This window comes from Pseudophryne corroboree, chromosome 2, assembly GCF_028390025.1.
Source record: "Pseudophryne corroboree isolate aPseCor3 chromosome 2, aPseCor3.hap2, whole genome shotgun sequence".
Lineage (NCBI taxonomy): Eukaryota > Metazoa > Chordata > Amphibia > Anura > Myobatrachidae > Pseudophryne > Pseudophryne corroboree.
This window is the reverse complement of record NC_086445.1, coordinates 796,696,556-796,768,644: the sequence shown is the minus strand read 5'-3', so window position 1 is coordinate 796,768,644 and position 72,089 is coordinate 796,696,556. Positions and strand designations below refer to the sequence as shown.

At 45.6% G+C, this 72,089-nt stretch overlaps 1 protein-coding gene across 1 annotated transcript; it reads right to left on the bottom strand.

The window, feature by feature from the left end:
- Nucleotides 1-24,832: 24,832 nt before the first annotated feature.
- On the bottom strand, nt 24,833-69,163 carry ATP6AP2 (ATPase H+ transporting accessory protein 2). Its single transcript, XM_063955589.1, has 9 exons — nt 68,972-69,163; nt 53,637-53,764; nt 44,011-44,139; nt 42,910-43,005; nt 41,771-41,908; nt 38,549-38,602; nt 30,810-30,959; nt 30,222-30,341; nt 24,833-28,957 (listed from the first exon to the last, which is right to left on the bottom strand). The coding sequence occupies exons 1-9, from the start codon at nt 69,012-69,014 to the stop codon at nt 28,763-28,765; spliced, it is 1,053 nt and encodes a 350-aa protein (XP_063811659.1). The 5' UTR covers nt 69,015-69,163; the 3' UTR covers nt 24,833-28,762.
- Nucleotides 69,164-72,089: the final 2,926 nt, after the last annotated feature.

The window sequence follows — 72,089 nt, the reverse complement described above, 5'->3', positions numbered from 1 at the left end:
ACAGTGTTATGATAAGGATTGCAAATGAATTTCATGGCCTGTTCCTTTCACCATTTCTCTCTGTTTCCCCCTCTACCCAGAAACATCCAACCGGAAAAGACGTCAACCATACCCAAATTTATGTCAATGTATATTTTTATGTGTCTTGCCTTCAACTCTGCAATCCTCAGTTAATGGCACACATAGTCGATAGATGTTATCTACATATAGTAGCACACACATATGTTTCCCCTCCATGTATCATCAGATAACTGTGCTCCCCATTTGTTGGTATAAGAAGCCGAAAAGGTGAGGGTTAAAAGCCCTTGCCCGAAAAGAGCTCGGTAGTGTTTGTTTGCCCATGTACTGTTATGCACACCAGTGCCTGCAGGAATGTACTGGTGTTTGAACTGTTATACACACCAGTGCCTGCAGGAATGTACTGGTGTCTGAACAGAGAGGGATGCAAAACAAATGAACTCACAGACAGACTGGGAAATATGACATAACGTACACAGAAGGTGATAGGGTAACAAAACCAACACAGAGTGAACAGAGAAGCCCAGAGGCTAAGAAACTGGGTGTCTCCCTAGTATTAGAAATGCTCAGATGGAAAAAGCAAGATGTTGTGTTTTAATACGTAGAGAACCCGAAATGCTGTTGCTAAGGGCAACAGCAAAACCCTAAAGGGTTACCAACGGGTGTGGCAGTAAACTCCTTGGTCAGAGATGGAATAATAGACACAAGGAGAGTCTCCACAATCCTAATTCTCACTTGCAGGGCCCAGGTTCAGCTTACTGCCACTAAACTGACACATGGACGCCCTGCACAGTGAGAGAGGATTATGCAGGCAGGTCTGAAAGTACAGCCACAAACCTGCTGGGTTCACAGGATAGCAAAAGAACCTCAGCAGGCTAAACGACTGACTCCAGTCTTACTGCTAGGTCTGGATTGGCAGAGTGTAGTACCAAATGCCCAGGCCTATTTGCAGTAAGCAACAACAAAATACAAAGCTACACAGTACTGGCTAACTTTCAGGAACTGACTAACCAACAAAGATTCAGCAGCATCTGCTTAACCTGAGAAGAGGCCTTATAAAGCAGGTGCTGTCCACGCCCCCCTCAGACCTCACAGACTGTGAGCACAAAAACCAGCACCGGATCCCATGCCTGTAACCACTGCACAGCAAAAGACCCGAACCGGAGTATCAGCTGCGCTCAGGTTACTCCGCTAGCACTTGTCTCCCGGTTGCCATGACGACGTGGCAGCACAGGGCAGGAGACCCTAACAGTACCCCCCCTCTGACGAGGGGTCAAAGAACCCCTACCACCGGGTTTATCGGGGAACTGCGAGAAGAAAGAGCGTATCAGTCTGGGGGCATGAAGATCACAACTGCGCACCCACGACCGCTCCTCCGGGCCATACCCCTTCCAGTGCACCAAAAATGACAGCCGACCCCGAACCATCTTGGAGTCAAGAATCCTTTCAACAACAAACTCCCTCTGGCCACGTATCAGAAGAGGGGAAGGTCTTCCTCTGGAAGAAGGATTACTAATCGCCCGTTTTAAAAGGGAACAATGAAATGTTTTATTGATACCCAAAGAACGGGGCAGATCTAACTGAAATGCCACCGGATTGATAACCCTGGTGATCTTATAAGGGCCGATGAACCGGGGGCCTAACTTATGAGATGGCTGTTTCAACTTCAAATTCTTGGTAGACAACCAGACGAAGTCTCCTAATTTGAAGCTGCAGGGTCTTTTCCGCTTATCAAAAACCCTTTTGGTCACTAATGACACAGACACAAGGGCTTTCTTCACTTTCCTCCAAATACCTCTAAGGACCGAAACGACAGAGGAACCACCAGGCGTGGAGTCCAGGGGGTCAAAAGAATTGGCCTTAGGATGATGCCCATACACACAAAGGAAGGGAGAGATCCCTGTAGCAGAGTGAGCCGCGTTGTTATAGGCAAACTCCGCCATTGACAGATGAGCAACCCAGTCAGTCTGACACTTGGAGACATAACACCTGAGGAACTGCTCCAAGGTCTGGTTCACCCTTTCAGTCTGCCCATTAGACTGCGGATGGTAGCCTGACGACAAGCTGACAGAAATCTGGAGATCGGAACAAAATGCCCTCCAGAATTTGGCCACAAACTGGGATCCGCGGTCAGAGACCACATCAAGTGGCAACCCGTGGAGGCGCACAACATGCAGCATAAATAATTCAGACAGGCGTCTGGCTGATGGCAGCCCAACCAGTGGAACGAAGTGCGCCATCTTCGAAAACCTGTCAACGACAACCCAGATGGCTGTCATCCCAGAGGATTTGGGCAAGTCCACAACAAAATCCATTGAAATGTGGGTCCATGGCTTAGATGGAATAGAGAGTGGATGTAATGGGCCAACAGGAACCCCTCTAGGAGTCTTATTTCGGGCACAGATGTCACATGCCCGAACCCACTGATCCACATCCTTAGCCACCGAGGGCCACCACACCGCCCTAGATAGCAACTCCCGAGTTCTGGCAATACCCGGGTGACCTGCCGACTTCTTGGCATGGAATTCCAGGAACACTCGCTGTCTTAACCTAGGAGGCACAAACAAAAGACCTACCGGAAGGTCTGGAGGAGCCTGCTCCTGTGCTCTAAGGACTAATGACAAGAGGTCCTGGGTAATGCCCACTTTAATACATGATGGGGACACAATGGGCAACGGCTCCTCGGTGGTCTCCTGGATTGGAGCAAAACTCCGCGAGAGCGCATCAGCCTTGATGTTTTTTGACCCAGGGCGATATGTTATCAAAAAATTAAAGCGAGCAAAAAACAAAGCCCATCGTGCCTGCCTGGCATTGAGACGCTTCGCTGACTCTAAATATGCCAAATTCTTATGGTCGGTGAGAATTGAGACCACAAACTTAGCCCCCTCAAGCCAGTGTCTCCACTCCTCGAGTGCATCCTTAATAGCCAACAATTCCCGGTTACCCACGTCATAATTCATCTCGGCAGGCGAAAATTTACGGGAAAAGTAAGCACAGGGATGAAGGCGATTATCAGACACTCCCATCTGAGAGAGCACTGCCCCAATACCCATCTCAGAGGCATCCACCTCCACCACAAAAGGACGCTCTGGATCTGGGTGTTGCAGCACCTTGGCCGAGACAAATGCCCTTTTGAGACGGGCAAAAGCCGCTTTGGCCTCACGAGACCAGTGAGCAACATCCGCCCCTTTCTTAGTGAGTGCCACCAAGGGCGCCACTATAGACGAAAATCCAGCGATAAATCGTCTATAAAAATTTGCAAAGCCCAGGAAACGCTGAAGCGCCTTCAAACTAGTGGGCTGCACCCAATCCAGGACTGCCTGTACCTTGGAACCCTCCATTTGGAAACCTTCTGGGGAGATAATATATATCCTAGAAATGCGATTTGCTGAACTTCAAATTCGCACTTCTCCAGCTTCGCCCCAAGCCGGTGGTCTCTGAGTTTCTGGAGGACTAAGCGTACATGCTTCCGATGTTCCTCCAGGGAATGGGAGAAGATTAGGATGTCATCTAAGTATACAACTAAGAATCTATCCAAATATTCCCTGAACACATCGTTCATGAAATCCTGGAAGACTGCCGGGGCATTACAGAGCCCAAAAGGCATCACCAAATATTCATAATGCCCTGAGTGGGTATTAAAGGCAGTCTTCCATTCATCCCCCTCTCTTATTCAGAATAAGATTGTACGCACCGCGTAGATCAATCTTAGAAAAGATGGTGGCAGTAGGAAGCTGGTCAAACAAGACCGAAATGAGAGGCAGTGGGTATGAGTTTTTAATCGTGATACGGTTCAATTCCCTGAAGTCGATGCAGGGTCGCAATGAACCGTCCTTTTTACCCACGAAGAAGAACCCAGACCCAACTGGAGACTGTGAAGGTCTGATAAATCCTTTAGCCAAGTTCTCCTGAATGTACTCTGCCATAGCCTGAGTCTCAGGACGTGACAGGGAGTACAACCTGCTCTTGGGAAGCTTAGCATTCGGCAACAAATCAATGGCACAGTCATAGGGGCGATGGGGAGGTAGTACCTCTGCAACTTTTTTGGAGAACACGTCCGCAAAATCTGCATAACACCCTGGCAATCCTGGCAAACTTAGCTGCGAGAGCCTGACTGGAAGGCTCAAGCAACTCCTGAAACAATCAGTACCCCAACTAAGAATCTCCCCAGAGACCCAGTAAAATTGAGGATTGTGGGCCCTTAACCAGGGTAACCCCAACACCAATGGGGCAAAAGTACAGACAGTCACATAAAAGGACAATTTTTCAGAGTGTGTGGCTCCAATAAACAAAGAAATCTGGCTAGTGCAAGAGGTAATTTTACCCTGGGATAATGGTTCCCCGTTTAACCCACAAATCTCAATTTCCGACGCCAAGGGTACTAAGGAAACAGAGTGTTTCAGGGCGAATTGGCGGTCCATAAAAACCCCGTCGGCCCCACTGTCCACAAAGGCCTCAGTCTTGACAGTTTGACCGAGGATCTTCAAGGTCACCGGAATGATAAAAGTCTTCTTGGGAAATTCTGACTTCTGGCCTGACAGGATATTTCCCATCACCCTCAGGCCCTGAAGTTTTCCGGCTTTTCTGGGCATGATACTACCACATGACCCTTATTCCCACAGTACAAACACAACCCCTGCTGTCTCCTCCGCGTCTTCTCACGCGAGGAGAGGCGGGTAGCCCCAATCTGCATAGGCTCCTCGGAAAATTCCTCAGAGTCTGAGGTTCCCTTGGGAAAGAAGGAAACCTCGGTCTCCCTTTCAAGCCTACGCTCTCTCAGCCGTCTATCCACCCGGATGGATAACTGCATGAGCTGATCCAAGCTATCAGGCAAGGGATATTGTACCAGTTGGTCTTTTATCTGGTTAGAAAGACCTCTTCGGTACTGGTGTCTCAGGGCTGGGTCATTCCACTGGGTATCATGGGCCAACCTCCGAAACTCTGTACAGTAAACCTCAACTGGCCTTCGCCCTTGCTTAAGGATCGAAATCTGAGCCTCGGCTGAGGCCGTCTTGTCAGGGTCATCATACAACATGCCCAGTGCCGTAAAAAAAGCATCAACACTTTTAAGCGACGGACAGTCAGGCTGCAACCCATATGCCCAGACCTGTGGGTCTTCTTGTAGCAAGGAAATCACTATGCCCACCCGCTGAATCTCTGACCCAGAAGACTGAGGCCTAAGCTGGAAATATAACTTGCAGCTCTCCTTGAAACAAAAGAACTGCGAGCGATCTCCAGAAAAACGATCCGGAAGATTTACTTTCGGCTCCTTAACCCCTGAAGGTGCTGCTGCTGCGGGAGCTCCGCCAGCGGCCTGGGAGGTGTGCATTTTAATGGACAAATCATTAAATTGACGAGTCAGGACCTGCACCTGATCGACCACCTGTTGCAACGTATTTTGAGGGGTATGCTCCATATTCCCACAAAATTTCAACAGGAGTATTGGGCTGCTGAATATGTTATGCACACCAGTGCCTGCAGGAATGTACTGGTGTCTGAACAGAGAGGGATGCAAAACAAATGAACTCACAGACAGACTGGGAAATATGACATAACGTACACAGAAGGTGATAGGGTAACAAAACCAACACAGAGTGAACAGAGAAGCCCAGAGGCTAAGAAACTGGGTGTCTCCCTAGTATTAGAAATGCTCAGATGGAAAAAGCAAGATGTTGTGTTTTAATACGTAGAGAACCCGAAATGCTGTTGCTAAGGGCAACAGCAAAACCCTAAAGGGTTACCAACGGGTGTGGCAGTAAACTCCTTGGTCAGAGATGGAATAATAGACACAAGGAGAGTCTCCACAATCCTAATTCTCACTTGCAGGGCCCAGGTTCAGCTTACTGCCACTAAACTGACACATGGACGCCCTGCACAGTGAGAGAGGATTATGCAGGCAGGTCTGAAAGTACAGCCACAAACCTGCTGGGTTCACAGGATAGCAAAAGAACCTCAGCAGGCTAAACGACTGACTCCAGTCTTACTGCTAGGTCTGGATTGGCAGAGTGTAGTACCAAATGCCCAGGCCTATTTGCAGTAAGCAACAACAAAATACAAAGCTACACAGTACTGGCTAACTTTCAGGAACTGACTAACCAACAAAGATTCAGCAGCATCTGCTTAACCTGAGAAGAGGCCTTATAAAGCAGGTGCTGTCCACGCCCCCCTCAGACCTCACAGACTGTGAGCACAAAAACCAGCACCGGATCCCATGCCTGTAACCACTGCACAGCAAAAGACCCGAACCGGAGTATCAGCTGCGCTCAGGTTACTCCGCTAGCACTTGTCTCCCGGTTGCCATGACGACGTGGCAGCACAGGGCAGGAGACCCTAACATGTACAGACCCTTAATACGGGATGAGAAGGATTTAATGTATACTTCACAATACCTCGAAGCTTACTTAGAACATATACGGCACGATGATACATGCCCCTCAGACATTTATGCATACATAAATGCTTTTTACTATCCCACTAGGCTATACTTTTCCCACCTACGACTCTTCCTTGGTCATCCAAACTTTGTATATAATGTATAGATAATATTTTCATTTTATTAGTTATGTGTGGCAGTTATTATTGACTGCCAAAGGGTGGACTGTCGAAGTCGAAAATATTATAGCCACACGCATCACTTACAAACACCACACAGATGGCCTCCGTGTGGGTGCTTGTTCTGCCGTGAATGCGCATGCTCGCAAGTTACATATAATCGCTCACGCGGTCCTGCGTATTAGCGCGTGGTATGAGTAATCACGGTAGCATATGCATTCGCATGGAAAAGCCACAAAGACATATCTCATATTTAATTCACATAGCACATAATTTACACATAGCCTATATGCACCACACCAGCAAGTTACATGTGCTTGAAAGGTACAACAATAGAGATATCCAACTTTACAGGATACAAGGAATTAGGTTAGGAGGTGGTGTTTGGTATCCAGCTGTAAAGTATTTTAAGAGCAATATTCCGGTAGCAGTTTGCAGAAGATAGCACGCTCCTGCGCATAGATATGCGCAGGAACAGATGATTAATATCACACTGTATGTACTGTGCTCTTGATATTCGGAGCGAACCCAGTGGAGGACATCTGAAAGTGCACCTGGACCAGGCATCGCCCACCTATTCAAACCGACCTATGACCCCTCATGTAGTGTAAATGACCAGCCCTTTAACCTATGGATGAAGAGATTACAGTCTCCTTTGTTTCATGCTTTGGATCATTGTATAAAACCATGCCTCCTGGCTGGCCTCAGTCTTTCTCTGAAGGTCATCTATGCAGATTGACTGAGGACCGGAACCTGGGTTGTGCAGGCGAACAAACGTATGTATCCATTGATTGTAGCCTTTTCTCTTATGTGATTGTATTTCTTGTTATACCCTTTTTCTAATTAAATAACTGTTGCTGGGTTGGATCTGCAACATTGCATATACAATTGGTGTCGCATTCTTTTCCTGTTAGGGGTTATAGAGTGTATTCCACCGCATGTGTAGCTACTCTGTGCCAACAACGTGACGGCGTGCGCACGCAACGTGTACGCATTTGATAGGGGTTACACACACACACGCTTAGTGGTCACAGCTGCCTGAACATTTGTGTCTTTAAAGTACTGCTCTTTTTCCTTAAAGTTAATCAGCCTTCATAGGACGCCTAGCCGGAGGTGTCGCAGATGGCAGATATGTAGACTTACCTGCCGTTGCCTGAGATATCCACTTGTTCAGTTCATACCCAAACAAGGCATCTCCTGTAAAAGGAAGATTCTCAACCCCTTTCTTGGAGTCAGCATCTGCTGACCATTGCCGTAGCTACAGGGCTCTGCGAGCTGAAACCACCACAGCAGTGATACGACCGTTAATGATACTTAGTTCTTTAACAGCTTCACTCATGAAGTTTGCTACATCTTGGATACGTTGTAGTAGTGTAACGATCTCATCTTGAGGTAGTGTATAAAGCCCTGTTATAATATTATCAGACCATTTTACCATGGCTCTAGAAATCCAGCCACAAGCTACGGTAGGGCGTTGGGATACACTCGCCACCGTATAAATTGACTTGAGTGTAGTTTCAATCTTGCGGTCAGTAGGGTCTTTGAGAGATAGCTCCTGACACAGGTTACACCGGCTTACGGGACAGCCTAGACAAGGAAGTATCCACCATTGGTGGGTTTTCCCAAACTTTCCTATCGGTAGAGAAGGGAAAGGAATTTAATACCCGTCTAGGAGTAATACATTTTTTTCAGGATTTGTCCACGCTTCTCTACAAAGGGAATTTAACTCCTTTGAAACAGGGAAGGTAGCAGAGGATTTTGGTTTCACATTAAAAAACAATTCCTCTTCTGGTTCTGTTTCCTTATCTGGGATGTGTGGGACTCTGATAGCATAAATCAGGGCCTCCACTCCCGGGGACAGGGAATCGTCCTCATCCACCACTAATTCACCCTCATCTAACTCTGTGACCTCAGTATCAGACTGCAATATCTGGAGGAGAGTACGTTTATGCAATACCACCAGATGGGGCTGAGGAGCCTGTCTGAGGTCAGCAGCAGCAAACATAAAAGTATCCATGAACTGTTTTAAAGTCTGCCTTTCTTGCTTTGCCGTGGCTAATTCAGAGTTTATTTTAGAAATCGGTTTGTGACATTTGAAACAGTATGAATTTGATGATATTCCCATATGAAATCTTAACTTTGGAGTTATTTAAGAGCAATGCAATAATTGATAATTCATTTGAGCCAAGATGAGACATTTATTAAGACGAGTAAAGGCAGTAAGTATAGTGTTAACCATGATAGTGGGAAAATCTAGTAACCACCTGGATAGCCCAATTTGGGTGTCTTCCCAAGTATAAAATCTCCTAATGTGGGCGCATAGAGAGACGTTGAGTGGCTCCAGTTGGGGCAGCAATGCAACATGCCATCGAGATCATGAGTTTTGTCTACACCAGTCAACATAGACAAAAATGTAACAATGAAGCTGAAAATTTGGAAATAGACAAACAGCGTTATGTGCAAATAGTTCACTGAGGTGCGTATAAGAGAGTACCTGGAGCGCCTGTTGATCCAATAGCTGATAGACTGAGAAAATAATATTGAGAAGGCCAAACATAGGACAGAGACTATAGGTAGAAAATAATTAATATTGGGAACTAAAAAACTGAAAAATAAAGATGAGACAATTCAGTGGACATTTATTAGCACTTTTAACTGTCAACATAAGGAAATTGAGAACGTCTTTAAGAGACATTGGAATATATTAAGACAAGATGTCATTATTGGTAGAGATGAGTGGGTTCAATTCCCTGAGAACCGAACCCTACCGGACTTCACTGCCCGAGCCCGGATCCGAGTCAGGCTTGGGTTTTTCCGCCTGACTCGGAAACCAGAACGAGGCAAAACGTCATCATCCCGCTGTCGGATTCTCGCAGAGTTCGGATTCCATTTAAGGAGCTGCGCGTCGCCGCCACTTTCACTCCAACATTGGAGAGTGTAGAGAGAGGTCGTGTCTCCGTCTTCAGTGTCCTGAATCAGTTCAGTGTTAGTGTCTTGTGCTGCATCAGTCCAGTCACAGTGGTTGTGTCCTCTGCTGCCATATGTCCAGTGCTGCTGTATAAGTCCCTTGCTGTGTTGTGCTGCATCAGTCCAGTGGTGGTGTCTTATGCTGCATCAGTCCAGTCACAGTGTTGGTGTCCTCTGCTGGCATATGTCCAGTGCTGCTGTATAAGTCCAGACCAGTGGTGCTGTGTTGTGCTGCATCAGTCCAGTGATGGTGTCCCTGTGCTGCCGTATATGTCCAGTGATCCTGCCGTATAATTCCAGTGGTACTGCCGTATAATTCCAGTGGTACTGCCGAATATGCCCAGCGGTACTGCCGAATAAATCCAGTGGTACTGGCGTATAATTCCAGTGGTACTGGCGTATAAATCCAGTTGTACTGGCGTATAAATGCAGTGGTACTGGCGTATAAGTCCAGTGATCCTGCCGTATAATTCCAGTGGTACTGGCGTATAAATCCAGCGATTCTGCCATATAATTCCAGTGGTACTGGCGTATAAATCCAGTCTAGTGATACTGCCATTCATATCCAGCGGTACTGCTGTTCATGTCCAGTGGTACTGCCGTTCATGTCCAGCGGTACTGCCGTTCATGTCCAGTGGTACTGGTGTATAATTCCAGTGGTCCTGGCTCATAATTCCAGTGGTCCTGGCGTATAATTCCAGTGGCCCTGGCGTATAATTCCAGTGGTACTGGCGTATAATTCCAGTGGTACTGGCGTATAAATCCAGTGATCCTGCCCTATAAATCCAGTGATTCTGCCGTATAAATCCAGTGATCCTGTCGTATAATTCCAGTGGTACTGGTGTATAATTCCAGTGATCCTGCCAAATATGCCCAGCGGTACTGCCGTATAAATCCAGTGGTGCTGGCGTATAATACCAGTGGTACTGGCATATAAATCCAGTGGTACTGGCGTATAAATCCAGTGGTCCTGCCGTATAATTCCAGTTCCAGTTTCCAGTTGTACTGGCGTATAAATCTAGTGATCCTGCAGTATAAGTCCAGTGATCCTGCTGTATAACTCCAGTGATCCTGCCGTATAAATCCAGTGATCCTGCCGTATAAATCCAGTGATCCTGCCGTATAAGTCCAGTGGTACTGGTGTATAAATCTAGTGATCCTGCTGTATAATTCCAGTGATCCTGCTGTAGAATTCCAGTGGTACTGGCGTATAAGTCCAGTCTAGTGATACTGCCGAATATGTCCAGCGATACTGGCGAATATGTCCAGCGATACTGCGGTATAAATCCAGTGGTATACTGGCATATAATTCCAGTGGTACTGGCGTATAAATTCAGTGGTACTGCTGTATATGTCCAACGGTACTGCCGTATACGTCCAGCGGTACTGCCGTATAAATCCAGTGATCACGCCGTATAATTCCAGTAGTACTGCCTTAGAAATCCAGTGATCCTGACGTATAATTCCAGTGGTACTGGCGTATAAATCCAGTGATATTGCCGTATAACTCCAGTGATCCTGCCTTATAATTCCAGTGGTACTGGCGTATAAATCCAGTCCAGTGATACTGCCGAATATGTCCATTGATACTGCCGTATATGTCCAGCGGTACTGGCGTATAAATCCAGTGATCCTGCCGTATAATTCCAGTGGTACTGGCGTATAAATCCAGTCCAGTGATACTGCCAAATATGTCCATTGATACTGCCGTATAATTCCAGTGGTACTGGCATATAAATCGAGTGTTCCTGTCGTATAATTCCAGTGGTACTGGCGTATAAATCCAGTGATCCTGCCATATAATTCCAGTGGAACTGGCATAGAAATCCAGTGATCCTGCCGTATAATTCCTGTGGCACTGGCATATAACTCCAGTCCAGAGATGCTGCCATATATCTGTCCAGTGGTACTGGCGTATAATTCCAGTGATCCTGCCGTATATGTCCAGTGATACTGCCATATATATGTATATATATATATATATATATATATATATATATTTATTATATACACTGCTCAAAAAAATAAAGGGAACACTAAAATAACACATCCTAGATCTGAATGAATGAAATATTCTTATTAAATACTTTGTTCTTTACATAGTTGAATGTGCTGACAACAAACTCACACAAAAATTATCAATGGAAATCAAATTTATTAACCCATGAAGGTCTGGATTTGGATTCACACTCAAAATTAAAGTGGAAAAACACACTACAGGCTGATCCAACTTTGATGTAATGTCCTTAAAACAAGTCAAAATGAGGCTCAGTAGTGCGTGTGGCCTCCACGTGCCTGTATGACCTCCCTATAATGCCTGGGCATGCTCCTGATGAGGTGGCGGATGGTCTCCTGAGGGATCTCCTCCCAGACCTGGACTAAAGCATCCGCCAACTCCTGGACAGTCTGTGGTGCAACGTGGCGTTGGTGGATGGAGAGAGACATGATGTCCCAGATGTGCTCAATTGGATTCAGGTCTGGGGAACGGGCGGGCCAGTCCATAGCATCAATGCCTTTGTCTTGCAGGAACTGCTGACACACTCCAGCCACATGAGGTCTAGCATTGTCTTGCATTAGGAGGAACCCAGGGCCAACCGCACCAGCATATGGTCTCACAAGGGGTCTGAGGATCTCATCTCGGTACCTAATGGCAGTCAGGCTACCTCTGGCGAGCACATGGAGGGCTGTGCGGCCCCCCAAAGAAATGCCACCCCACACCATTACTGACCCACTGCCAAAACGGTCATGCTGGAGGATGTTGCAGGCAGCAGAACGTTCCCCTTGGTGTCTCCAGACTGTCACGTCTGTCACATGTGCTCAGTGAGAACCTGCTTTCATCTGTGAAGAGCACAGAGCGCCAGTGGCGAATTTGCCAATCTTGGTGTTCTCTGGCAAATGCCAAACGTCCTGCACGGTGTTGGGCTGTAAGCACAACCCCCACCTGTGGATGTCGGGCCCTTATACAACCCTCATGGAGTCTGTTTCTGATCGTTTGAGTAGACACATGCACATTTGTGGCTTGCTGGAGGTCATTTTGCAGGGCTCTGGCAGTGCTCCTCCTGTTCCTCCTTGCACAAAGGCGGAGGTAGCAGTCCTGCTGCTGGGTTGTTGCCCTCCTACGGCCTCCTCCACGTCTCCTGATGTACTGGCCTGTCTCCAGGTAGCGCCTCCATGCTCTGGACACTACGCTGACAGACACAGCAAACCTTCTTGCCACAGCTCGCATTGATGTGCCATCCTGGATGAGCTGCACTACCTGAGCCACTTGTGTGGGTTGTAAAGAGGTCATACAGGCATGTGGAGGCCACACACACTACTGAGCTTCATTTTGACTTGTTTTAAGGACATTACATCAAAGTTGGATCAGCCTGTAGTGTGTTTCTCCACTTTAATTTTGAGTGTGACTCCAAATCCAGACCTCCATGGGTTAATAAATTTGATTTCCATTGATCATTTTTGTGTGGTTTTGTTGTCAGCACATTCAACTATGTAAAGAACAAAGTATTTAATAAGAATATTTCATTCATTCAGATCTAGGATGTGTTATTTTAGTGTTCCCTTTATTTTTTTGAGTAGTGTGTATATATATATATATATATATATATATATACACACACACATATATATATATATATATATGTATACATATACACACATATATATATATATATATATATATATATGTATACATATACACACACATATATATATATATATATATACATACATACATATATATATATATATATATATATATACATACATATATATATATATATATACATATATATACATACATACATATATATATATATATACATACATACATATATATATACACACATACAAACAGAAAGTTCAGCACTCACCATAGCAAGCTCACTTATCCTCACAACATCAATAAATAAATGATGGGGGTTTAGTTAGTGAATTGGCCAATGCATGGAAGCCTGCAAACTGCTCGCCAAGGTACCCCACCTTCTTGCAGGTCCTACACTATCACAAAGTCTCAAAAATTAAAACCTGGCAACTGTAACACAACTTTCTGTTTGTATGTATTTGGGTTGGTGGCCATGGGCTGCATGCACCCGCTTCTCTGGGGTGGCGAGTGCTGTGGTTTTCTAGATTTGTTTGTATATATATATATATATATATATATATATATATATATATATATATATATATATATATATACCCTGTTGCAAAGCGGATTACTGAGGCCATAACAACTATGCTGGTGTTAGACGTGCATCCGGTACCCACTATTAGTGCAGTGGGACTGCAGTGCCAACCCTAGATACGCCAGGTGTTTGTGCCGCACACTTGTGTCGCTTAGCTTAGTCGTACAGCTACCTCATTGCCCTCTTTTACTTCTTGGCATGATGTGGTGTTTGGGTACTATTTTTTAAGTGCCATCCTGTCTGACACTGCAGTGCCACTCCTAGATGGGCCAATTGTTTGTGTCGCTTAGCTTCGTCATACAGCAACCTCATTGCGCCTCTTTTTCTATTTGGGGCCTTTTTTTATATCTGCCATCCTGTCTGCAACTGCAGTGCCACTCCTAGATGGGCCAGGTGTTTGTGCTGCACACTTGTGTCGCTTAGCTTAGTCATACAGCCACCTCGGTGCAACCTTTTGGCCTAAAAACAATATTGTGAGGTGTTCAGAATAGACTGGAAATGAGTGGAAATGAATGTTATTGTGGTTAATAATACCGTAGGATCAAAACTACCCCCAAATTCTGTGATTTTAGCCGTTTTTATGTTTTTTTTCAAAAGTCATCCAAATCCAAAACCAAACCACAAGCGGGGAATTAGAACCAAAACACGAAAAGTGCCCGCCGCACATCTCTAATTATTGGTAATAAATTACCAACAAAACCAGGTTTCATCTTTATGGGCGAGCACCATCTCTAAAGAACAAATTAGTGAAAAGTTCAATTGGCACTACTAAAAAGAATATAAGAAGCCAAGGTTTTCATATATGTGGAATGTGTGCAATATGTCACTTAGTGCTAGGAACAAGCAAAATAAGAGATTTTACAGTTAAAGGTAAACAATACGTGATAAAAGATTTTATCACATGCAACTCAAAAAAATATCATTTATGCACTTGAATGCCAATGCGGTTTACTCTATATTGGAAAAAACAAGATTTTACTCACCGGTAAATCTATTTCTCGTAGTCCGTAGTGGATGCTGGGAACTCCGTAAGGACCATGGGGAATAGACGGGCTCCGCAGGAGACTGGGCACTCTAAAAGAAAGATTAGGTACTATCTGGTGTGCACTGGCTCCTCCCTCTATGCCCCTCCTCCAGACCTCAGTTAGGATACAGTGCCCGGAAGAGCTGACACAATAAGGAAGGATTTTGAATCCCGGGTAAGACTCATACCAGCCACACCAATCACACCGTATAACTTGTGATACTATACCCAGTTAACAGTATGAATATAACTGAGCCTCTCAACAGATGGCTCAACAATAACCCTTTAGTTAGGCAATAACTATATACAAGTATTGCAGACAATCCGCACTTGGGATGGGCGCCCAGCATCCACTACGGACTACGAGAAATAGATTTACCGGTGAGTAAAATCTTATTTTCTCTGACGTCCTAGTGGATGCTGGGAACTCCGTAAGGACCATGGGGATTATACCAAAGCTCCCAAATGGGCGGGAGAGTGCGGATGACTCTGCAGCACCGAATGAGAGAACTCAAGGTCCTCCTCAGCCAGGGTATCAAATTTGTAGAATTTTGCAAACGTGTTTGCCCCTGACCAAGTTGCAGCTCGGCAAAGTTGTAAAGCCGAGACCCCTCGGGCAGCCGCCCAAGAAGAGCCCACTTTCCTCGTGGAATGGGCTTTTACTGATTTAGGATGCGGCAATCCAGCCGCAGAATGCGCCAGCTGAATTGTGCTACAAATCCAGCGAGCAATAGTCTGCTTAGAAGCAGGAGCACCTAGTTTGTTGGGTGCATACAGGATAAAAAGCGAGTCAGTTTTCCTGACTCCAGCCGTCCTGGAAACATAAATTTTCAAGGCCCTGACTACGTCCAGTAACTTGGAATCTTCCAAGTCCCTAGTAGCCGCAGGCACTACAATAGGTTGGTTCAAGTGAAAAGCTGATACCACCTTAGGGAGAAACTGGGGACGAGTCCTCAATTCTGCCCTATCCATATGGAAAATCAGATAAGGGCTTTTACATGACAAAGCCGCCCATTCTGACACACGCCTGGCCGAAGCCAAGGCCAATAACATGACCACTTTCCACGTGAGATATTTCAGATCCACAGTTTTAAGTGGCTCAAACCAATGTAATTTCAGGAAACTCAACACCACGTTGAGATCTCAAGGTGCCACAGGAGGCACAAAAGGGGGCTGAATATGTAGCACTCCCTTTACAAATGTCTGAACTTCAGGCATTGAAGCCAGTTCTTTCTGGAAGAAAATCGACAGAGCCGAAATCTGGACCTTAATGGAACTCAATTTTAGGCCCATAGTCACTCCCGACTGTAGGAAGTGCAGAAAACGACCCAGCTGAAATTCCTCTGTAGGGGCCTTCCTGGCCTCATACCACGCAACATATTTTCGCCAAATACGGTGATAATGGTTTGTGGTTACTTCTTTCCTGGCTTTTATCAGCGTAGGAATGACTTCCTCCGGAATGCCCTTTTCCTTTAGGATCCGGAATTCAACCGCCATGCCGTCAAACGCAGCCGCGGTAAGTCTTGGAACAGACAGGGCACCTGCTGTAGCAGATCCTGTCTGAGCGGTAGAGGCCATGGGTCCTCTGATATAATTTCTTGAAGTTCTGGGTACCAAGCTCTTCTTGGCCAATCCGGAACCACGAGTATCGTTCTTACTCCTCGCCTTCTTATTATTCTCAGTACCTGTGGTATGAGAGGCAGAGGAGGGAACACATAAACCGACTGGTACACCCACGGTGTCACTAGAGCGTCCACCGCTATCGCCTGAGGGTCCCTTGACCTGGCACAATATCTCTTTAGCTTTTTGTTGAGGCGGGACGCCATCATGTCCACCTGTGGCCTTTCCCAACGGTTTACCAACAGTTTGAAGACTTCTGGATGAAGTCCCCACTCTCCGGGGTGTAGGTCGTGTCTGCTGAGGAAGTCTGCTTCCCAGTTGTCCACTCCCGGAATGAACACTGCTGACAGTGCTAAGACGTGATTTTCCGCCCATCGGAGAATCCTTGTGGCTTCTGCCATCGCCATCCTGCTTCTTGTGCCGCCCTGTCGGTTTACATGGGCGAATGCCATGATGTTGTCTGATTGGATCAGTACCGGCTGGTTTTGAAGCAGGAGCCTTGCCTGACTTAGGGCATTGTAAATGGCCCTCAGTTCCAGAATATTTATGTGTAGGGACGACTCCTGACTTGACCAAAGTCCTTGGAAATTTCTTCCCTGTGTGACTGCCCCCCAGCCTCGAAGGCTGGCATCCGTGGTCACCAGGACCCAGTCCTGTATGCCGAATCTGTGGCCCTCTAGAAGATGAGCACTCTGCAGCCACCACAGCAGAGACACCCTGGTCCTTGGAGACAGGGTTATCAGCCGATGCATCTGAAGATGCGATCCCGACCACTTGTCCAAGAGGTCCCACTGGAAGGTTCTTGCATGGAACCTGCCGAATGGAATTGCTTCGTATGAAGCTACCATTTTTCCGAGGACTCGTGTGCAGTGATGCACCGATACCTGTTTCGGTTTCAGGAGGTCTCTGACTAGAGATGACAGCTCCTTGGCTTTCTCCTGCGGGAGAAACACTTTTTTCTGTTCTGTGTCCAGAACCATCCCCAGGAACAGTAGGCGTGTGGAAGGAACCAGCTGTGACTTTGGAATGTTTAGAATCCATCCGTGCTGTTGTAGCACTTCCCGAGATAGTGCTACTCCGACCACCAACTGCTCCTTGGACCTCGCCTTTATAAGGAGATCGTCCAAGTACGGGATAATTAAAACTCCCTTTTTTCGAAGGAGTATCATCATTTCTGCCATTACCTTGGTAAACACCCTCGGTGCCGTGGACAGTCCAAACGGCAGTGTCTGGAATTGGTAATGGCAACCCTGTACCACAAATCTGAGGTACTCCTGGTGAGGATGGTAAATGGGGACATGCAGGTAAGCATCCTTGATGTCCAGGGATACCATGTAATCCCCCTCGTCCAGGCTTGCAATAACCGCCCTGAGCGATTCCATCTTGAACTTGAATTTTTTTATGTATGTGTTCAAGGATTTCAAATTTAAAATGGGTCTCACCGAACCGTCCAGTTTCGGTACCACAAACAGTGTGGAATAGTAACCCCGTCCTTGTTGAAGTAGGGGCACCTTGACTATCACCTGCTGGGAATACAGCTTGTGAATTGCCTCTAGCACAGCCTCCCTGCCCGAGGGAGTTGTCGGCAAGGCAGATTTGAGGAAACGGTGGGGGGGAGATGCCTCGAATTCCAGCTTGTACCCCTGAGATACTACTTGAAGGATCCAGGGATCCACCTGTGAGCGAGCCCACTGATCGCTGAAATTTTTGAGGCAGCCCCCCACCGTACCTGGCTCCGCCTGTGGAGCCCCACCGTCATGCGGCAGACTTGGAAGAAGCGGGGGAGGACTTTTGTTCCTGGGAACCTGCTGTTTGTTGCAGCTTTTTTCCCCTACCTCTGCCTCTAGACAGAAAGGACCCGCCTTTTCCCCGCCTGTTTTTCTGGGGTCGAAAGGACTGTACCTGATAATACGGCGCTTTCTTAGGCTGTGAGGGGACATGGGGCAAAAATGCTGACTTCCCAGCTGTTGCTGTGGAAACTAGGTCTGAGAGACCTTCCCCCGAATAACTCCTCACCCTTATAAGGCAAAACTTCCATGTGCCTTTTCGAATCTGCATCCCCTGTCCACTGCAGAGTCCATAAGCCTCTCCTAGCAGAAATGGACAATGCACTTATTCTAGATGCCAGCCGGCAGATCTCCCTCTGTGCATCTCTCATGTATAAGACTGAGTCTTTTATATGCTCTACGGTTAGCAATATAGTGTCCCTGTCTAGGGTGTCAATATTTTCCGACAGGGAATCTGACCATGCAGCAGCAGCACTGCACATCCATGCTGAAGCAATAGCTGGTCTCAGTATAATGCCTGAGTGTGTATAAACAGACTTCAGGATCGCCTCCTGCTTTCTATCAGCAGGCTCCTTTAGGGCGGCCGTATCCGGAGACGGTAGTGCCACCTTTTTTGACAAACGTGTGAGCGCTTTATCCACCCTAGGGGGTGTTTCCCAACGTGACCTATCCTCTGGCGAGAAAGGGAACGCCATTAATAACTTTTTAGAAATTACCAATTTTTTATCGGGGAAAGCCCACGCTTCTTCACACACTTCATTTAATTCTTCAGATGGGGGAAAAACTATTGGTAGTTTTTTCTCCCCAAACATAATACCCTTTTTTGAGGTACCTGGGTTTATATCAGAAATGTGTAATACCTCTTTCATTGCCTCAATCATGCAACGAATGGCCCTAGTGGACATTAAATTAGACTCTTCGTCGTCGACACTGGTATCAGTATCCGTGTCGACATCTGTGTCTGCCATCTGAGGTAGTGGGCGCTTTAGAGCCCCTGATGGCCTTTGAGTCGTCTGGGCAGGCACGAGCTGAGAAGCCGGCTGTCCCGCATTTGGCATGTCGTCAAATTTTTTATGTAAGGAGTCGACACTTGCACGTAATTCCTTCCATAAGTCCATCCACTCAGGTGTCTGCCCCGCAGGGGGAGACATCACATTTATAGGCATCTGCTCTGCCTCCACATAAGCCTCCTCATCAAACATGTTGACACAGTCGTACCGACACACCGCACACACACAGGGAATGCTCTTAACAGGAGACAGGACCCCACAAAAGCCCTTTGGGGAGACAGAGAGAGAGTATGCCAGCACACACCAGAGCGCTATATAATGCAGGGACTAACTGAATTATGTCCCCTATAGCTGCTATAAGTTATACTGCGCCTAAATTTAGTGCCCCCCCCCCCCCTCTCTTTTTTACCCTTTCTGTAGTGCAGACTGCAGGGGAGAGCCAGGGAGCTTCCTTCCAGCGGAGCTGTGAGGGAGAAATGGTGCCAATGTGCTGAGGGAGATAGCTCCGCCCCTTTTTCGGCTGACTTTTCTCCCGCTTTTTTATGGATTCCGGCAGGGGTAATTATCACATATATAGCCTCTGGGGCTATATATTGTGATAATTTTGCCAGCCAAGGTGTTTATATTGCTGCTCAGGGCGCCCCCCCCCCAGCGCCCTGCACCCATCAGTGACCGGAGTGTGAGGTGTACAGAGGAGCAATGGCGCACAGCTGCAGTGCTGTGCGCTACCTTGGTGAAGACTGAAGTCTTCTGCCGCCGATTTTCCGGACCATCTTCATGCTTCTGGCTCTGTAAGGGGGACGGCGGCGCGGCTCCGGGAACAAACACCAAGGACGGGTCCTACGGTCGATCCCTCTGGAGCTAATGGTGTCCAGTAGCCTAAGAAGCCCAAGCTAGCTGCAAGCAGGTAGGTTCGCTTCTTCTCCCCTTAGTCCCTCGTTGCAGTGAGCCTGTTGCCAGCAGGTCTCACTGTAAAATAAAAAACCTAAAATATACTTTCTTTCTAGGAGCTCAGGAGAGCCCCTAGTGTGCATCCAGCTCGGCCGGGCACAGAAATCTAACTGAGGTCTGGAGGAGGGGCATAGAGGGATGAGCCAGTGCACACCAGATAGTACCTAATCTTTCTTTTAGAGTGCCCAGTCTCCCGCGGAGCCTGTCTATTCCCCATGGTCCTTACGGAGTTCCCAGCATCCACTAGGACGTCAGAGAAAAAGACTGGCAGAACATCTATATAATATAAAGAAAGGTCTAGAGACCCACTCTGTCTAAGCACTTTAAAAATCTACATAGATCAATCCATGCTGTATAAAATCTTTTCTGGGGCATACAACAAATAAACCCCACTTGGCGAGATAAAGAGACGGATATTAGACTTGCTAAAACTAAAATGCAATGGATTTATAAACTGAAAACATTAATTCCACAGGGTCTCAACGAAGACTTTGAGGTGAAATGGTTTCTGCTCAAATATTTATGATGTAGACTCTCGTATATTCTCTTATATTTTATAAATATTTATTTTTGTATGTATCTCCTTTTTTACACTTGCATGTATTTTTTTATATTTTATATACATCGTTGTGGTTGCTGAAAGACATTATGGATAACTAAATATATTGGGACATTGAGCAATAAAAACAGATTAACTAATGGATAATCCAATATAGCGGTTTGGAACGCACAATGTCAAGTGTAATTCCGGGACAATGAACTGCACAGCACATATCCGATAATCTACTTCCGGTCTTGTACTTTGTGGAGGATAACAAACGAAGTGGAATGCCAATGGCGCGGACTTCCGGGATATTGAGCCGCACAGTGTCACATCTGGTGATGTAGTTTCGGGTTACGGCGGTAATCGCCACAGGATTTTCTAATTTTCTAATTGTTATATGATTGCATCTGAGGAAGGACAAGGTGTCCAAAACATGTTACACATAAATTCATCTCACTGGACGCAACACTGAGGGGCATCTGCTACGAGCTGAACAGCATCCGGAGCTGAAGAGGTATCTCCATATGATTGATCTTGGTGGAGCTGAGTTGTGGGTTCTGTGTGACGTCCTGCTTGTAAGTAGAGATGAGCAGGTTTGGTTCTCAGAGAACCGAACTCCCCCGAACCTAGGGGGATCCGGGGCCATCCGAGCCACAGCTCAGATGTCCCTGCCTGCCCCGGATACCCAATCGAGGCAAAACCTCAGGATTCCACTGTCGGATCATGAGGTTTTGCCTCGGACGCTGGTCTCCATAGTAACCTATGGAAGGCCACTGATTGGCTGAGAGAGCCGTCTGTCACGGCTCTCAGCCAATCAGCGTTTCCCCATAGGCTACAATGGCCCCAAGATGGATGCCCCCACAGCGCTAATAGCGCCGCCGCCTGCACTGCCTACACCGCCGCCCGCACTGCCGACACCCCCACACTGCTGACAGTGACGGCACACCTGCACTGAGGACACTTCCAGCACTCCCATACTGCTGAAACTGCCGGCACCCCTGAACTCCTGCACTGAGGACACCTCAAGCACTCCTGCATTGCAGACACTGCGGGCACCACTGCATTGAGGACTCTGCCAGCACTCCTGCACCGAGGACACCTCCGGTACTCCCACATTGCCAACACTGCCGGCACCACTGCACTGAGGACACTGCCAGCACTCCCACGCTGCAGACACCCTGCACTGGGGACACTGCCAGCACTCCTGCACTGAGGACACCTCCCATACTGCTGACACCGCAGGCACCCCTGCACCGAGGACACTTCCGGCACTCCCACATTCCTGAACTCCTGCACTGAGGACACCTCAAGCACCCCTGCACTGAGGACTCTGCCAGCACTGAGGACACCTCCGGTACTCCCGCATTGCCAACACTGCCGGCTCCCCTGCACTGAAGACACTGCCAGCACTCCCACGCTGCCGCCACTGTCGGCACCCTGCACTGGGGACACTACCAGCACTCCTGCACTGAGGACACCTCCCACACTGCCGGCACCCCTGAACTCCTGCACTGAGGACACCTCCAGCACTCCCGCATTGCCAACACTGCCAGCACTCCTGCACTGAGGACAACTCCGGCACTCCCGCATTGCCGACACCCCTGTACCGAGGACACTGCTGGCACTCCTGCACTGAGGACACCTCCAGTACTCCCGCACACTGAAAACACAGTTGACAACCCTCTGTCACAGTAAGTGCACTATTGGTGTATCTGACCAACACTCTATCTGACCCACATTGTATTTGACCTGCACTGAAACCCATGCTGTATCTGACCTGCACTGCACCTGACCCGCATTGTATTTGACCCGCACTGTATCCAACCAACACTGTATTTGACCTGCGCTGTATCCAACCCACACTGTATTCAACCTGCGCTGTATCCAACCCACACTGTATTCAACCTGCGCTGTATCCAACCCACACTGAGTCTGACCTGCACTGTATCCAACCCACACTGTAACCTGCACTTTATCCGGCCCACAATATATACAACTCACAATGTATGTGACCCATACTGTATCTGCACTTCATCTCGCACTGTATCCGACACGCACTGTATCTGACCTTGCATTGTAGCCAACCCTCACTGTATGCAACCCACACTCTAACCTGCACTGTATCAGACATTGCGCTGTAGCCAACCCCCACTCAGACCTGCACTGTATCCGACTTGCATTGTGTGCGATCTGCACTATATACAACCCGCAATGAATTCCATCTACACTGTATCCAACCTGCCTTGTATCCATCTGCACTGTATCTGACCCACACTGTAACCTGCATTGTACCCGACCCGCTTTGTATCCAACCTGCACTGTAACCTGCACTGTGTCTGACCCGCACTATATCCGACCAGCACTGTAACCTGGTCAATATTTAACGGTGTGTCCCAAAGTATTCTGCACTGTCCTATGCAGGTACAGAATGCTGTTTTTTTGCGATTAGGGAGAATTTGGGGAGCTGCTCGACAAAATGGCCAATTGGGGCTTTACATGGGCACAGAGTGCGAGTCATCAGTGACTCAGGGCCCCCAGGAGGGAGGTACAGACTGGGCACTGAGAATAGGCATGTGCTGGGGGCATGTGCACTTGTGTAGGGAGCCTCAATGTCCACTGTTGCTATTTTACACATGGTTTAGGGGTTTTTTTTTAATTTGCTGTTTGGTGACTACTTCAGAGCAATTATATTGTACACATGATTCTGACGAAATTTCTGTGTTGGATTGTTTTCTATTGGTTTGATTGGTTATTGCTAATACAGTACTAATTTGTAAAACATTTTTAAACAGAAATAACTGCCGTGTGTTTGTGCCGCTGCTCTGTTGCTTAGTTTAGCCAGCCAGGCTTTGGCCTATGTTGGTGAACAATATGATGAGGTGTGAGGTGGTCAAAATTGACTGGAAATGAGTAGAGATTAAGGTTATTGAGGTTAATACTGTAGGATCAAAATTACCCCCAAATTCTGTGATTTTAGCCGTTTTTATTTATTTTTTTTAAAAATCATCCAGATCCAAATCCAAATCCCGAAAGGGTGGTTTTGGCAAAACCAACCCAAAACCAAAACACGAGCGGGGAATTCGAACCAAAACACGAAAAGTACCCGCCGCAGATCTCTACTTGTGAGACCAACACCTTTGGGGTGTGTTATGCTGTTTTATAATTTTTTAAATGTGAGTGTATTTTTTAAATCTGGAAAGTACAGCCAGTGTTGCCCTATGTACCGTTCTATTTGAGTCCTAGAGTGGCAAATTTATACAAAAAGGGAACATCATCCACGGAGAGATGAATCATCCTTTGGTGTTGCAATGTGTGCTTCTAATTCTAACACTGCGCAAAAAAAAAAAAAAAAAAAAAAAACAATATTGCACTATATTATCTCACTAAGTTTTAGAGAATTGGTTGGAGTTGAACGCCTGAACCTGAAAGGGTTAAAGGAGAAATTATGTAAGTGTAAGAACTTTGTGATTTCTTTAAACACACTTGGTTGTGGGACACCATTCTTTGTATTTGTTACCCTGACACACCAACCCTTGCGTGTACCAGAGAATGCAGATGCAACTATACAATATAGCAATATGATTAAGTATAAAATGATGCCAGACATGCTTTGGGACTGCATTTTTTGACTACTGGCATTAACTATTGTGCAAGAATCCACCAATATGCATAGAAAAATGTCACTGTAAGGTAGTGCACCCCTGAACAGCAGAAGTATTTTGAATGAAGTTTTATCCAAATCTTCAAATACAATGTTTTAATTTTCAGTACCTCTAGATCTGTACAAATCATCCTAGATTAACTCATCACAAGCAGTTTCAACCTTGTGATCAACTTTATCACCTTTAACTCAAACCTTTCCTTAAATCCACAGGCTAGGTACCAGGCCTCTCACATTGCCGCATCCTATGTAACAGGCTTACCTATGCACTTCAGCATATGACATCAGCAGTACCAACATGCACCTACTTGTCAGCAATGCAGAGGACATGGTCATGTGGTCACTCTTACTGGCTGGTATATACTGATCAATAAGCAGAAATGACAGACTGGATTCTTAGTGGGTCTCATACTTTATTATAATTGTTCTGAAATTATACAGGTTGTCCAGCCATTCAAAGATTTGTTCAAGTGCAGGGGAAATGGAATAATCAAGATACACGTACAAGACAATAGAGTACGGATTTAAATATTCAAGTTTATTTAGAAGTAAACCTTACTTATTTATCAATCAATAACAACACTCAGATAGCAGACAGCCAGGAACGTGCCAATTCCTCAGTATCCAACCATACTAGTCACCACATACACGGAAAGCAAAGTCTGTAGTGGGAACGTATCACAGAGCTGCAATGTCTATGGATTTGAGGTTCTGTTTAGAGCTGATTAAGGTCAGTAGCGTTTGGTCTGAAAGAGTATCCCCATTTACTACACTGTAATTCAGAAATTATACCAGCATCGCGTTTAGTTGTAGGTGACAAATGTTACTTGCTTGGCATTCACATACAGTATATGTATCTCACCCATCGCTAAATGATTACAAATATGATTCTCAAATTAATATTTACTTTTATTTTAACAATAAACAACTGCATAGTATAGGATGGCATGATCAGCCTTGTGGAACATCCCATCTCTGCATCCACATCCAACTCCTCCTCCCTTCCGGTCACACTTGTGCTGCGGTGTGAAATGCCAGGGCTGTTGCTTTATCTAACAATACATAAAGCAGGGTTCCCCATCTCCTGTCTCATAGTAGGTATGCAGTCTTGTAGTGCTCACAGAAAACACTGCACTGGAAAAGTTTGGTACAGTATGTAATAGTCCAGCAATTGTTTAAAACATGTAGTAATAAGGATGGGAGTATTCCGAATAATAACCTACAGGAATATAGCAATGATTTGCAAATCATCTGTATTTGTTCATCAGCCATTGGTACAGAACTTGCTGTGGGATACGGTCGTTAGGTCGACCCAACTTAGGTGACATTACCATTAGGTCGACATGCATTAGGTCGGCATGGCCGTTAGGTCAACAGGTCAAAAGGTAGACACGAGTTCACTTTTTAACATTTTTTGGATTTTTTTCATACTTAACGATCCACGTGGACTACGATTGGAACGGTAACCTGTGCGAGCGCGAGGGGACATGGTGCACTAATTGGGGTTCCCAGTCACTTTACGAAGAAAACGACACCAAAAACCTTGTCAACCCTTTCAACTGTCAACCTAATGGCAATGTCGCCCTTCAGTGGTCGACCTAATGAGTGTCGACCTAAGTTGGGTCGTCCGAACGACCCATACCCCTTGCTGCAGGTACTGTCCTAGCTGTACTACGGGGAGTATAAGAGTGCAGTCAGTTTAATATGATCTCAGGCTGTGTGAGGTGTAATATGTGGTCTGATCTATAGTAGGACGCTGGTTTCATGCTTCAAATCAATGTTTTGTCAAGAATGACACCTCTGTAACGCTCTGTAATTAGTTTTATTAAATCATCAGTAGTCTTATTAACCTAGAATATTCCTTATGTATGGTTTAATCACTGGTGGAAAAACAACACAACTATACTCTGAGACACCATTTTAAAAGATACAACACATTTCAATATTACTGTACATTGTATACATAAATCAGTGTTCACACATTTCCAAACTGATAAATACCGTCCTTGTAGTATTCATAGAGGTCTAACTTATCCCCAGCCTCACCAGCAGGTCATATTGTATGTATCACCTGGCGGGTGGGCTAATCACAGGTATCGCATGACATATGCCTGCAGTCTTTAACGGTTTCAGATTTAGAAGATTTGCTGCATTTGTCTGAGGCATGAGGATAAGTTTAGGAATGAACGCAGGGGAAGAGGGCACCATTTAAATTAAAGTTAAAACACCCTATTTCAATTTACATCAATTAAAATAAAACAAAAAACCCCATTTCTAGGCATTTCTATTCTCCCCAGGAGGAATGTGAGATGAGCACTCTCCACTAAACACAGGGAAACGTATTCATTTATACACACATACATTACACATAAATTCAAATACGTCTGCACATGACATCTACTCTCAAATCATTGTCATGTATATTCGTTGTATCCTAGGTCTAGAACTGCTAAGCAGTGTTATGTTAGGACACCCAGTGGTAGCTGCAGGTGAACTGCTAAGGAGCTGGGATCAATAAAAACATTGCCTTCAATGGAAACATTTATCAACATATGTAAGATTGATTAAGTTATCACTGCAATATATTTGATTTGAACATAAATATATTTATCTATATATCTCTGCAGTTTTTAGTATATCATTAAAGAGCAATTTCTCTGTAGTTGTTTTTTCTTTAATAAGCTGAAGGAGCTGCTGTTCTTATGAAAGGAGAATGGTAAGTGCCCCGATCTCCAAAACCGCTTTTGTGAGCTTTGTGGGCAATAGAAAGCAGCCTATTACCTCCACAAGAATCAACAACAGCAACAATTCCAAACACTATACTGAAAAAAAGCGGTGTTACTTTTTGTAATAAAATTAAAAAGTTCATATACAATTTGGTATATACACAAAACACTATGGGGGGACATGTACTACGCCTTTGGGAGTGATATAAAGTTCCAGCCAATCAGCTCTGACCTGCCATGTTACAGGTTGTGTTTGAAAAATGACAGCATCTGATTGGTTTGTAGTTTCTCGCTTTCCAAGGCTTAGTACATCTGCCCCTACATCTGAAACTGTAAATCTAACCCAATCTGAGGCTACACTTTGTTGGCTGAACGAATATCCTATTAATTCATTAGGAATAAGACACAGAGGTGTAATGTGAGGTCATCTGTGTATTGGTGACAAGTACACTGTAAATGACCATTCTCCTGGGTTTTGATCACAACTTTTGTTACTTTTATGTTTTGCCATCAGATTGTGTTGCCACTGGTAAAACTTAGATCGGTAGCCTCTAGGTGGCAAGCGAAGGTAGATACCAGGCCCGAAATATGGTGAGCGTAGCGAGCAGTGAGGGTATAATGCAGCATAAATGAAACAAAGTGCCCTAGCACAAACGGATATTGGGGAAAACATTAACATGCTGTAAGGGCAGAACAGAAATATTGCCCTCACCTGATGCCACATCCAGGTCCTTTCCACAAAGGGAAAATAGACTCAACCAGCTTAGATCACATTAAATGGAATGTTCACTGTCTTCTGAATGGAGATACAAAGTAAAAAAACTGCCCATTGCAGTCACTTGCACATACCTTATACATTCTCCATTCAATTTTAAAGCAATTTTAGAGCAAAGAGACAAATTAATATTCTTGGTACTGGTTTATTATATGGGTGCCACTTGAACCGGTGTACACTATAACATTGTTTCTGCACTCATTTTTTTTCCTCACGCTCATTATGATCAATGCCAGTCACACTAATCAAAAGACCCCTCCAGCACTTTGTTGATGATCACTAAACCAGGAAGGCCACAGTGCAGGTCCCCAATACAGCTCTACAATATACCCACTCATTGATATCCTAGGTCAGTGATTCCCAAACTCTATCCTCAAGAAGCACTAACAGCACACGTTTTCCAGGTCACCCGGCAGGTGCACTGTGCATCACCAGTGGTCACATTTAAAAAAAAAAAAAAAAAAAAAAAAAAACACAGGTGACCTGAAAAACATGAACTGTAGGTGCTCCTTGAGGACAGAGTTTGGGAACCACTATCCTAGGTAAAAGCAGGGTCAGTAAAAGGGCAGTCCACAACCTGCCAAACTGCAATGCATGCCTCTGACCCACCTCCAGCAGAGGCACTGCGTTTATATCCCAAGCTTTGTAAAACTGGGTCAGTAAATCAAACATTTTCGAACCCCTGGTTTACGTTATCATTTATTTACAAACTTGAGCCAGGTGGGAAATTTTAGCAGCTGTTTAAGTGTTAGTGGCATGACCCTGGCAAGTTTCAATGGCACAGACAAAACAAGTCCCCCGCCCCCCTCCCTTTTTATTTTTTTGTTTAGTTGTTTTGCAGCTTTCCAAATATTCACATAGCTTGAATGTCTGAATTGAAACAAACAAAAAACACACACACTCCTACAAAGCTATTTCTTTTTAAATAATTTAGTAAATGTTAATATTAGTCCATTCTGATCTTCTGGTTGGTCATTCTGTAAATGATGCTATCATAGCCAGGGTCCATATTCCACAGGTTATAGGAGATTGCAATGACAGCAAGAGCCAGACCGATCATAATCCATAAAATGATGTTGAAGACAACAGCATAGTTGAAATTATATTGATAAGCCAGGTTGTATAGACTGCCAGGATTGCTCTAAAAGAAAGGAAATGTGCTGTGTTGATAAAGAATAGCAGCAGACTGTGATAGATCACTAATACAAGATTGAACAAAAACAGAAAAAAAAAAAAAAAAACATCCTGCATTAAACAGGGCATACACACTAAATATTCTCTACTAAAACAGACTGGGGATTGGGAGCAATCATAAAATGAATACAAAATACTAAAATGGGCAATCTCTGCATTTTAAAACTAGCCACATATTATCAGAGAGTAATAGTTACTGCTAACCATGAGTACAGACACATTTCTAAACCAGAACACAAGCTTGTTTTGAGAAACCTGTTTCAGTTTATTATGCTGAATATTTCATGCTAACAGTTTCCAGAGAGATAAATCCAACCAGCAGAAAATTAAACTATCAAATAGATAATTACAGGTAGGTGAAGACGGTAGATGACCACTATCGGCCCATTTATGGGGTCATCACCAACCCACACCAGCAGGAAACCTGCCCAAGCGTCATATGATTAGATCGCTCTCCTATTTTGATTATCCAAGTGGATGGCTAAATGGGAAAATTATCAAATCACTTGGACAATCCAGAAATGGTATCCGGTCTCTAGGTCGACCACACTTAGGTCGATAGTCACTAGGTCGATCACTATTGGTCAACAGGGTTTTTAGGTTGACACGACAAAAGGTCGACATGAGTTTTTCACCTTTTTTTTCTTCACCTTTTCATACTTTACGATCCACGTGGACTACAATTGGGAACGGTAACCTGTGCCGAGCGCAACGGTAGCGGAGTGAGGCACCTTGCCCGAAGCATGGCTAGCGTAACGAGCCACGCGAGGTGACACGGTGTATTAATTGGGGTTCCCGGTCACTCTACGAAGAAAACGAAACTTAAAAAAAAAAAAAAAAAAAATGAAAAAAAAAATCTCATGTCAACATTATGCTTGTGTTGACCTATTTTGGGTGACTACTTAGTTACCGTCGACCAATAGTGGTCGACCTAGACACTGTCGACGTAAGTGTGGTCGACCCTATTATAGTATACAAATTATTGTTACTTCAATGTTGATTGGTTGCCATGGGCAACTTCTCCACTGGCTCACTTCTCCACTCTTATCACTGCTTCATACATTTCCCCATAGTTTCAGTAATACTGCATATGTTGAAAACATTACTAAAACTGGCTTATAACAATGATTCCATCTTTAGAAATCAGAATGCCATTGAACCAAGTTGCGGTAAATTGCTTTCTAGGATTAGTAAGGTAGACCTGCACTTACAATGTCCACAATTTCCAGGATGGAGCGACTTTTCCTCGTCAGGGGAGTCTCAAATGTTTTCACAGCAACAACTTCTACAATTGCATTTCCCCCATAGATGCTGTACATATCATCTGAAAACTGTAATAATAGGAGATTATAAATACATTATTATATCCTAACCTAATGTATATTGTGAAAGGGTCTAGCAAAAAGAAAATGACCTCCACAGCAGTCACCATAAAGCCTGCTTCTGTGGCATAAGAAGGAACAAACATTCTAAACTTTGTAAGAGTTTACAAAAATCAAGTGCTTATTTGGTAATAAGGAAAGTTGTTTTTTTTTTTTTTTTTTTAATGTTCGAACTCTAACATTCACAGCCCAATCTCAAATTCACAGATGTGATTTCTTAAAGAAAACAAATTTTTTTTTTAGATGAAAAATAAAATAATAATAACAACAATAACAATAACAATAATAATAATAATAAAAAAAGTCAAACACTACTTGAATGGTCATTTGTGACAATACAGTTAGATCTCAGATTTCCACCCGAAATTACACTTATCCAAACGTTCTTTAAAATTCAACAATTAAGAAGTTATTTACTTTCTGTAGACATTCTGACAGAATTCGGGTTGCATCCTTAAACTTTACAGAGTCTTCGCCGTAACGCTTCTTGATCTCATCTAAACCAGTTAATTCCAAAGAATAGATATCTGGGGCATTATCTTTGGCGAGATGCTTATGCCGAGACAACTGTGTGACCAGAAGAGAGGACACTTAATATATTAAAACAGAAGTTGTCATACAGTATAATGCCATTAGACTTTTCTGCAGTAAAAGATTACATGGTATATGAAGTATTCCTCTATTGTTTTGAAACCAAGGAGCCTGATCGCTGTTTCAAAACACTAATCCTGATTCAGAGATGGAGGGATGGTCTTTGCACGCAGCGACTGTGTGATAATATGCTAAAGCCGCAGGAAGCTTCTTGTGTAAAACAGTCGCCTCCTGCTAGCTTCTGTAATGCGCTGCTGCGTCCGAAGAGACAGCATCGGATTACTCTGCATGAACACTGGTCATCTGAGTAACCCACAGATTATGGAGAATGGCCAGTGATTTTATGCAGCCACGGTCCATCTCTGAACCTGGCCCTATGAGCAAACTAAGCTGGGTACACACTTAAACGATATGTAGATCATCAGCAGGTGTGCACACTCGATAAGTCTACTTTGTTCACAGACATATCAGATAGGCCCTGCTGCACAGTTGATGCGGATATATCTTGCAGATATACAGCACGTCTGGCTGAGTATACAGCCGGCTGTCTTATATGCCGGCCGCCGGAACCGCCAACAACGACGTCACAGCTGGACGGGCACATTCAAATGCCTGCCCAGTTGTGATGTGAGGCCAGGCATCTTGAGCGGCTGATTGGTAGGTGCGTGTGCTTATCATATTGGCAGATCCATCGGCATAGTGTGTACCCAGCATAAGATGCAAAATGGAAGAAAAAGTAGCACACAAAGTAAAAGTAGCAGAGTGGAGGAAATCATACACAATTACTTTGCTACAAAAAACAAGCACACTAATCCTAAGTATTAGTACACTATGGGGCCCCATTCAGAGGTGGACACTGTAGCACAGCTGCTAAGTCTTTGTACACAGCAGTTGTGTTAAAATATGCAAAAACCGCAGACACTGGATAACTGCAGGGGGGGAATCGCTATAGCTCCCACCTCCGAATCAGCCCCCATATGCAAGCTAAGTAGCAAAAATGTAAGGAAAAAATAGGATTTTAATACCTACCGGTAAATCCTTTTCTCGTAGTCCATAAGGGATATTGGGGACAGATTTAGTACGATGGGGTATAGACGAGTCCAAAGGAGCCAGTGCACTTTAAATTTCCACAACTGGTGTGCTGGCTCCTCCCATCGATGCCCCCTCCCACAGTCAGTATAGGTAAACAGTGCCCGAAGGAGAAATGACATACTTGAGAGAAGGAACATAACAACAATAAGTGTGGTGAGATTTACACACATAACATAACCGGGCCAGCAACGGCTGGCAACATTAACCGCAACAGCTGAACAGGTAACACATAACAGAGTACCTGCAGAAAGTCACCGCACAGAGGCGGGTGCCCAATATCCCTTATGGACTACGAGAAAAGGATTTATCGGTTGGTATTAAAATCCTATTTTTTCTAGCATCCATAAGGGATACTGGGGTTCACTTAGTACAATGGGGATGTACCAAAGCTTCCAGAACATGTGGGAATGTGCGGAGAAAGTACCGCCTGCCTAAACTGGGTATCCTCTTTGGCCATGGTATCAAACTTGTAGAATTTCACAAAGGTGTTCTTCCCCCGACCAGGTAGCAGACTGGCATAGTTGCAAGGCAGAGACTCCCCGAGCAGCCGCCCAGGAGGAGCCCACCGATCTAGTACAGTGGGCCTTTAGATACTTAGGAACCAGCAAGGCTGCAGACACATAGGCCTGTTGGATAGTAAGCCGAATCCAACGAGCAACGGACTGCTTTGAAGCAGGGCAACCCTTTTTCTGCGCATCATAGAGCACGAACAAGGAATCCCTCTTTCTGATCCGAGCCGTCCTCTTGACATAGATTTCAAGGCTCGCACTGCATCCAATGCCTCCGAAGGGGCAGAAGAGGCAGAACTGGATGGAATCACAAGAGGTTGATTCAAGTGAAACGCGGGGACCACCTTTGGCAGGAACTGTTGCCTAGTCCTGAGCTCCGCTCCGTCCTCGCAAAAGACTAAGTATGGACTTTTACACGATAAGGCCCTCAATTCTTAGACACGCCTAGCAGAAGCCAGGGCCAGAAACCGCACAGTCTTCCACGTGAGGTATTTGTCTTCTACCGTCATCAGAGGTTCAAACCAAGAGGAGGACTGTAGAAAGCGTAACACCACATCCAAATCCCAAGGCGCCGTAGGTGGCACAAACAGAGGTTGTATGTGGAGTACCCCTTGCAAGAAAGTCTGAACTTCTGGCAGGATAGCCAACTTCTTCTGGAAAAAGATGTAAAGAGATGAAATCTGGACCTTAAATTGATCCAAGATGTAAGCCTTTATCCACTCCAGACTGTAGGAAACGAAGGAATCTTCCCAAGTGGAATTCTGCAGATGGATATGTGCGTTCCTCACACCAAGAGACATATCTCCGCCAGATATGATGATAGTGTCTTGACGTCACAAGTTTTCTGGCTTGCACCATAGTGGCAATGACCTTTTCGGAAAGCCCTTTGTGAGCTAGGATGTTCCGCTCAACTTCCATACCGTCAAACGAAGCTGCCGTAAGTCCGGGTAGACGAACGGTCCTTGCTGAAGAAGATCCCTTCTTGGTGGCAGAGGCCAAGGGTCTTCTATGGACATGTCCAGAAAAGCCGCGTATCATGCTCTCCGGGGCCAATCCGGTGCAATCAAGATTGCTTGTACTCCGTGATGTCCGAGCACCCTTGGGATCAACGGAAATCGGAGGAAATAGGTAGACCAGCTGGTAAGGCCAAGGTTATGTCAGCGCATCCACTGCACTATGCCTGAGGGTCTCTGGTTCGTGAGCAGTAGCAGCGAAGCTTCTTGTTGAAGCGAGACGCCATCATGTCGATCTGTGGGTATCCCCACCTGTCGATGATCTGTTGAAACACCTGAAGGTGTAATCCCTACTCCCCCGGGTGGAGCTCGTGGCAACTCAGGAAGTCCGCTTTCCAGTTGTCCACTCCCAGAATGAAAGTTGCAGACAGTGCTCTTGCATTTCTTTCCGCCAAGAGAAACTTCTCGCATGCAGGCCTTGCTTTTTGTCCCTCCTTGTTGATTGATGTATGCCACTGCTGTTGCGTTGTCCGACTGAACCTGGATCGCCTTATCCCGGAGTAGAGAGGAGGCCTGAATCAGAGCATTGTAGATAGCCTGAAGTTCCAGATAGCCTGAAGTTCCTAGGTAGACCATCTGCCCTGGAACTGTGCTCCCCAACCTCTCAGACTCGCATCCGTCGTGAGGAGTATCCAATCCTGAATTCCGAAGCGTCGACCCTCCAGTATGTTGGAAGACTGTAGCCACCACAGGAGTGAAATCCTGGCTTAGGGTGACAGCCGAATCATCCAGTGCATCTGAAGATAGGAACCGGACCACTTGTTCAGGATGTCCAATTGGAAGGGTCTGGCATGGAACCTTCCGAACTATATCGCCTCATATGAGGCCACCATCTTTCCCAACAATTTTATGCAAACATGAATGGAAACTCGAGTGGGTCGGAGAACCATGCAAACCATTTCTTAAAGTGTTCTCACTTTGTCCTCTGGGAGGAACACTCTCTGAGCTACAGTATCCATTATAATGCCCAGAAACAGGAGCCGTTGGATAGTGCGATCTATATGGAGCAGTAGAAGCTCCCTGGAACTCGTTTTTATCAGGAGATCATCCAGGCAAGGGACAATGGGGGTCATTCAGAGTTGCTCGCTAGCAGTTTTTAGCAGCCGTGCAAACGCATTGTCGCCACCCCCTGGGGAGTACATTTTCGCTTTGCAGAAGTGTGAACGTTTGTGCAGCAGAGCGCCTGCAAAATCTTTATGTGCAAAACAAGACCAGCTCTGTAGTTACTCTTCGTGTGCGTTGATTCTAACGACGGAGGGACGGCTTTTGACGTCACACACCCGCCCAGTGTTCGCCCAGCCACGCCTGCGTTTTTCCTGACACGCCTGCGTTTTTCTAAGCACTCCCTTAACACCCAAAAATGCCCACTTCATGTCAATCTTCCTGCGTTCGGCTGTGCGACTGAAAGCTCGACTAGAACCTGTGCAAAACCACGATGCTCTTTGTACCCGTACGTCGCGCATGTGCATTGCGGTGTATAATCATGCACAGATTAGCTGTTTTTTTTTACACTGATCGCTACGCAGCGAACAACGGCAGCTAGCAATCAACTCTGAATGATCCCCAGTGTTGACCCCCTGGACTCTGAGTTGAAACATCATTTCCGCCATCACCTTCGTGAACACCCTCGGAGCTGTAGACAGGCCAAAGGGCAACGCCTGAAACTTGTAGTGATCGCTCAGTAGGGCGAACCACAGACAGGCCTGATGAGGAGGCCAAATTGGGATATGGAGGTAAGTGTCCTTGATATCCAGGAACACTAGAAATTCTTGGTGTTCCAGGCCTGTGATCACCGCTCTCAAAGATTCCATCTTGAATTTGAAAACCTTCGGGTAAGGATTCAAAGACTTCAGATTCAAAATGGGTCTCACAGACCAGTCTGGTTTTGGCACTACGAACAGACTAGAGTAGTAACCTTGTCAATGCTGTAGCAGGGGTACTGGAACAATAACCTGGGACTGGACCAACTTGTTGATGGCCAGTAGTAGCGTAACACGCATATTTTCCAAAGCTGGTAAGCTTGATTTGAAAAATCGTTAGGGAGGAGCACGTCAAACTCCAGCTTGTAACCCTAAGAGATAAGGTCCCTTATCCAGGAATCTTGGTAGGAACTGTCCCAGATGTGGCTGTAGTGACGCAACCAAGCTCCCACCACGAGATACCCTCGGGGTGAGTAGGCACCGTCATGCCGAAGTCTTTGTGGAAGCTGAACTGGTGCTCTGTTCTTGAGAACCGGCAACGACTGGTTTCTTAGGCTTACCTCTGGAGCCTCTAGCTTTCGTTGGAGGCACCCCTCGCTCTAGATCGAAATCTGGAGGATCGAAAGGATTGAGTAGACGTCCCGGGTAGACACGCCTAGCAGGCGGAGGACCTGAAGGGAGAAACATTGATTTCCCAGCAGTAGCTTTGGAGATCCATGCTTCCAACTCACCTCCAAAGAGCCATTCCCCTGTGAAGGGAAGAGATTCCACATTACGTTTGGAGTCAGCAACCATATGGCTCTGCGTGCAGACACAGCCATAGCAGTGGTCCTAGCATTAATATTGCTAATCTCTTTAAAGGGAGTCACAGAGGACTCTTGCCATGTCCTGAATGTGTTTTAAGAAAGTAACAGTAGTAAACTAAGGTCATATCACCCGAAAGACCCTCCTGAATTTGAGTAGCCCACGTATAAATTGCATGTGTCATCCAGCAACCAGCAATGACCGGTCTTGGAGCTACACCTGCAGCAGTGTAGACAGATTTCAGAGTGGTCTCGATTTTCCTATCTGCCTGGTCCTTTACCGTAAAGGAGCCCAGAGCTGGGAGCACCGCCTTCTTAGAGAGGCGAGAGACAGATGTCTACTGCTGGAGATTCTTCCCAGAATTTCCTGCCTTCAGGGGCAAAGGGAAAGGTATGCAAAAACATTTTGGACACCTGATATTTTTTATCTGGATTTTCCCAGGCTAATTTAAATAAATCATCCAATTCCTTGGAATCAGGAAATGTGACTGTCAGTTTGTCTTGTGGGAGGAAAAACGACTGCTGATTAGTAGCGTCCTCCAGGGGGAGCTTTAACACATCCCGTATAGCCAATATGAGGGGTTCAATACCCTGTGTAGGGGTGGAATACCCACTAATGTGATCCACATCATCCTGTACATCATCAGTATCCGACAGGATTGCGGGTAAAGCACATTTTTGTGTACCTGTAGTAGACATGAAGGGGATGGAGAACATCAGCCTTGGTAGCTAGGTTAGCTACTGATTGTTGCAGTTCTTGTGTTTTATTGGCATTGGCAGTGAGTTGAGATGACATATCAGACATCATAATTTTGATAGCCCCCAGCCAGGAAGGCTCTTGACTCTCCCCCACATTATCATCAGCATTTTGTGATGACTGACTACACTGCTCACATGATATGGAGCCAAATAAAATAGGGGAGAATCTGGTATTACATACACTGCATAACTTCTGTTTCACCATTATGAAATACAGATACAATACACAAACAACACAGACTGACTACAATACAAGCCTGCCCTAACGCATGTGAGAGGAGACACAGAAGAGAGGACCCCAGCGCACCCAACGCTGTACAGCCCCAGTGAGGCTGTCAGCGTTATTTTATAAAATATCTCCAAAATGCAACTGAGCCCACTCTGATGTAGCTCCGCCTCCCATTAATGACGCCGGAGCTACTAATAATGTTTATACTGTCCATGTCTCCAACACCAGTGTGCACCCTCTCATGAGGGCACTTTTTTGTAAACTGCCTGTGGGAGGGGGCATAGAGGGGAGGAGCCAGCACACCCAATTGAAGAAATTTAAAGTGCACTGGCTTCTTTGGACCAGTCTATACCCCATCGTATTAATCTGTCCCCAATATCCCTTATGGATGCTAGAGAAATAGCAGATTGAGGAAAAAATGTTCAGTCTGTGTAGGATGGCAAAGGATAGGTCAGACAGGAATGACTCCCGCCACGCATCGTTATGCTTCATCTGCGACTTTATTCTAATTCCTATGCAAAAAAATAATAATAATCCCAAGTACCTAGTACACTATTTGCAAACAAAAGATGCAAAATTGAGGAAAAAGTACCACAATGAAGAAAACAGTTTCAAAGTTAAGGAAAAAGTAGGCAGCACAGGAATCAAGACAGACATCTCGCCCCATGGGGGTCATTCAGACCTGATCGCACGCTAGATTTTTTTGCTGCGCTGCGATCAAGCCAGAACTGTGCATGCACATGCACCGCAATGCACAGGCGCGTCGTACGGGTGCAAAGCGGATCGTTGCTGTGCAATGGATTTTATGAAGAATCCATTCACACAGCCGATCGCAAGATTAGCAGGAAGAGGGCGTTTGTGGGTGTCAACTGACCGTTTTCTGGGAGTGTTTGGAAAAACGCAGGTGTGTCCAAGCTTTTGCAGGGCTGGTGTCTGGCGTCACTTCCGGGACTTGACAGGCTGAAGTGATCACAGTGGCTGAGTAAGTTCTGGGCAACTCAGAAACTGCACAAAACTTCTTTGTAGTGCTCAGCTGCACAGGCGTTCGCACACTTGCATAGCAAAAATACACTCCCCTATAGGCGGTGACTATCAGATCGCAGCAAAAAATAGCTAGCGAGCAATTAGGTCTGAATTAGGCTCCATATGTCATCGGCACATTTGTAATATAGTGATCAGTAGATTTTACAGTGTTTTTTTCCCCATGTGGGTGACAGATTTACGCCTTGCACAGAAATACACGTACGTAGTGAAAACTTGCATATAAAGAATAAATATTTATTTGTAAAAAAATTGAGCTTTTTAGGATTATGAATAGTTCAGCAACGAATGGGATGCAGTACTGCACCCTTCCAGCGACAAAGAATATATAAAGAACAATTACAACTAACTGATGGATTTTTTTTCCCCATTATACACTTTAACGTTTACATATGCTCATTAGTTGAGAATACACTTACCAGGCTAGGGATGTCTTGTAGAACTTGCAGTTCAGAGAAGAACAGTCTATCAGTCTATAAAATAATATATATAGATGGCCGATTAAAGTAAATACTATGTAGTGTTCAACATAAAGAACATGTGTCAAAACGGACTCATCCATCTTGATAAGATGTAGATAAAAGTACTGTATATGGAAACACTAGAGATACTTAATTCAAGCAGACAGGTTCATAATCATCTAATTTGCGTAAATATGTGAAATGGGACAGACTTCTTGTTTGCTGTTCAACCTAAACTGTTAACTGGAGGTAAAAGTGAAGATAAACTTTTACTTAACTTTTTTGATAAATAAACATGCTCTAGTAAACAGATCTAGAGCGATCATTACATGTACATAAGCAACAGATTTGTTGCGTTAACTTTTTAAGACAGAAGTTTTTTCAGGTGATTTAAAGCTGCATTATCCCCTAAGTCACCACTGGCTGCAGCCGACTTTTGCCCAGGACTGTGAAACACACTACGAAGCCCTGGAAAAACTGGTGTCATGGAGCATCCGCCAACCGATGAATGGCAGGTGCTGCGCTAGCATTAAGTAAATGTAATGCAGGAGCAACTGACTGATTGACGTTAATCCTTTGGTACCATACACAGCAATGTTACAATAAACAAAGGAACAGCAGCAACAACAACAGTAACTGCAGTGCGTCATTTCTCATATTTAGGGGTATATTTGCTAAAGTGCGCGTTTACAAAACTGGAGATGTTGACCATAGCAACCAATCTAATTCTGGCTATTATCTTCTAGAAGGTGTTAAGTAGAACTCTGATTGGTTGCTTTGGGCAGTAGCTCCAGTTTGTAATCTTGCACTTTAGTAAATGTAACCCTTAGAAAGAGAAAGGAATAGAAGGAACAGAAGTATGCAGATTGGGAAGCATAATGGAAGTAAGGCATGTACACATTTTCATTGGGATGCTGGTGTGAGCCTTTGCTGCTATAACAGCATCCACTCCTCTCAGAAGACTTTCCAATAAACTGCAACATGGCTGCAGGGATTTGCATCCATTCAGCCACAAGAGCAATAGTGAGGTCAGCGCACATGTTGGGAGACAAAGCTTGGTTCACAGTCAGGATTTCCATTCATCCAAAAGGTGTTTTAGGAGGATGATATCAGGGCTCATGTAAGCCAGCCAAGTTCTTCCACACCAAAATGATAGACCTTGCTTTATGCACAGTGACACAGAAACGTGACAAAATGTCACAAAATTTGAACCACACAACTCTCCAGAATGTTATTGTACTCTACAGCATTAAGGCTTTCCTGCAACAAAGGAGCCTAGACCAAACAATCAAAGCAGGCCATGGGATGGTGAAACATGATTCAGTGGGGGGGTCATTCCGAGATGATCGCAGCTTTGCTAAATTTAGCACAGCTAGAATCATCACACTGACATGCGGGGGGACGCCCAACACAGGGCTATCCCGCCCCACATGTCACAGAACGCCCCCCCCCCCCCCCCCTCCCCCCGCAGAAGCCTTTGCACTTCAAGAGTAGCTCCCGACCAGCGCAGCTTTAGCATGCTGGCCGGGAGCTACTCATCGATCCCCGGCCCGCAGCCGCTGCAGCCTGCCCCCCGTTCGGTCCGGCCACGCCTGCGTTGGTCGGACCGCGCCCACGAAATGGCGGCCAAACACCGCCGTTCCGCCCTCCCAGCGATCTGCAACGGAATGACAGGCAGAGGCGATTGTAGCGGCTCAACGGCCTTCGGGCATCTGCCGGCGCACTACGGCATGCGCAGTTCTGACCTGATCACACCGCTGCGATAAACTGCAGCGTGCCATCAGGTCAGAATGACCACCAGTATGCCAGAGAACAAGTTTACATTGCTCCACAGACTAATGATTGTGGGCCTGATTCAGAGTTGTACACTACTGCACAGCCGCAAGGAAGCAACTGTGCAATACTGTACAGCTCATATACAAATGCAGGAGTTGGCGTCTGATGTAAATAGACACCTCCTGACTGCTTCCGTGATCCGTTGGTGCATATCTAGACGCACCATCGGATCACACTGCATGACCATCGCTCATCTGAGTATCCTTCAGGTTACCAAGATTTCCATCTCAGGTCCGCAGCAGAGGTCAGTAAATCTGTGCCGCCAAATGCAGACACTGACTTCTGCACTCATACAGGAACTGACCCGGGCGCCACCCCAAAATGCTCTCATCCTGTCAATCAGGCTGAGGCTTAGGGGACACTACTTGTGAGGATGCAGAACCCGTTTTGCAAATGCAGTGTCCCTACCATCAGGCTTGCACGCTAACCATCGGGTTAGCATACAAGTCTTAATTAGGCCCTGTGTACTACACACCACTCCTGATGAGAATTTGGTAGTGAGCGTTACAATAATTACACGTGTCCCATGCTGCGAGCTTGTGTGGCACACTGATTCATAGCTAGGTTGTTGCTGCTCCTAGATATTTTCACGACACAATAAAAGCATTTACCATTGACTCAGGCAGTTCCTACAGAGAAGAAACTCAACAGCTCTGTAAGAACCATTGTACTGCTAATGTTTGGTGATGGCATGGCTAAAAGCCTGATTTTATGCACCTTTTAGCAATGGGTGTGGCTGAAATGGCCACACACACTAATAAGAAAGGGTGTCCACATACTTTTGGCCATGTCGGGTATACCACATGGCAAGCAGTGGCGAATTTCGCATTAGGCGCGTAAGGCACATGCCATGGGGCGGCACTTGGATGCTTGTGTTGGTATTGGCAGCCCAAAAAAAACAGTAACTGCAAAATTTTTCCACTGTACTATACTATATGCCATCTTGAATAGAGTGCAAATGTGTAGGACATAAACGTACTGCCCCTGTAGTCTGCCCCCCAGTAGTAAATATGTATAATTTTTTTGTGTTATTCTATTAAATTGGCTATCATCAAATGAGGACCTATAACAAATCAATAAAAAAAAAAAAAATTAGGTATACAGGAGGGCGGCCATTACTGTTTTGCCTAGGGGCACCCTCTCCCCTAAATCCGCCCCAGATGGCAAGGTTAATGGACTCAAATGTGCAAGACTTTAGGCAAATCGTGAGCAGAAAAAACAGATAACATATTTCACTCAAAAAAGATCAAGACATTCCTTAACATTTGTAAGAATTTAACAAACTGGTATTAACATATATTTCATTGCCTGCAAATACTTATATCTACATATAGGGAAATTTACCTCATCATTTTTGTACAAAGAGCCCACCGAGATAGAACTAAGAATGGAGTTATCCTGCTCTAAGCGGCTCCTTAGCTGTTTTAAGGTGACAGCAAGCTCTTCAAAGACTGTATTAGCCTTCCCAACCATGTACACCCTCTGGAGAAACAACATATTGCAAGGTAAATGTGCCTGCACAAAGTGAATCATGTAGGTTATTTCTTAACAGCTAAAGAGTAAATAACTCAAAAGTGAAATGACAAGATTCATAGCAAGAAAACGTGTGGGGAGTTTTTGTTTCATGTTAAAGGAGAAAAAATAAATAAATATGTAAACTGCTCTAATTTAGCATTCGAATAATCATTTTAAAGAGTCCATATAAAACATAACATTCAGCAAATCTAGTTAGGATAGTATAGTAGAATTAGTGTTATGTTAATAATGACCTCACTATTTTGCAAACAATTACCACATTATAAAGGCAGAATGCAAGTTGAGGGAATGTAGTTATGTGACTTGTGGTCGGGGCACCGCCAGTCACTATAGCAAAGCCAGGATCCCGACTGATTAGAGTGGGAATAGAACCTGTGCAAGGGGCTTCGTTGCGCTTTCCCTCCCCCCGCCCCGCTGGCAACCTAAAGCTCAGGATCCCGGCGTCGGTATGGTGGCAGGAGGGATCCCAAAGGCCGGTCACCCAAACTCAACCTATATTTACATTGTTCATTTCATGGCTTTAAAAACATTCTAAAACTATTCAATAGAAAAAGAGTGTGATGAGGATATATAAGACACGAAAGGAGGTATGTGTGTTGGATGTACATACTAGACAGAATAAAAGCAACTAAAACTAGTAACTACCAGTATGTTCCCTGAATGATGGCAAGCCCCAAGCAACTGGGTGAGAGATGATGAAACAGGACAAAAATGGGTTAGATAATCATAGAACAGACAAGGTCATAGACGTGTATATCTATCCTGAAAGGGGGGGGGGGACCAGTACAAAGATTTCTTAATTAACAGTTAAGGAAAAATATCTTAAAAACTGTAATCACCCCCTCCCATACTAATTTCCAGCTGCATAGAGGGCATAGATCAACAGAGGCAAGGTCAACAATAATGCAAGAGTGAACTTGAGAAAATAGTACACTAGATTATATTACCTCTTCGATGGGTGCTAATTGTAAAACTACTGGCATTTCTTCAGAAAACAGCGAATGGATAGCGTTCACAACACTGTCAACACTGTAAGGAACAGCCTGAAGGGGGAAAAAAAAATTATAATCTCATGCGGCATTAGTAATTTGTAACAGACAAAGCAAAAATACTCCCAATCTAGCCTACATCACAAAAATAAAAAATAAAATATTATTTTCGGCAAAAAGTTGCCACATTAGTCATAGGCAGGCCAGTCATAACAATGCATTAGTTATTGGGAGAAAAGGGGGAAATCAAAATATATATAAATGAAATGTAAATGCTCACATTTGCCATCATTGGTCAGAGATTCTAGGACATTATAATTTAACACATGACTAAATGACTAGCTCAGACATAAGTTAGCAATGCTGTACTAATATACACAATGGGGCTAAAGTCAGTGAGAGCAGTACAACAATTTAGATATAGCATGCCTGTCTGCACCTTTTGCTTAACCTCGAGACATTGGTTTTTGCTTTTCAAGCAAACATTTGTTTTGCAAGCAGAACAAATGGTTAAAAGCATGGAAGAAAAATGTATGTGATTTCTGCTTAGTGTAAACTAGGCAAATACTACACTACTGATGCAGAGACGCAAACATCTGGAATGGTTTACAATAGGTATGGAATATCGCAAGACAACATCGATGTTATCAATGTTTTTACCATTTGTAACAAAACATCGATCAACACTAGACCATTGGTCACAGAAAATCTAAGTTCTATTTCGATGTACCATCCCCATCACTCCCCTCCCTGACGCAACAGACTCTGAGCTTAGCCAATCAGTGCTTAGAGTCCATCGCTGTAAACACAACAAGCAAGATCCGCCGGAGGTGTGCTGCAGAACCAATCAAAATGGTGCCTGCCAACCACTGAATCAAAACTATCAATTGTGAAGAAACACTGGTTTCTCATCATCGCAGATTAACCATCAGAACAATCCATCAAAAGGTTCTACTGAAACATCCATTGGTTCCCATCCCTAGTTTATAGCTAAGCATATGGGTCTAAACTGCACGGTGTGAAGAAAAGAAATCATCATCATCATCATGTAATACTCACATTCTCTACAGGGTAGGAAATCTCATTGTCTGTTACAGGAAGTTTATCCACACCTGTCACTGTTACCAGGATGGTTGCACGAGGACGCTGAAAAATGTTGGCTGCTCCTAACCCTGGCCAAGACAAATCCTGGAAGACACATCAAGAGAGATATATGGTAATTTCCGCTATTTTACTATGTAGCAGATGTCTTGCCCAACAGGCCTCTGTACAATTTATACTGCAGAGCTTCACAGAGGCCTCAAGTAGATCAATGCATTAAAGAGAAGTGTAGCCATTTAGCAATGGGATCATCTGCTTTCTATTCTATAACAACAAGCAGGCTATTTCTCCCATTGGCAGAAGACTGAAAATAAACTTTTACTACTGCATATAGCAGGTTGCAGAGGAAGGGAGTCTTACTACAGGAATATTGTGTTCACTGCTGGCAAGCAACAGTGATCACAGTAAGAGAAATAAAATAATGTGGTCTTTAAGGCTAGAAAACCATGAAAGAATGAAGGGTCGCACAGACTTTATTTTAATCAAATTGTATTCATATATTCTTTTACGTCCTTTCCCTTTTATTCAGTGATATGGATATATATCTTTTATATTGGGAGGTGCTCCAAGGAATATGATAACTTATAGGAGGTCAAAAGAGAACGAAAAGATTCCTTGTATTGGGCACACTCGGACTGTAATATTATCTTAAAGTCAAATATCCGTCATGATAGATGACCACAAATTCTAAAATTTAACTTTTATTAGGATGTATAAAAACATGGGCGAAATATGGTGCATGTGAATAAAGTTGTGAAAATATTAAAGTGAATTTAAAAAGCTTAGCCACTGTAGTTGCTTTTATGTTTCCTCACTGTCTCCAGTGTCTATACAGTGTTGCAATGTTTGTAGCAATACTAGTTGCCTTATGTCTGATACTGATACTTTTGTATCTATCAAGGATGACTCCTATTAGAATTTCATTACACCACCAGTATTTTACTTTTATTCCATGTCAGCAGTGTGCGCATCACTAACTGTTCATACTACAGTGGTAACTCATCCTTAACGTGTCTGTTACTGTTTATTAGGGACTCAATATTCTTGGAATAATTATCCGTGTACTGCTGCTCTCCATATATGAGACAGATGGTGTTCAGGGCACTTTATTTCATATGTCAATATACCTTATTTGTTCCACCATGCATCAATATCCATTATACACATATGTGACATATTAGCAGGATGTATCACATTCCATTAGGTTTTTCAGTGCACCTATTGTCATGAGAGTGGTTCTTTTATTATCAGAATCACAGTGCTCTTATTCGGTGTGGTTGAATTCACATTAATTAATTTATTTGTATGCACCAGTCACTTGCACATGTGTAAGATATAACAGGTTTAGTGACACATTCATATATATCCCATACAGCTTTTATTCCCTTTAAGCTGTGGGGTATGCGTTTTGTATGATGAACAAATATATAGCTTTTCCTTATGTAGTATAGTGCCCTGTATTCATGCTCATCTATAATAGAGAAACATCCTTATTCCCATTCATATTCCCAATCAGCTGTCAATCGCTCTGGTATGCACACGTTTTGTACATACTATTATATGTGTGTTAACATCAATAATGCCCCCACACTTCGTGACTGCTAAACGCAGCCCTATTATATTCGGCTCTCCAGCGCCGCGTGTACCCGCTGGCAGCCGCTGACCGCGGCTCTCATGTGTGAGAGATCCCGCGTGACTCAGTGTGGTCAGAGGGCTGTTTTCAAAGCGACGTGCATACAGTTAGCTCCGCTATGAGAGCAGCATTATTTCACACAGGCAAATAGCAAATCCCTATCAGACCGGCAATGTATCAGTAGCTAAGCTGAGCTAGTGGAAAGGACACATAGTGGTTGTGTCCGATCCCTTCCTAACGATCGTTTCGCATCTGCTTCATCATAGGAAGAAGTTCCTATGATGAAGCAGATGCGAAACGATCGTTAGGAAGGGATCGGACACAACCACTATGTGTCCTTTCCACTAGCTCAGCTTAGCTACTGATACATTGCCGGTCTGATAGGGATTTGCTATTTGCCTGTGTGAAATAATGCTGCTCTCATAGCGGAGCTAACTGTATGCACGTCGCTTTGAAAACAGCCCTCTGACCACACTGAGTCACGCGGGATCTCTCACACATGAGAGCCGCGGTCAGCGGCTGCCAGCGGGTACACGCGGCGCTGGAGAGCCGAATATAATAGGGCTGCGTTTAGCAGTCACGAAGTGTGGGGGCATTATTGATGTTAACACACATATAATAGTATGTACAAAACGTGTGCATACCAGAGCGATTGGCAGCTGATTGGGAATATGAATGGGAATAAGGATGTTTCTCTATTATAGATGAGCATGAATACAGGGCACTATACTACATAAGGAAAAGCTATATATTTGTTCATCATACAAAACGCATACCCCACAGCTTAAAGGGAATAAAAGCTGTATGGGATATATATGAATGTGTCACTAAACCTGTTATATCTTACACATGTGCAAGTGACTGGTGCATACAAATAAATTAATTAATGTGAATTCAACCACACCGAATAAGAGCACTGTGATTCTGATAATAAAAGAACCACTCTCATGACAATAGGTGCACTGAAAAACCTAATGGAATGTGATACATCCTGCTAATATGTCACATATGTGTATAATGGATATTGATGCATGGTGGAACAAATAAGGTATATTGACATATGAAATAAAGTGCCCTGAACACCATCTGTCTCATATATGGAGAGCAGCAGTACACGGATAATTATTCCAAGAATATTGAGTCCCTAATAAACAGTAACAGACACGTTAAGGATGAGTTACCACTGTAGTATGAACAGTTAGTGATGCGCACACTGCTGACATGGAATAAAAGTAAAATACTGGTGGTGTAATGAAATTCTAATAGGAGTCATCCTTGATAGATACAAAAGTATCAGTATCAGACATAAGGCAACTAGTATTGCTACAAACATTGCAACACTGTATAGACACTGGAGACAGTGAGGAAACATAAAAGCAACTACAGTGGCTAAGCTTTTTAAATTCACTTTAATATTTTCACAACTTTATTCACATGCACCATATTTCGCCCATGTTTTTATACATCCTAATAAAAGTTAAATTTTAGAATTTGTGGTCATCTATCATGACGGATATTTGACTTTAAGATAATATTACAGTCCGAGTGTGCCCAATACAAGGAATCTTTTCGTTCTCTTTTGACCTCCTATAGGCTAGAAAACCATGTATGCACATAAAAGTATAAATACATCTCTCTATCTGAGATTAGGACAGTGCTTATTCTATGGAGAAAAGACCTACACTAATTTCCTGCTCAATTTCTAATACATTATCCATGCATTGTGTTACAACACGGATCACTATGCCACAGAGCACTAATAGGATTTTAATTACCTACCGGTAAATCCTTTTCTCGTAGTCCATAAGGGATATTGGGGAGATTTAGTACGATGGGGTATAGAGGGGGTCCAAAGGAGCCAGTGCACTTTAAATTTCTTCACTGGGTGTGTTGGCTCCTCCCCTCTATGCCCCCTCCCACAGGCAGTTATAGGTAAAATAGTGCCCGAAGGAGAAAGGACATATATGAGAAAAGGAACATAACAAGGAATGGTGAGATTAATATACTAGCACACCACCAACATACAACAACCAGCAGCAGCAGCTGGTAACAAGAACAGGTAACCACATAAAAGAGAACCTGCAGAAAAGTCAACGTACTGGTGCGGGCGCCCAATATCCCTTGTGGACTACGAGAAAAGGATGTTCCAGGTGGGTAATTAAAATCCTATTTTCTCTAGCATCCATAAAGGATATTGTGGAGATTTAGTACAAATGGGATGTCCCAAAGCTTCCAGAACGGGCGGGAATGTGCGGAGACTGCTGCTGCACCGCCTGCCCAAACTGGGAATCCTCTTTGGACAGGGTATGAAACTTGTAGAACTTAACAAAAGTGTTCTTCCCCGACCAGGCAGCAGCTCGGCACAGTTGCAAGGCCGAGACTCCACGGGCAGCCGCCCAGGAAGAGCCCACCGATCTTGTAGAGTGGGCCTTCAGAGACTTAGGAACAGGTAAGGCTGCCAACACATAGGCATGTTGGATAGTAAGCCTAAGCCAATGAGCAATGGACTGCTTTGAAGCAGGACGACCCTTTTTCTGCGCATCATAGAGCACGAACAAGGAATCCATCTTTCTAATCCGAACCGTTCGCTTGACATAGACCTTCAAGGCTCGCACAGCATCCAATGTCTCCGGAGGAGCAGAAGTGCAGAACCACAATAGGTTGATTCAAGTAGAACGCAGAGACAACCTTCATCAGGAACTGCTGCCTAGTCCTGAGCTCCGCTCTGTCCTCGTAAAAGACCAAGTACGGACTTTTACACGATAAGGCCCACAATTCTGAGACACGCCTAGCAGAAGCCAGGGCCAGTAACATCACCGTCTTCCACGTGAGGTACTTGTCTTCTACCGTCATCAGTGGTTCAAACCAGGAGGACTGTAGAAATTCCAACACCACATTCAAATCCCAGGGTTCCGTAAGCGGCACAAAACGAGGTTGTATGTGGAGTACCCCTTGCAAGAAAGTCTGAACTTCTGGCAACACTGCCAATTTCTTCTGAAAGAAAATTGAGAGAGCTGAAATCTGGACCTTAATAGAACCCAGACGTAAGCCCTTATCTACACCAGCCTGCAGGAAACGGCCCAAGTGGAACTCTGCAGGCGGAAACGTGCATTCCTCGCACCAAGAGACATATCTTCTCCAGAGATAATAGTGTTTTAACGTCACAGGTTTCCTGGCCTGAACCATGGTAGCAGTAACCTTTTTGGAAAGGCCCTTGTGAGCTAGGATGTTCCGCTCAACCTCCATGCCGTCAAACGAAGTCACCGTAAGTCCGGGTAGACGAACGGTCCTTGTTGAAGAAGATCGCTTCTTAGTGGTAGATGCCAAGGGTCTTCGGCGGACATGTCCAGAAGATCTGTGTACCACGCCCTCTGAGGCCAATCCGGGGCAATCAGAATTGCCTGGACTCCTTGGATTTGTGATGCGCTTGAGCACCCATTGGAGCAACGGAATCGGAGGAAACAGGAAGACCAGCCGGTAAGGCGAAGGCGATGTCAGTGCACCCACTGCGCTCGCCTGAGGGTCCCTGGTTCGTGAGCAATACCAGTGAAGCTTCTTGTTGAGTCGAGAAGCCATCATGTCTAGCTGTGAGCAGCCCCACCGGTGGATGATCTGCTGGATCACCTGATGGTGGAGTCCCCACTCCCCCGGGTGGAGATCGTGACGACTCAGGAAGTTCGCTTCCCAGTTGTCCACACCCGGAATGAACATTACTCTTGCATTTCTTTTCGCCCAGAGGGGTATCTTTGACACCTCTCGCATGCAGGCTCTGCTTTTTGTCCCTCCTTGCCGATTGATGTATGCCACTGCTGTGGCGTTGTCTGACTGAACTTGGATCGCGTGATCCGTGAGCAGAGGAGAGGCCTGAAGCAGAGCATTGTAGATCGCCCAAAGTTCCAGAATGTTGATCGGAAGGAGGCCTTCGTGGGCTGACCACCTGCCCTGGAACTATGCCCCTTGGGTGACAGCACCCCATCCTCGCAGCCTCTCATCAGTCGTGAGGAGGGTCCAATCATGAATCCCGGAACTCCGGCCTTCCAGGAGATTGGAGGACTGCAGCCACCACATGAGGGAAATCCTAGCTTGAGGTGACAGCCAAATCATCCGATGCATCTGTAGATGTTATCCTGACTACTTGCTCTGGAGATCCAATTGAAATCTTCTGGCATGGAGCCTCCCATATTGGATCGCCTCGTATGAGGCGACCATCTTCCCCAACAATCTGATGCAAAGATGGATGGATACTCGAGCAGGTCGGAGCACCATGCAGACCATCTTCTGAAGTGTTCTCGCCTTGTCCTCCGGGAGGAACACCTTCTGGGCCACCGTATCCAGTAACATCCCCAGGAACAGGAGCTGCTGAGTCGGCTCCAAGTGGGACTTCTGTAGATTGAGAATCCACCCATGGCGTGACAGAAGTTGGATAGTGTGGTCGATATGGAGCAATAAAAGCTCCCTAGATCTTGCTTTTATCAGAAGATCATCCAGGTAAGGGACAACATTGACCCCCTGGACCCGGAGTTGTAACATCATCTCCGCCATCACCTTTGTGAATACCCTTGGAGCCGTGGACAGGCCAAAGGGTAGTGCCTGGAACGGTTAGTGATCGTCCAGTAGGGCAAACCTCAGATAAGCCTGATGAGGTGGCCAAACTGGATTATGAAGGTAGGCGTCCTTGAGATCCAAGGAAACCAGGAATTCCTGTTCTTCCAAGCCCGCAATCACTGCCCTCAGGGATTCCATTTTGAACTTGAAAACCTTTAGGTAAGGATTCAAGGACTTTAGATTCAAAATGGGCTGTACCGAACCATCCGGCTTTGGTACCACAAACAGGTTGGAGTAATAACCCCTGCCTCATTGTGGTATTGACACTGGAACAATGACGTGGGACTGGACCAACTTTCGGATGGCCTGTTGCAACATAACTTGCATAACCTCGAAAGCTGGCAAGCTTGATTTGAAAAATCGTTGATGAGGAGCACCGTCGAACTCCAGCTTGCAGCCCTGAGAAGTGAGGTCCCTTACCCAGGTAACCTGGCAGGAGCTTTCCCAGATGCAGCTGAAGTGGCGCAGTTGAGCTCCCACCTCGAGATCTCCTCGGGGGGTGTGGGCACCGTCATGCTGAGGACTTAGCGGAAGCAGAACTGGTGCTCTGTTCCAGAGTACCGGTGGTTGCAGGTCTTTTTGACTTACCTCTGGTGCCTCTATTCGCATTGGAGGCTCCTCTGGCCCTAAATCGAAATCTGTTAGACCGAAAGGACTGAACAGGCGGCCCCGGGTAGGAACGCCTAGCCGGCGGAGCCCCAGAGATGAGAAACGTGGATTTCCCAGCAGTGACTTTGGAAATCCACGTATCCAACTCAACCCCAAAGAGCCATTCCCCAGAAAAGGGGAGGGATTCGACACTGTGCTTTGAGTCTGCGTTCGCTATCCACTGACAATCACAAAGCTTTATGCGCCGACACTGCCATGGCAGAAGTCTTAGCATTAATATTCCCCATCTCCTTGAGCGAGTCACACAGGACGAGTGTAGTGTCCTGAATGTGCTTGAGGAGAGTCACCATAATGACCAGAGGCATCGCCCCAGAGAGGCCCTCCTGAATTTGAGTAGCCCACGTATGAATGGCATGGGTCATTCAGCAACCTATGTAAATAGATTTGAGTGTAGTCTCTATCTTTCTGTCACCAGGATCCTCCATGGTAAAGGAACCCGGGGCAAGCAACACGGCCTTTTTGGACAGTCGAGATACCGATCCGTCAACCCCCGGGGGTTCATCACAGAATTTCCTACCTTCAGGAGCAAATCGGAAAGTGCGCAAAAACTTTTTTGACACTTGCCATTTTTTGTCAGGATTTTTCCAGGCCAACTTGAATAGGTCATCAATCTCTGCAAAATCAGGGAAAGTGACATTAGGCTTGTTTTGTGTAAAGAAAAACGACTGCTGTGACGCAGAGTTCCCTAGAGGAAGCTTTAACATGTCCCGTATAGCCAGAATGAGGGGTTCAATACCCTGAGCAGAATCGGAATCTCCACTAATGGGATCCAAATCCTCCCCATCCTTCTGTGGACCTGCATGAGAGATGGAGGGCTGCGTTACATCTGCCCTAGCAGCTAAGTCCGCAACAGCCTGTTGAAGTAGCTGAGTTTTCTGAACATTAGCAGTGAGTTGTGATGACATATCAGACATCATAGTTTTAAGAGCCCCTAGCCAGGAGGGCTCTAATCCCTCTCCCCAGCCCCTTCACTGATTTGTGACGATTGGCTGCATTGTTCACATGAAACAGAATCAATAGATAAGGGAAAGAATCTGGTGTGGCATACACTACAGAGTTTGTGTTTAACCATGTTTACAGTAATCACAATGACATACACACAGACAGTAATACTTGTCAAGCCTACCCTTACTGTATGTGAGAGGAGACACACAGTGAAAGACACCAGCACACCCCTAGCTGCACAGCAATAGTGAGGTAGTCAGCTAACTATATCAAAGTGAAACACTAGTAATTTCTGTCCTGTAGACGACACAGATTGTGCACAATAGCAGCTCCCCCCCCCCTCTCAGGGTGCCGGTGCTACAGTGATTATTATACTGGCAATGTCTCCTATCATTCTTAAAAACATCACACAAGTGCTAGTTTAAGCCATCTTGAGCCAGTTTACACAGGGGGGTGGCGGGGCGGCTTTAGCGGGCCCCCCCCAGGAGGGTCCCATATGCCGCGCCTGCGTTCAGCCACACTTTGAACCGGGGGACCCCCCTAGCGGGGCCCACGGCTTGTGCTCACCACAGACGTCACCTTCAGGCATATGTTAGAGGTGTGCGGTGTGCTGCGATTGCGACAGTGAAGGCGCAGTGCCCCGCTGAACAAACAACTCTCAGGACGGTGGTCCTGCAGCTTGGTAGCAGCTTTGACACCTCGCAAGGCTGGTGACTGTCCCCCCACCCTAACTCCCACAGTCCAGGTACGATGTTGCCCAAACAGCATACCGAAGATAATAAAAGTTTAAAAGAAATTGAAGAAAACTCTCTGGAGCTCCAGAGTGTGCATCCTCTCCTGAGTGCACTTTTTTCTAAACTGCCTGTGGGAGGGGGCAAAGAGGGGAGGAGCCAACAAACCCAGTGAAGAAATTTAAAGTGCACCTTTGGACCCCGTCTATACCCCATCGTACTAAGGTGGTCATTCAGAGTTGATCGCACGTAGCAACTTTTTGCTGCTCGTGCGTTCAACTTGACGCTGCCTATGGGGGAGTGTATTTTAGCATAGCAGGGCTGCGAACACTTGTGCAGCCCTGCTATGCTAAAAAAGTTTCACACAAAACAAGACCAGCCCTGCAGCTACTTACCCTACCTACTGTGCGACGGATCCAGCAATGCAGGTCACAGCTTTGACGTCAGACATCCGTCCTCCGTTTGCCTGAACACGCCTGCGTTTTTCTTACCACTCCCCGAAAATGGCTGGAAACTGTGAGTATCTGCCCCGGAACGTCTCCCGCCTGTCCATCTTCTTGCGATCGCCGCTGCGATCACATTTGTTGTTGGCGGCGGTGTTGCCCGGTGACGATCGTCACCAGGCAATGAAGCACGTGTGCAATGTGTCCGCCGAGCATGCGCATTTCCGACCCGTTCACACCACAGCGAATAACTGCTGCGTGCGAACGGGTCGGAATGACCCCCTAAGTCTCCCCAATATCCCTTATGGATGTTAGAGAAAAGATGTCAGTGCCATGGCCGCACAGCATGTGCACAGTGTCAACGAGCAACAAAATACTTTTCATGAATCCATGTTTAGTCATTTAAAAATGGATTTTTCTAAATAGTCCTTATTTATGATCATACTGTAGTAATAGTGAATATTCCTGAACAACTGATGTTAGATCAGTAGCATTAGAAAAATAAACATAACACTACAGTGGTATGGGGTTTCTGACCCATCAATGTTAGATACTCACTTCTTCTACAGAGAAGCCCATGGTCAATGCAATGACATCAGGAATGCGCTCTCCGGGAATTGGCCAACTTCCTTCATTGAAGATTTGATTTTGGGGGGACTTCAAGACACTGAAGTCAGCAGTTGAAACTAGGAAGAAATTACAAAGTAATATTAATATTTAGGTTCTGCATTAGATGGCACTGTATACTCCTAATTTACATAGGGTGTTCCATTGTGGGGATTTGTGTGTCTCTCCAATGTCTTACTTCATTTGTATTATCTTTTTTTTTATCCAACCCTAGTAGCTGCATTGTTATATATAATATGGGCCTTGTAAGTGATTGCCCCTTTAAAAAAACGTCCGAGTTCAGCCGGCATCCTGCACGGCCGCCGAACTCAGGCGGCATTACATAAGTAAAAAAAAAAAAAAAAGGCCACACAAACACCACATGCTAGTAGCACCTTAACAGGGACGTGCAGTCAGGGGAGGCAGTGCCTCCCCTGTCATAATGATTAAAATAATAAAAATAAGAATTTACTTACCGATAATTCTATTTCTCATAGTCCGTAGTGGATGCTGGGGACTCCGAAAGGACCATGGGGAATAGCGGCTCCGCAGGAGACTGGGCACAAAAGTAAAAAGCTCTAGGACTACCTGGTGTGCACTGGCTCCTCCCCCCATGACCCCCCTCCAAGCCCCAGTTAGGATACTGTGCCCGGACGAGCGTACACAATAAGGAAGGATTTTGAATCCCGGGTAAGACTCTTACCAGCCACACCAATCACACCGTACAACTTGTGATCTGAACCCAGTTAACAGCATGATAACAGAAGGAGCCTCTGAAAAGATGGCTCACAACAACAATAACCCGATTTTTGTAACAATAACTATGTACAAGTAATGCAGACAATCCGCACTTGGGATGGGCGCCCAGCATCCACTACGGACTATGAGAAATAGAATTATCGGTAAGTAAATTCTTATTTTCTCTAACGTCCTAGTGGATGCTGGGGACTCCGAAAGGACCATGGGGATTATACCAAAGCTCCCAAACGGGCGGGAGAGTGCGGATGACTCTGCAGCACCGAATGAGAGAACTCCAGGTCCTCCTCAGCCAGGGTATCAAATTTGTAGAATTTAGCAAACGTGTTTGCCCCTGACCAAGTAGCTGCTCGGCAAAGTTGTAAAGCCGAGACCCCTCGGGCAGCCGCCCAAGATGAGCCCACTTTCCTTGTGGAATGGGCTTTTACAGATTTTGGCTGTGGCAGGCCTGCCACAGAATGTGCAAGCTGAATTGTACTACAAATCCAACGAGCAATAGTCTGCTTAGAAGCAGGAGCACCCAGCTTGTTGGGTGCATACAGGATAAACAGCGAGTCAGATTTTCTGACTCCAGCCGTCCTGGAAACATATATTTTCAGGGCCCTGACTACGTCCAGTAACTTGGAATCCTCCAAGTCCCTAGTAGCCGCAGGCACCACAATAGGCTGGTTTAAGTGAAATGCTGAAACCACCTTAGGGAGAAATTGAGGACGAGTCCTCAATTCTGCCCTGTCCGTATGAAAAATTAGATAAGGGCTTTTATAGGATAAAGCCGCCAATTCTGAAACACGCCTGGCTGAAGCCAGGGCTAACAGCATTACCACTTTCCATGTGAGATATTTTAAGTCCACAGTGGTGAGTGGTTCAAACCAATGTGATTTTAGGAACCCCAAAACTACATTGAGATCCCAAGGTGCCACTGGAGGCACAAAAGGAGGCTGTATATGCAGTACTCCCTTGACAAAAGTCTGAACTTCAGGAACAGAAGCTAGTTCTTTTTGGAAGAATATTGACAGGGCCGAAATTTGAACCTTAATGGACCCTAATTTTAGGCCCATAGACAGTCCTGTTTGCAGGAAATGCAGGAATCGACCCAGTTGAAATTCCTCTGTAGGGGCCTTCCTGGCCTCGCACCACGCAACATATTTTCGCCAAATACGGTGATAATGTTGTACGGTCACATCCTTCCTGGCTTTGATCAGGGTAGGGATGACTTCATCCGGAATGCCTTTTTCCTTCAGGATCCGGGGTTCAACCGCCATGCCGTCAAACGCAGCCGCGGTAAGTCTTGGAACAGACATGGTCCCTGCTGGAGCAGGTCCTTTCTTAGAGGTAGAGGCCACGGGTCTTCCGTGAGCATCTCTTGAATTTCCGGGTACCAAGTCCTTCTTGGCCAATCCGGAGCCACGAGTATAGTCTTTACTCCTCTCCTTCTTATGATTCTCAGTACTTTTGGTATGAGAGGAAGAGGAGGGAACACATACACTGACTGGTACACCCACGGTGTTACCAGAGCGTCCACAGCTATTGCCTGAGGGTCCCTTGACCTGGCGCAATATCTGTCCAGTTTTTTGTTGAGGCGGGACGCCATCATGTCCACCTTTGGTTTTTCCCAATGGTTCACAATCATGTGGAAGACTTCTGGGTGAAGTCCCCACTCCCCCGGGTGAAGATCGTGTCTGCTGAGGAAGTCTGCTTCCCAGTTGTCCACTCCCGGAATGAACACTGCTGACAGTGCTATCACATGATTTTCCGCCCAGCGAAGAATCCTTGCCACTTCCGTCATTGCCCTCCTGCTTCTCGTGCCGCCCTGTCTGTTTACGTGGGCGACTGCCGTGATGTTGTCCGACTGGATCAACACCGGCTGACCCTGAAGCAGAGGTCTTGCCTGACTTAGGGCATTGTAAATAGCCCTGAGTTCCAGGATATTTATGTGAAGTGACGTTTCCATGCTTGACCACAAGCCCTGGAAATTTCTTCCCTGTGTGACTGCTCCCCAGCCCCTCAGGCTGGCATCCGTGGTCACCAGGACCCAATCCTGAATGCCGAATCTGCGGCCCTCTAGGAGATGAGCACTCTGTAACCACCACAGGAGAGACACCCTTGTCCTTGGAGACAGGGTTATCCGCTGATGCATTTGAAGATGCGATCCGGACCATTTGTCCAGCAGATCCCACTGAAAAGTTCTTGCGTGGAATCTGCCGAATGGAATCGCTTCGTAAGAAGCCACCATCTTTCCCAGGACCCTTGTGCATTGATGTACTGACACTTGGCCTGGTCTTAGGAGGTTCCTGACTAGGTCGGATAACTCCCTGGCTTTCTCTTCCGGGAGAAACACCTTTTTCTGTACTGTGTCCAGAATCATTCCTAGGAACAGCAGACGTGTCGTCGGAATCAGCTGCGATTTTGGAATATTTAGAATCCATCCGTGCTGTCGTAGTACTACTTGAGATAGTGCTACTCCGACCTCTAACTGTTCTCTGGACCTTGCCCTTATCAGGAGATCGTCCAAGTAAGGGATAATTAAGACGCCTTTTCTTCGAAGAAGAATCATCATTTCGGCCATTACCTTGGTAAAGACCCGGGGTGCCGTGGACAATCCAAACGGCAGCGTCTGAAACTGATAGTGACAGTTCTGTACCACAAACCTGAGGTACCCTTGGTGAGAAGGGCAAATTGGGACATGGAGGTAAGCATCTTTGATGTCCAGAGACACCATATAGTCCCCTTCTTCCAGGTTCGCTATCACTGCTCTGAGTGACTCCATCTTGAACTTGAACCTTTGTATGTAAGTGTTCAAGGATTTCAGATTTAAAATGGGTCTCACCGAGCCGTCCGGCTTCGGTACCACAAACAGCGTGGAATAATACCCCTTTCCCTGTTGTAGGAGGGGTACCTTGATTATCACTTGCTGGGAATACAGCTTGTGAATGGCTTCCAATACCGCCTCCCTGTCGGGGGGAGACGTTGGTAAAGCAGACTTCAGGAACCGGCGAGGGGGGAGACGTCTCGAACTCCAATTTGTACCCCTGAGATACTACCTGCAGGATCCAGGGGTCCACTTGCGAGTGAGCCCACTGCGCGCTGAAATTCTTGAGACGGGCCCCCACCGTGCCTGAGTCCGCTTGTAAGGCCCCAGCGTCATGCTGAGGACTTGGCAGAAGCGGGGGAGGGCTTCTGTTCGTGGGAAGAGGCTGTCTGCTGCAGTCTTTTTCCCCTTCCTCTGCCCCGGGGCAGACATGAGTGGCCTTTTGCCCGCTTACCCTTATGGGGACGAAAGGACTGAGCCTGAAAAGACGGTATCTTTTTCTGCTGTGAGGTGACTTGGGGTAAAAAGGTGGATTTTCCAGCCGTTGCCGTGGCCACCAGGTCCGATAGACCGACCCCAAATAACTCCTCCCCTTTATACGGCAATACTTCCATATGCCGTTTGGAATCCGCATCACCTGACCACTGTCGCGTCCATAACCCTCTTCTGGCAGAAATGGACATCGCACTTACTCTTGATGCCAGAGTGCTAATATCCCTCTGTGCATCACGCATATATAGAAATGCATCCTTTAAATGCTCTATAGTCAATAATATATTGTCCCTGTCCAGGGTATCAATATTTTCAGTCAGGGAATCCGACCAAGCCACCCCAGCACTGCACATCCAGGCTGAGGCGATTGCTGGTCGCAGTATAATACCAGTATGTGTGTATATACTTTTTAGGATATTTTCCAGCTTCCTATCAGCTGGTTCCTTGAGGGCGGCCGTATCAGGAGACGGTAACGCCACTTGTTTTGATAAGCGTGTGAGCGCCTTATCCACTCTAGGGGGTGTTTCCCAACGCGCCCTAACCTCTGGCGGGAAAGGGTATAATGCCAATAATTTTTTAGAAATTAGCAGTTTTTTATCGGGGGAAACCCACGCTTCATCACACACCTCATTTAATTCATCTGATTCAGGAAAAACTACGGGTAGTTTTTTCACAACCCACATAATACCCTTTTTTGTGGTACTTGTAGTATCAGAAATGTTCAAAACCTCCTTCATTGCCGTGATCATGTAACGTGTGGCCCTACTGGAAAATACGTTTGTTTCCTCACCGTCGACACTGGAGTCAGTGTCCGTGTCAGTATCGACCTGAGGTAACGGGCGTTTTATAGCCCCTGACGGTGTTTGAGACGCCTGTACAGGTATTAACTGATTTGCCGGCTGTCTCATGTCGTCAACAGTCTTTTGTAAAGTGCCGACACTATCACGTAATTCTTTCCATAAGACCATCAAGTCAGGTGTCGACTCCCTAGGGGGTGACATCACTAACACAGGCAATTGCTCCGCCTCCACACCATTTTCCTCCTCATACATGTCGACACAGCATACCGACACACAGCACACACACAGGGAATGCTCTGATAGAGGACAGGACCCCACTAGCCCTTTGGGGAGACAGAGGGAGAGTTTGCCAGCACACACCAGAGCGCTATATATATACAGGGATAACCTTATATAAGTGTTTTTCCCTAATATAGCTGCTGTATATATTAATATGCCAATTTAGTGCCCCCCCTCTCTTGTTTTACCCTGTTTCTGTAGTGCAGGACTGCAGGGGAGAGTCAGGGAGCCTTCCTCCAACGGAGCTGTGAGAAAAAATGGCGCCAGTGTGCTGAGGAGATAGGCCGCCGTGAAGGGGGCGGAGCCTTTCTCCCGCTTTTTAATGGAAAAATTGGCAGGGGTTAAATGCATCCATATAGCCCAGGAGCTATATGTGATGTATTTTTTGCCAAACAAAAGGTTTTTTATTGCGTCTCAGGGCACCCCCCCCAGCGCCCTGCACCCTCAGTGACCGGAGTGTGATGTGTGCTGAGAGCAATGGCGCACAGCTGCGGTGCTGTGCGCTACCTTATTGAAGACAGGACGTCTTCTGCCGCCGATTTTCCGGACCTCTTCACTCTTCTGGCTCTGTAAGGGGGCCGGCGGCGTGGCTCCGGGACCCATCCATGGCTGGGCCTGTGATCGTCCCTCTGGAGCTAATGTCCAGTAGCCTAAGAAGCCCAATCCACTCTGCACGCAGGTGAGTTTGCTTCTTCTCCCCTTAGTCCCTCGGTGCAGTGAGCCTGTTGCCAGCAGGTCTCACTGAAAATAAAAAACCTACTTTAAACTTTTACACTAAGCAGCTCAGGAGAGCCCCTTAGCCTGCACCCGTCTCGTTCGGGCACAAAAATCTAACTGGGGCTTGGAGGGGGGTCATGGGGGGAGGAGCCAGTGCACACCAGGTAGTCCTAGAGCTTTTTACTTTTGTGCCCAGTCTCCTGCGGAGCCGCTATTCCCCATGGTCCTTTCGGAGTCCCCAGCATCCACTAGGACGTTAGAGAAAAGAAGATATTTATAACAGAGTCTGTGATAAATATCTTCATTTGTTATTTTAATAATGTCCCCCCCGTAAAAATGATGGGCTGGGAGGCAGCGGGAGAGGTGCCTCTTGCTGCTAACATTAAAGTACGGCCAGCAGGGGGAAAGCCCATTGAAAAAGAATGGGAAAGCAGCACCTTTACTGGTGCCTCAATGACAGGGGCGTGCATTCAGCCCCGATGAATGCACGCCCCTGTCAGTCCCCCAGATGTGATTGGCCCAGCGGATCCAGTGCTGTATCCGCTGTCAAATCAGTAGTGAGCCCCCTTCCCGGCTGCAGCAGGCGCTGTGGGCTGTGTGGGCACCCACTGCAGCCGGCGCCGCTGACTGACACTAGAGGTCATAATTGACCCCCTAGTGTCTGAGCGGCGGTACTATGGGAGAGACGTCGTGAGTCATGACGTCTCTCCCATAGTAGAGAGGAGCCAGCGGACGGAGACGGAGGACAGCGCAGCCGGAGCGATAAGTATTGTGTGTTGTGTGTGTATTTTTTTTTTTTTATGTGTGTTTTTTTTCTGGCACAGCGACTGGGGGCACAACTACAAGGGGCACAGCAACTGGCAGCACAGCTACAAGGGGCACAGCAACTGGGGGCACAGCAACTGGGGGCGCCTGCTCCATCCTCCCAGCCAGCAGCAGCACTCTCCCCTGTCTGTGCTAACGTCTTCCCGCATCAGTGAGTGCATAATATTCATTCATATCTCTCTCTCTCCTCCTGTGGATTACTTCGTTTGTAAGTATAATTTTCATTTTTACAGGTAACCCTATTGGATTCTACATGGACAAGTGGACGTGATCGGTGTGGGATGTAAGCAAGTATGTGTGAGTGTGTAAGAGTGTTTTAATACATTTTTACTTTCACAGTGTGTGTTTGGGTTTTTATTTGGGTATTTTTTTTGTTGTAGAACTATAGGTACCAGCGGGCCCGTTATTTCTCCGCATGCTGGTACTTGAGGTTCTCCAAGTACCATCAAGCGGGGGAGGCTTGCTGGGCCTTGTAGTTCCACAACAACAAAAGAAAAGAAAAAAAAAAATATATATATATATATATATATATATATATATATATATATATATATATATATATATATATATATATATATATATTTTTTTTTTTTTTTACACACTTATGGCTAGCAGCCCGGCACCCACCGCGCAGGGGTGCTGGGGACAGCCTTGGGCTTTACCCCTGGCCCTTGGGTGCCTGGAGTGGGGGGACCCCTTGATTTAAGGGGTCCCCACTCCTCCAGGGAACCCCGGCCAGGAGTGACTAGTTGGGGGGGGGGGGGGTAATGCCACAGCCGCAGGGACCTACATAAATGTGTCCCCCGGCTGTGGCATTATGTCCCTGGCTAGTGGAGCCTGGTGCTGGTTTTAAAAATACGGGGGACCCCTACATCTTTTGTCCCCCGTATTTTTGGAACCAGGACCGGTCTAAGAGCCCGGTGCTGGTTGTCTAAATACGGGGAACCCCTGTCCAATTTTTTCCCAGTATTTAAACAACCAGGACCGGCTCAAAGAGCCCGAGGCTGGTTATGCTTAGGAGGGGGGACCTCACGCATTTTTTATTTTATTTTTTTAACCCATTCAGACCCTTCTCCATTAAGTTAATGGAAGCCCTGGACAACAAAATTGCATTCATGTCCTCCTCCCACTCCCTTCCCAAACACTAATTTAAAAAAAAAAATTCTATACAAATGTACAATATATCACAAGTATGATGAGCAGGCAGGCAGCGGGCATTGGACTGAGATGCAAATTAGTGGCGGAGGGCTGGGTCAGTTGATGGTGGGCAAGTATGTAAGCCATTGGCGGTGGCAGCGGTCTTCGGCTCAGAGGCAGTAGCGGGCATTGGCTCGGTGGCGGTTGGGGTCATCGGCAGGATCCGGCGAACATTATGGCTGTAGTGCCTCACCAGCCACTGACCTCACCGCACGCCATTGCACTTTAATAATAAAGTTTGTATTTATAACATAACACATTTATTTTTGTTACTTGCTAAAGGCCCGTACACACTGGCCGAATGATCGGCCGTTCTATTGAACTGCCAATATATCGCGGGTCCGTCAGCCAGTGTGTATGGGCGATGTCTGTGAACTCCATCGTTCACAGACATATCGCGTCGGCCCTGCAGCACAGCCGACAGCCAATATATCTACCGATCTATTGGCGCATCGCTGTGTGTGTACGGACGACCAGCCAACTGCCTGTACACAAGCTGCGGCAGCCGGCGGTGACTGACAGCTGAATTGGGTGGGCAGTTCATGACGTCAGTCCCCGACGGATCGGGCAATGTGTGTGCACAGCACACTGCCGATCCCTCCATAGATATATCTGCAGATATATCTATCAGTGTGTACCCACCATTAGAACCAAAAGTATCCCAAAATAATGTACTGCCCATTGTCTAGTCCAGAAAACCTATTAATCAGAGAAAGCACTTTTCAGGTAGGAAACCATTATATAAAATTAACAATTTTATGTACTTAATAATATATATGTTCAGGTGGGTACACACTTACCGATAAAGTAAATGATGTAGCTCAGGAAGGGCAAAATGAGCGACATCATTTACCATATCGACTAGTGTGTACGCTGCCCAACGACGAGCGATGCGCGGCCCCGCAGGTGGTTAATGACCCTCGCTGTTGGCCGTGCATGCAGCTCAATTTGGACTGTCGTCCAAAAACTGCAAGCACGGTCCGTCCGCAGCGTGACATCACGAGCGATATCGTTTTCATATCGCTCAGTGCGTACGCACTGCCAACGACTGCCCCGGCAGGGAAGGGAACACACTAGGCGATGTCCTATTCAATAGACACCAGTAGAATAGGTGTTCCAGCTGGTTATATTATAGGGACATAGAAATATACGTGTTTTGGTTTTCAAGCGCGAAGACTTGTATGATGCCAATTTTTGTGCACTATACTAATTTGACACCAGTGGGTATGAGAATTCAGCGCTGATCATATAAAGCAGCTATACAGCATGAATTTATCAGAGATAAGACAGATCTTCCCTTTCTGGTGTAAACCTGCTACTGTAGGTCCCACTTGACCGAATCAATATATTTACTGTACACACATAAGCCTGCTCCTTCAGACCTCACACTGTGCTTACACACAACACAGACAATATGCCAACTGCAAACAGACAGCTTTATAGTCAACAAAAGCCCTCAATGACAATACATTATTACAAGCTGTACCTGAAAAATCTTGTCTGCAGCAAAAACCTGAGTGGGTGTTTATTATAGTCAGATAAAAGATCCATCATATGGACTTACATTCACCAAGTTCAAATATATTTTGGGATTTTATATACTGCCATCAATCAGATACTAACATATTAACACTTTCCCTAGTTTTGTACTGCCGTCAACTATTGAAATGCTCTTCTATCCGTGTTTTCTGCCTATAAACTTCCCCTATGTACCACTACCCACTAATTCCAAAATGAGACCAAAGGAATTATCCATTATTTGCTCCCACTCTGAAGGAACAAACTCATTCCTTGTTACTGTATTCACATTATGTACCCAGCGTGACATTGTTAGGATCGGGACCTAGCAGGGTGCCAGCATCGGTAACTGCATACACACATGCCGATGGCGGCAGCAACAAGTGACGGCGCGGCCATGCTGCATTCAGTAGCATGGAAATCGCTAGCGACAGCCCCAGATCTTCTTGCATGTACAAAAGATCCGAGGCTGGCACTAGCGACCTGTGTGCGCATCGCCATCACGATAGTGTGTACACAGAGCATTTTTAAAAAGATTTGTTGTTCCGATTGATCGAAAAGGCCAAATCATTTAAAATCGTTTAAAGTCCCTAGACAATAGATCAGATTTCCTTTGCCTCTCAGCAATGTCAGTGGAAGGGTACTAGGCATCCCTCTGAAACTAGCTCCACCCCGTAAATGCTGCCACTCCCTTAGGTCCAAAACTCCTGTCCCACCATTACAGTATGGGACTGATTAAGGGCCTAATTCTGAGTTTCACACACACCGGTTTCTGCTGAGTTTTGCAAGACGTGTACTTAGGCATTTCTCGGAACTGCAGGGCTAATCAGAGCAGCTTGGGACTCCACTTGCAGACAATGGGGTGTAATTTGGGCGGCACTGGGGTGCTCTCACTGAACACGTCTGCTGTGGACGTGTAAACAGAATTGCAGCCTACTCCGATGTAAGTGCAAGCAGTGTGTTGCTACTCCACACATACAATTACTAGTTTATAAAATGAGAGGTTGCAATGCACAGAGGGTGTACATGCAAATACACAAACATCACAGCCACATGATAGAGACCACAGTTATGACAGTTCTTAAACACTTCATGCTATAAATAGTATCATTGTAGTGGTACCTAGTTTAGATACAAGTGAATTGTAATATTTAAAAGAAACAAGTGTATCAGCATCATACGATTATTTTACACATAACTAATTATTTAAATTCCCTAAAAGAACACACACCTTGCTTAGGCAAGTGATGAAGCTGATGACATGCCGGACAAATAACACTAAATAGGTACAGTAACAAGCGCGACAACACAAAATAACTGAACTATACATAGCCAACCAGTCAACCGTTGCTCGAAATAGAGCAAAAAAAAAAAAGTTGCACACCGCCCACTCAATGCTTTTTCTATGTAGAAAAATAAATAAATCACAACTATGAAGTGTTATTCCTCAACAACCTGACTACATCAAAATTCTGCAACCTTATTGCACATCTACATCACACACACTATCGAATGACACCTGAACCATCAAAATCGGTCTCATTTCGGAGTAGTTGCTCTCACAACACAAATTACTTAGCCGATTAAATATTTATATTATATTAAAAATTGCTCCTTAGATGGATGTTACAACCCACCAAAATAGGACATTAAATAATACCCCTTTCACACCGCAGCTTTAACCCGGTAAATTGACGATTTTTAAGACTTCCAAAACGGTTCTAGCCCGGTGTGAAAGGGCCACCTTGAATTTATAGTTTTCAAAATACCAGTATTTTGAAACGGTTAAAAAGCAGGGTCCTACACGGTTCAGACCCGTTTCATTGTGCAGTGTGAAAGGCTCAGAAACGGTATTTCCAAGCCACAGAAGGTGATAGGCTGTCTCCATGTGTGATGTCATCAGGCAGAAGCAGGAAATAAACTGGAAGAAACACATGAGAGTGAAGAAGCATTTTATTATATAGAATACAGTTTGAAATGGCAAATTGGAGTGATGAGGAGGTTAGGGAGCTGCTTAGGATCAGAGGGGAAGAAGAAATATGTAGACAAATCACTGGGACAGTGAAGGATGCAGTAATCTACAAAACCATGATAAAGATGCTTGAAGCTGCTGGGTTCCATCGTATGACTAGCCAAATTATTAATAATTAATTAATAAATTATTAATAATGTGTGGGCCAGAAAAGTCCATTTATAATGACAACCACTGTTTTCTATGGGTGAAACGGGTTCAGTGTGAAAGGTACCAAAACGGTAATGTAATGGTAATATACTGGTTACAACATGCGATGTGAAGGGGGTTTAACTGCTCAGCCCCGTTTAAAGAACCGTTTCAAAAGCAGGGTTTGCGATGTGAAAGCAGCATAAAGGTCTGTCCTAAAGCCTGTGTACAAAGCAAGTGTTTACCTTGTTGCCAAGCTCGAGAGTTCTTTTAAATATATATATATTCCTTTTATATTTTCTTTTTTTCCACAAGGTAGGCTATACAGTATTTGGGAACGGTTATCCAGAATGCTGGGGACTGATCACAGAACAGAAGAGGAATGTACCTCATATGTCCCTTACAAATTGTGCCAAACAGGCCCTCTTTGCGCCCCATGTCCCAAGGGACTCAGACGCATATCTTTTCACTTAAAATGTGTATGTTATTTATTATAAAACAATGGATGCGACAGTACTACTTTGCTAGATTAAGAGGGTACACACAGAGAGATGTTTGCTTAATTTCTAGGTAGAAATTAGGCACGGACCACTCCGTGTACATGTCCCATAACGATGTACGGTCCCGCACGTCACGATCGATGACTCTAGATTGGCATGCCAAATTTAGTCAGATCGCTCACTTCACCGCTGGGTGGTGAGCAGTCCGTCCGTCCCGACCCACCGCTCACTCAGCAAACATCGCGCAGTGTCCTGAGATGACTGCAGAGCATTCTGTGCTAGATCACTCAGCACACATCACTGTGACACATTGCTACGTGTGTAGCCCGCTTTACACTGATCATTTTGTTGTGCAACTTAGTCTGAATCTGTATACCAAGTACTACAATGCAGCAACCACGTTTTGTTTTATTCTCACACTAAAAGGGCCGTACTGACGGGGAGATTTCCCCAGAGATGTGTGCTGAGCGGTCTAGCACAGACCGCTCAGCACACATCTCTCCCCCCACTCAGCACAGCGTGATGTGCTGAGCAAAGGGGAAGGCCGCTCATTTCAGCCAGCGGTGAAATGAACGACCTGCTAGATTGCACCGGCGATAGCGATGTGCGGGACCGCATACAGCTGTCGCCGGCACCCCTACACGCGGAGCGATGTTCAGCTAATTTCTAAGTAGCCTAGTCAGATTGCTTAGATATTAGCTGAACATCGCTCCATATGTACCCCCCCTTTAGATCTGTTCTGCTTCATCTGCAACTTTGAAAGTGTTTAATTCACGTGCAGTTAGTCACAGCCTAGTATCTCTAGTACCCTTTGAGTGGTGTTTCGCTGTGCCTGCTATATGAATAAAACAGGATATTATACACCAATTAGAGCGCCTACATCTCATATCATATGGCGTATTGAGGCCAATTGTATGAGGACACATCTTTTCGCCTAAAATACAGTAAGCTCCACAGTGACTGCAAGAAGTGGCATATTTTGATCATGTGAGTATGACACTATCAACTCGTGATACAGTACTCTAATGTTCCTGGTCAGAAATGTTTTCATTGCTAAACATATTCTCTAATGCTTCACTACTTTTACGATGAGGAACATAGGATGGGAGGGGAAGTAGCATAAACTAGAACCATTTTTCCATACTTCTAAAAACAAATGAAAGACGGAAAAATTAAGATATCTGAAATGAGTGGCTTACAATAATAATTAACTATCCCAGAAACCTATCATAAAGTCCTAAAATAAAGAAAGATAATAATAATTGAACACCATGGTTTGGTGATAGACATTATAAAGTGCTTATTCTCAATTATGGTCAGCAACTACATTTAATATGTTACAATGAAGGCTGCGTGGTTTAAATAATGTTCCAAATGCCAAGCATTACAGACAATAGGTGCACAGTTTAACAAGAAAATGCAGTCATGTGATGGAAATGCAATCACATGACCAGTAATTAGACTAATCACGGTCTACACAACAATATACGAAATAAGATTAACCAAAATATATATTACATACAATCTGTTCAACAGGTAATAGGGAATATAAATTTAGATTTGATGCATTTTCTTTGATTTGAGGATATGTACAATCAGATGTACATACCTGTATAACCTTGGCATTTAAAAAAAATATTTGTTTTTATTGGCACTTTGGTAAAAAGGTATTCCTACTAATTTACTATTGTGCATTTTTAGTTTTTATATCTGAATATTATGCTCAGTTAATCTCTCAGACTATTGATAATAAAACTGGCTATCAGACAATAATATAAAATTGAGCATACATGGATAACACAAAGCTAACACTAAAACTGAGAATACACTATCCAATAATCTGGAAGATTATCTGTCAAATCTGGCTGGTTGGAATGAAAATCTGGGAATGGATGAGAGCAAATGGCAATCAACTGCTCCCAAACACTGGAAAACAGACAACCTGTTGTTCAGACAGATTGGTCAAACAAAGGATTTAACTAATTTGTATGAATGACAATTTTTGTCCAATTTCAGTGTTTGGGAGCAAATAGTCGATTATCATTTGCTCTCATCCATTACCAGATTTTCATTCCAACCAGCCAGATCTGGCAGATATTCTGCCAGATAATTGTACAGTGTATGCCCAGCATTAAGGTGTGTACACACGGTAAGATATTTTCTTCCGAATCTGACTATATAGTCAGAATCGGAAGAAAAGATAGTGCAGATCGCAAGGTGACAGTCACCTTGCGATCCCGATCCGATGCCGATGCGCGGCCCCGCGCGGTCGGCATCGGCAGAAAAAATAGGCTGTGCAGGCAAGTCAATCCTGGCTATCTCTATAGAAGAGATAGTCAGGATTGACATCGCACATAGCCAGCATCGCAAGCACACTCATTATGTGCTTGCGATACTGGCTAAGTGCCGACCCGGCCCCCTGTCGCACGGTGAGAATCAGATAAGTCCGAATCTCACCGTGTGTATGCACCCTTAGACCCTGACAGCGGCATTTCTAGAGAGGAGGGGACCCGTGTGCAGACTCCCTGTGTGGGCCCCTCCTCTCCTGTAGCAGTCACCGCCGCTGTCTGCGCTGAGACTCTGGCACAGTGCCAGAGTCTACAGCGCATGCACAGGCCTCCAAAAAATGTCCACCGCACCATCTTTCCGGAGTCCTGTGCATGCGCTGTGGACTCTGGCACTGTGCCAGTCTCTAGCGCTCAGTGCGCTAGCAGCGGCTAAGGGAGAGGAGGGGCCCCACACACAGTCACCGATGGACGCCGGAAAGGTAAGTATAGAAGAAATGGGTGCGGTGTGGGCCCCCTCTGTACTCAGGGGCCCATGTGCACCGCACACACTGCACCTATTATAGATACGCCAATGGTCACCCTGATCTCTCTACAGCTCTGATTTCCGCAGTGAGCCCAGGATTAGAGAACCATTAATCATGAGCAGCACAGGAGGGATCAGTGCTACACTCAGATGGTAAATGAAGAAGTAAATGCAGCTACTTCCCCTTTTAGCATGAGGGAAAATCCATAAGGCCACCAAATATAATGCACATTATAGTAAAGGTCACAATGACACCACAGCTGTGCAGCCCATGCACACAGGGCAGTCTACATACACAACATACAGAGGATGAGCGCAGTGTGTGCACGGACACTGGTGCCATCACCCCATGACGAGACAGTAGCAGACATGAGCAGCAGCATATTACTGCCTGGGGTGAGGAAGAGGCCGTTCCAGGTTACCTGCTAGGAGCGCAGCGAGGACGGGCAGCGCCGGACGCAGCATGGCCGCAGCTGATCGCACAGGTATACACAGCCGGTGACTAGAGATCCCAGGATGAGCCCTAGCACACAATGACTGTCTTCCTGGTGAACCGATGACCGAACGAGCATCAGCCAATCGGAATCCGCCCTAGTGCATAGCTCCGCCCTTGTCCACTCATGTGACTGTGAACCATACGGGGAGGGCGTCAGCGTGATTGACGTGTACAGTGTCCTCTTACAGCAAGGGCAATGGTGGGCAGGAAGTAAAATGGAGGTTCTGTTCCGTGAATGAAGAAATGCTGTTCTCCCAAGCTCCCTACTTAATTGCTGGGTCAGTTACCGTGGGCTGATTTAATCAAGCGATAAGGGGGTCTGTTCATGAAGCAATGAAAAGAGTAGAGAAAGGTACCAGTGGAGAAGTTACCCATAGCAACCAGTCAAGTTAATTCTGTAAAATGTAAGGGAGATGCGGATTGGTTGCCATGAGCAACTTCTCCACTGGTCTATTTCTCCCGTTTTCACTGCTTCATAAATTAACCCCAAGGTTTTGTTTTTCTTAAATATCAACAAGTCCAAAGGGCAGCAAGGCTGGACCGGATTAAGGTTTTGAATGAAGTCCTTCCCTGCTAAGCATAAATTGAATTTATTTCATTATGGAATAAGGCTGCAACATAACTAAATGTGGGAAAAGTGAAGCGCTGTGAATACTTTCCGGATGCACTATATAACCTTTTTTTCCCCCCAGAAGACTATGGGGTACATTTACTAAGCAGTGATAACAGCGGAGAAGTGAGCTAGTGGAGATATTTCCCCATTAACCAATCAGCAGCTCTGTATCATTTTATAGTATGCAAATTATAGCTGTTACTTCAGTGCTGATTGGTTGCAATGGGCAACTTCTCCACTGGCTCACTTCTCTGCTCTTATCACTGCTTAGTAAATATACCCCTATATCCTTACAACAGGATTTGATAGCATATTTCTGCAGCGGGGTACACTGGTATTCCACAGGGAATAACAGCGGGATGCAGAGTTGGATCTTGATCCGAGGCATCAATAGGCTAAAGCTTTGACTGTTCCCAGAATGCAATGCACCACCTCCAGGCACTGGAGCTCTGTTTGTAAGTTGGTGCCTGCAGTGCAGGGAGCTAACAGGTGGGGCTGCGCTAGGCAGCCCTACTAAGCTTTTTAAGAAGAAAGAAGACTTCAAGGGCCACAGCACAGGCATGTCAGGCTGACATTCTGTGTTGCGGCTCCACCTCCCCCAGTGGCGCTGCATACTCCCGCACCATGGTTGCCGGGTACTTGCAGCGGAGGCGCTCCGGTCATCAGGCACACATCACCGCTGCTGCTCTCCTGGATCGTGTGGCCACACTTCAGGGAGGAGGTAAGAGGGTCCCCCAGGTGGGACCTGCCGAAATCGCGATCCGATTGCGGTCCCAGGAGACGGACCGCGCCGCTAGCGTGGACACTGTGGCCGTGCAGGGACCCCACTATATCCACCAGGGCAGGGAGCACAGGTCGGATTTACAAAAATCCATTTGTTATAGGCTTCATAGTACCTGGTGGTGAAGTCCCGCAGAGGGGATAAGGCGCCGACCTGTAGCCCCTCCCCCAACTCCAGGCGCTATCCACAGCAGGTGTTCCCGCCCTGGAGCTGCATCTCTCTCTCTCCCTCACTCCCTGTCAGCGTTTGGGCACCATTTCACAGAGCTGCGCAGATCCTGGGACTGCTGGGCACTGTCTCCTCTGTAAAGCCGCCTGCCTCATCAGCGCTGTGCATTTACAGGACCCTTAAGTATTCTACATGTTTAGACAGCGTTGGTTAAAAACAAGTGCACTACTATATGTTTTGTTCATATGTTTGTAAATCCAGTCATAAGGACACAGACATGTGAGTTCACTGCTGTGCTGTTTATTCCATCACCAACTCCAGGCACAGTGCACATTGGACCACCCACTTCCCAGCATCCCCCTGGTCCCAGGGACCATCACTGAAGATTCAGGCTTACACATATTAGTAAGGGAGTGTCTACAAATATTAAGCATTCTAATACACTAACATCACATCCTCTTTTCTTTAAAGATAAGCCCTGTACGCTTCAATGCAACAATTAACAACGTCATATTAAGAACATCATCTAACACGTTTCAATGAGTCTCTCAGGTCTTCGTATTTCCCTTTTGGGTCTTTCATACACAGTCTGTGTTTCATCGACCATGTTGGACCTTTCTAGAATCGTGGTTTGTTCATCATTATCAGGATCATCATACATGTCAGATGAAGGGTATTCTTCAGTCATGTTGTCTTCATTATGGTTAGGTTGAGATCTTAAATCCACCCGATTTCTTCTTACTTCCGTTCCACGCTCTGTACGTATAGTATAAGATCTTGGTGCTACTTGTGCTTGCACAATACCTTTCTGCACCCAAATACCTTTCTCGTGATCTCTGAGACGGACTTGGTCACCCGATTTTAGATCAGATAAGCTTTTTGCTCGTCTGTCATGGAACAGTTTCTGTTTCGCCTGTTGACGTTCCTTACTCAGTCTGACCAACGCTGAGTTATGTGTATTAAGCAGTTCATCATGTATCGGGAGATTTGCTCTAATCCTCCTTCCCATCAGCATTTGTGCAGGAGAAAGTCCATTCTGTAAAGGTGTACTGCGGTAGATTAAAAGACTTTTGTAGAAATCTTCTTTACCTTCTTGAGCTTTTTTCATGAGACTCTTTACAGTTTTTACTGAACTTTCCACCAACCCATTTGAGCGTGGATAGTGGGGACTTGACGTACTATGGACAAATTCCCACTCATCAGCAAATTGTCTAAATTCAGCACTGGAAAACTGAGGACCATTGTCAGTGAACACTTCCATAGGAACACCATGCCTTGCAAAGATTGACTTCATGCAATTGATTACGGCTTTACTAGTAGTTGTATGTAGTGTCTTCACCTCAGGGGAAGTTAGAGTAATAATCAGTCACGACAATGTATGTTTTCCCATTACAATCAAACAAATCTGCGCCGACTTTCTGGTACGGTCTCTCTGGCACTGCGTGAGGACTCAGTGGCTCGACTTGTTGTTTCGGTCTATAC

Excerpts from the sequence above, each read along its gene's own strand:
- ATP6AP2 (XM_063955589.1), bottom strand. The coding sequence starts at position 69,014 with ATGCTGCGTCCGGCGCTGCCCGTCCTCGCTGCGCTCCTAGCAG. Across the intron at positions 43,006-44,010 it reads TTTCCTACCCTGTAGAGAAT|GCTGTTCCTTACAGTGTTGA; the intron begins GTGAGTATTACA and ends TTCCCCCTTCAG. Across the intron at positions 41,909-42,909 it reads AATTAGCACCCATCGAAGAG|AGGGTGTACATGGTTGGGAA; the intron begins GTAATATAATCT and ends TTGTTTCTCCAG.